At 38.3% G+C, this 72,089-nt stretch overlaps 2 protein-coding genes across 2 annotated transcripts; both read left to right on the forward strand.

Moving 5' to 3' along the window:
• The first annotated feature begins 12,329 nt into the window (after positions 1-12,329).
• Positions 12,330-32,903, forward strand: LOC140944458 (polycystin family receptor for egg jelly-like). Its single transcript, XM_073393598.1, has 17 exons — positions 12,330-12,374; positions 12,551-12,967; positions 16,029-16,170; positions 16,407-16,516; positions 16,907-16,965; positions 17,176-17,348; positions 18,424-19,141; positions 20,018-20,645; positions 21,140-21,304; positions 22,372-22,500; positions 23,046-23,240; positions 23,464-23,715; positions 24,103-24,873; positions 25,598-25,834; positions 26,058-27,350; positions 27,987-28,158; positions 30,762-32,903. The coding sequence occupies exons 1-17, from the start codon at positions 12,330-12,332 to the stop codon at positions 32,450-32,452; spliced, it is 7,197 nt and encodes a 2,398-aa protein (XP_073249699.1). The 3' UTR covers positions 32,453-32,903.
• A 5,659-nt stretch (positions 32,904-38,562) lies between these two features.
• LOC140943766 (polycystin-1-like protein 2) lies at positions 38,563-60,163 on the forward strand. Its single transcript, XM_073392879.1, has 17 exons — positions 38,563-38,840; positions 39,507-39,835; positions 40,565-40,706; positions 41,016-41,125; positions 41,551-41,609; positions 42,650-42,807; positions 43,599-44,334; positions 45,250-45,865; positions 46,583-46,750; positions 46,851-46,970; positions 51,739-51,921; positions 52,402-52,644; positions 52,859-53,551; positions 54,126-54,362; positions 54,696-55,964; positions 56,455-56,626; positions 57,964-60,163. The coding sequence occupies exons 1-17, from the start codon at positions 38,777-38,779 to the stop codon at positions 59,619-59,621; spliced, it is 6,957 nt and encodes a 2,318-aa protein (XP_073248980.1). The 5' UTR covers positions 38,563-38,776; the 3' UTR covers positions 59,622-60,163.
• The last annotated feature ends 11,926 nt before the right edge of the window (positions 60,164-72,089 follow it).

A 72,089-nucleotide genomic window follows, 5' to 3' on the forward strand; every position in this document is an offset into this window, starting at 1 on the left:
CAACAATGTATTTTGTTCAAGATCCATAAAGCTTACAATACTCAATGCCCTGCAAATAGCTATAGCGCTAATTTAGGCAGGACAAAAATTATAGTAAAGGCATATTAAAAAAAAAAGGAAAAGGGAAAGGCATATTAAAAAAAAAAGGAAAAGAAAAGACATGCAACCATGATACACAGAAAGAAAAACCCCTCACACAAACTCAAGCACAAGGGTTTTGTTATTATTAAAAAAATAATAAAGAAGAAGGAGGGGACTAAAATTACTACTGGAGGTATATACAGCGTATTAGGTTAACTTCTTAAAATATTCTATTAGATACGGTAACATTCAAATAATTACCTTCATTATCTAGGGCATTAAGTAGTAATGATTTAATTTTTGTACGAAAATTAGATAAGTTTAGAGTAGAATGTGGAGTTCCACACCAATTCTAGTAAAAGACTTTTTCATTTTTTCAGTTCTAGAGAATTTGACAGAGAAACATTCCTATGCAAATAATCGCGTATTATAATGATGTTTTTTACTGATTTTCGCAAACTTATCGAGAATACTTTCTGGAGCTGTCTTAGCATGGACGTCATACATTAAATAGCTTGACTGTTGAAAGAACAAAGATTGTAAAGGAAGGCAGTTTGTTAATTGGATATTTGTCGTATCCACTTAGAAGAGTATCACGAACCAGGTTTTTTGCAGTTTCAACAGGTTTATTCGTTATACTGTAATCTTCTCAGTACACACTTGAAACACTGAAGACTCCGAGGGAGAGAGTCAAAACAACCTGGTTACATTTTCTGCTCTATCGTGATAGTGTCCTTGTGTAATACCGCGTGGCCGCTTACATACCTAAAAATGACCTCGTGGGAGTTAACTCAGGGGCACCCACAACAGAGAAGCAAATATTGCCTTGAAATTTCTATTACTTGAGGACGGCTAAAAATTTCTAGATGACCATTCCATTTAAGCTCATTTATGTACAATCTTCGAAGCTTATTTAGTAAATTCCCAACGATTTTCTAAAGCCGTATTTTCACATTTCATTGCCCAGTTTAGGATTTTCGTCGAACAAAAAAGGAAACCTAAAATTTTTGTATTCAAAAATGTGCTGGAGGGAGGAATCAGAAAAATTCTCACTTTCATAATACGTTAAATTGCACATGAGATTTTCGGGAAAATACTACTGAAGCCCTTGTAATTTCGAAAAGACTTAAGTTCCCCTAGGATGACCGAACAGGTACAAATTTTGTAGCACCGCTTAGAATACATTTCTAGAGATTTAAAAGTACTCTGGATAGCCTGAAAAGTGTTTTCAATATAGTTAGGCGGAAACCGTCGTTAGGTGCCCCTGTTAATTAACACTATTTATTATTCATTCAAAATATTTTATCAATTCTAATTGGCTAAAAGCACACACATAATTCACCATAACCAGTTACTGATGACCAAATTTGGAAGAATTTTAATTTGTCTTTAACGAGGAAATGACGTCAAAAATGCAGCTCGCTACAGGTTAAGGCACCGTTATCGAGAAGACCTGGGAACGAGGTTAGGTTGTTTTGGTTGTGAAAACAAAAATGGCAGACACTTCACTCATTAAAAGATTAAGGACTACAGCTTGAACTAGACGAAATAATAGCTAAAAACATAGCAAAAACAGCAAGAAGACAACTCGGAGGGCGACATCTGCGGTTTAGAGAATATTTGCGGAGCTGAACAACCCTAAACGGGCACTATCGAAGATGAACAGAACTTAACATCGATGGATCGATGGAGGTAAGCATGTGTTAGCACAGGGTCCAGAGGAGTTTCGTGTGAATAAATAAATTACTTACCTTGAAAAATGTCTATACCTGTCGCTTAGCACGATTAATTAGCCCAATGGGATCTTTATAAATCTACTGTAAACGATTTCTTCGCTTCTTATCTGACCCAGATCGACTTTTGAAAATCAATAACCGCAAGCTTATCCTCGCTGGCGCACGGCACGTCGCCCGAAGGGTGACCGAAGGCCGTCGCCCCGAGGGCGACCGAGGAACGAAGTGCCGAGTAAAAGAAAGGACAAGGGAGGAAACTTGTACCACGTGGCTTCGTTCTATGTGAACCGCAGCACTCGGTGACGGAAGTCGGAATGAGAACGGAAACGCAAAAGCAACAGACCGCTGCTAACTCGAGAATCAAAACATCAGCTGCGGAGAGAGTTTTAAAGATCTCAGAGATCTATGCGAAAACAACAGAGTTTTAATTGAAGTGAAGATCTTTCAAGACTGGACATTTGTTGTATGTTTCAACAGTCTTCGATGTCTTAAGCAGGTTTTGCTTGTGCGAAGGCTTCCCAGTAGTCGCAAAACGCACAGCCAAAGACGCAAGAGGTAATATAGTTGGACCACGGAAGAATGGCACAGTCGTGATGATATTACAGTTGCCTTGTACGGCCGCTCTACTCAGTGTCACTTTTTATTGCAAGAGTACACACGACCCGTAAATCACTATCCGTAATAATTTAACATTCTCCAAACAAAACTAACAAGCTGGGCCCAGCGTGATACAGCGTTGAAGAAAAACTTTATATTCACGGACTAAAGAAAATCGCTTAGTTATTCAGATCCAGAAGGCACTTTGGAGAAAACTGGAACCCTTGTTCAGCCGTAATAAAAAGCTTTACGCTTCAAAAGGGGTCAAAGAAAATGCGCTTGCATCAAAGGGCAAATCCTGCCGACCAGAAACAATAACCACAGTAAATCGATATGTGTCATGACCTCTCAGTGTGAAAAATGCGGCGAAAATCCCCGCTTAAATCACATTTGCTGTAGAACCTTCCAGAGCATAATCTACCCAGCAGAGGAAAAAAACTTTATTGGAACGAGCAGCATTTTGGCATGAGGCAAAAGTCGTGTACGCTTCCCTTTTATTGCTCCGATCTTGAACACATTTACTTTACTACGTCATTTCCGTCACCATGTGTTGCGGTGCACACCGAGCGAAAGCGCTCTCTAGAAGTCGTAAATTTCGGTCGCCGAAAATGAATTTGAACGCTTTCTTATGCCGTTTTCCTACAGTATTTGGCAAATACATAAGAATTCTAGATCAGGTTAGTAAAATCAGGCGATTTCATTCAATTCCATCTGAGTTTCAGGGATTCGAAAATCGGCCCCAAATTTGTTTCCTCCCTTTCCGTATTTTATACTGTAAGCCGATCTTGCGAGCCCTCAGTCTCTTGGTTTGCGGTCTATAGAATGTGTAACGAAACCGTAACGCGATTAAAATAACCCATTTTTTCAGAGGTTTTCGACAGGTTTTGATGTTCTAACGACAAACACATCTCCTCTGGACCCTGTGGTGTTAGCCATGTTTTTAAACTAGGAATTATTTTAAATGAATAATAAAACAATGATTGAATTCAGCTTTCGTATCATATATACCTCTTATTAGCCTCGTTTTTTCGGTCCGTACTGTAAATTACGGACCGAGTTTTTTTCGATTTATGGCATGGCCCAAGGGCGAAACGCGCGGGCCATAAATCGATGGAAAAAAACGAGGATCCGTAATTTACAGTACGGACCGAAAAAACGAGGCTAATAAGATGTTTATTATATGGCTTCTTCCAGTTTGGAGGACCGGAAACAAGTGCAGGACGCACGATTTGACAATCATTTGACAGGCGTCAAGGAAGAAAGTTTTTATTGGCTCACGAAATAGCACACAACAAAGGGTTTCCGAGAAAGTGAAAAAAAATTCGCCATGTTGAAAAAGTTTATTTGGTCAAAACTAAGAGCGCTGTAAATGTAACGCTGGAGTATTTTGGAAACCGAGCACTGTGTCTTTCTCGAAGTCGTTTCCATCTTTCCTCCGTTGGTCCTTGTAAAAAAAAAAAAAGACACTGCAAAAGGCAAAGAAGCTTTTCAAGGTAAGTTTCAATTCGTCGAAGGATTCGCTCGTTAATTTTTTGGGAAAACCTCTCTAATTTCTGCCAGTTCATTCTCGTTTTCAAGCGTGATCTGCGTTAAAAATTTCAAACACGGACCACGTTCTCGTTCAAACAAAGCTAGGTTAAAATCTGGAAAGGCAAAGTCAACATCCCAGTCCTCAACAGACATATTTTAAAGTATATTCGGTCAAAACAAGGAGCACTGTAAGTAGTCAGTCGCCAATGTGACGCTGGAGTCTTTTGAAAACTGGACATTGTGTCTGGCTCGGAGTCGCCTCTATCTTTCTTAATCGTTGGTCTTTGGAAAAACACTGCAAATGACAAAGAAGCTCGTCAAGATGATCGGGTGAAGGCATGTTTGTTATCATATATTGTCGAAGGAATTACTCATTTTCTCTTAGGCAAAACATCTCGAATCTCTGCGAGTCGATTTTCGTTTTATTAACTGTGTACTACGACAAAATTTTCAAACACTGACTAGAATCCTCTTCGATGAGATTACGAGTTAGTTTCTTCATCGCCTTCATTCACAAATAAACACAGTTTAAAATGTTGAAGGACAAAGTCAAAATCTAAGTCCTCAAGGTTAATAGGCGTCTTGTAACTTAATTTCAACCTTTTTTTCCGAGGTAAAGAAATTTAGAGCTCCGAAATGAGCATTTTCTTTGAAATTTTGGTCCGTATAGCATGTTACGGACCGCAAATTGACCAATCGCAAGGCGAAAACAGACTCAGCCATACAATAAGAAGAATTATGTAGATCTCGGAGGGTGTTATCCGCCTCGGCCCACGGCCTCGACGGATAACACCCTCCCCGATCTCCATAATTCTTCATAAATAAGATACTCAGCCTCATTCATTAATTGTTACGTAACAACCGCTATTTTATCATGTCCACGCAGTAACGCTCCAGCTTTGGGCGGAATGCAAAACAGTTTGATTCAATGAAAAAAATAATGGAATTGCATGGTCTCAACGCAACGCACGTTTTTGCTGAACAAGTAACTTATTGAGGTAGGTCAGTGGACAGTTGCCCTATGCAAAGTAATCATCCCGACAATAATGGCGAAACAGCTGTCGCAGCTACAAACCCACTCTGTTTTGGGGTCTATCGTGGGTGTCGTGTTGATGTCTTACAAAGTTAATTTTCACGCAGTACGATCAGCATTGCAGAATTCTCAGTGTCTACATGCAAATGTAAGAATTTTTTTCAAGTTGCGCACAAGTGTGTTTTAGCTTGAAAGTCTAATAATAGAATACAGCTCATTGAATCCGGAATCCCGAGCAACTGGAATCCGGAATCCAAGATCCACTGACAAAGACTCCGGAATCCACGGCGTTGAATCCAGAATCCAGAATCCTGAATCCAGAATCCAAGAGTGTCCTACAAGCGTCGATCGATAAAAATAGCGCCCACGCTGTAAAATGATCAGCAGTGATGTTCGAATGGCGCGGTCGCATGGCAAACGCTGAGCGGTTCAATTGAAATTCAACCAGTTTCTTGGTTTGTTGTTGGGTTTAAACTTCGGGAAGAATTCTCAGAGTCAAAAAATGTTCAACCTCCAGCGAGAAAGTTTAAGAAATGTCACTTGTTGCACGGCTGTCAGGTAGGATAATCGATCGCTTTGCTTGCAAGCGTTAGATATTTACGGAAAATTCGCACCTCTGATGATTCACGGCTGCTTTCATCTGGCAGGATTCGGGAAACGATGTTAGGCAAGTTCTCTTAGTTATAATTCTTAAATAGTACTAGCTTATGGTAGATTACCTGCTAGAGGAGCGAGACTATCAATGATTCGTTATTGTGTGCTGATGGCACAGTGAGACAGAGCAGCGATTGCATGGGGAAATGTTACGTTCATAAGTTTACCGGTAAGTGATTGTCAGTCACTGAAGCATTGACACTGTTGACCTGAGTTTATTTTAAAAACATCACTTTTACCGAAATGATGATTGATGGACATGGAGATGTTTCTTTCAATTGACAAAACAGTCTCGCTTTCGGAAAAAGCAATGGGTCAGAACCTATAATAAATCGATATAAATCGGAACAGTAATGAAAGAAATATACATGAAAACTAACGGCATGATGGGTAATCAGGACAAGGTAGTGGGAAAATCAAACGTTTGTATGGGAATACAGAGTAACTAATTCTTGCTTATTGAAAATATTTGCCACTTCCCCTTTGAAAATGTAACTTGAAAGAACTTAAAGAAACTACAAGTTGTAAATCTGTAATCAATCTGTAAATCTGGATCAGTGTATAGGAGTCCTTTGTTACTTTTTAGAAACCTGAGTTCTTCCATACATTTTCTGTAATCTGACAACACAAAAATTGCACGTAATGTATGGAAGAAGTCAGATTTTCTAAAAACGACAAAGGACTGCTGTGCTCTCCACATTTACTGTATATTTTTTTCAAGTTCATCAGTTAAAGTTTGCAAAGAGAAAGTGACGAATATATTCAAGCAGGAAGAATTAGTTGACTTTGAATAATATTCCCATACAAACTTTTGATTTCCCCGCTGTCTTGTCCTGATTACCCAGCATGCCCTCACAACCATGAAGGGGTCTATTGTTTATAGACTCCGCATGTGCATGTGGCCAAAATGGGAAACATGTTTGTCAGTAGTAGTACATTTTGTACGTCCAATGAAGAAATGATATTGAAAAAAGTAAAACAATTACTTGTACACAGTGTAGTTCCTTCTTTTAAACAAGAAAAAAAATGACAGTGCTGTATGTACTAGCCTTTGAATACAGCTGCATCTCAAAGCTCTCCGTTCTTGGGGAAGTTTTCTGTGAGACATTACTGTTTTGGTGCCCCAACAATTCTACAATGATGTAAAATAATCTGCTCAAGATCTCTGACTGTTTGTCAAAGTAACTTCACTCTGTCAGCTATTGTCTACAGATGACAGTCAAGATGAAAAAAGGTCTCAAAAATCAAATCACTCGGAATCTACTAAGAGGCAAGAATTGCAGTACGTTGGTGTAGGTAATTGCAGACTCTGCTGTAGGTTGTCTGAGCATTATTTTTTACATTCTCATAAACCCCTTTTTAGGGTGTATGCATCAGAATATCACACAACTTGAACCATTGAATGAATTCTGACCCGACTGAAATAATTGCTCTGCCCACAGTGATACACGTACAAAAGTGAGCTACAGTGTGAAGCATGCAACAAGTTGGACATTGATTGTGCTATCCAAAGTTAATGGTCAGTTAATTATCATTGTTTTTTAAGCAAGCAGAGTCAGCTTGTGTAATGAAAGGCCTGTACCAAGGTAGTTCAGCTAATAATAATATTATAAAGTTCTGTGGGTCTGTTGGAGTTGGACAAATAAAGGACAAGCAATGTGCGCATGGATGGAGCCTTGCATCATTTTTTTTTATGGCCAATTCTTATTCTGCCGTTGATGGAAACTGCATTCACACATCATATTTACTTGATTAAAAGACAACTGTTTAACTGTGACAATAGACGGATCGAAATGCACCAATTACTGATTACGAGTCTTCATAGCCAATAACATCACGGCTTAACTGACAGCCGGCCAATAACATCGCGACGTAATTGACCAATCAGATCAATAACCAGAGTATAAAACCATCAACTGACACGATACAACTCACTTTGACTCTGAAGATGACTACCGCACAGGTTGTCGAAATGTCAGTCACTGTGAACATCAACAGTCCTATTCAGGACTACGTTCACCCGGACGATCAAACTCAACCTACTTTTGAAATGACTCCTGGGTTCAAACCTTTCACAGTTTTGCTTCTATTTGCTGCAATTAATCAAGTCAACATGATGCCTTTGATCATGTGTTTTCATTAAATAGTAAGACTGAAAATCTCAACCCGATTAAGAATGCTTTACGGTAGCAGGTGGCAAAGGCCTAGATTTGTGTGGTTTTTATTATTTTACGTCAAGCTGTAATATTACAGAACCTAAATGTTGAGTAAGAGGTGCCAAATATACATGTATGTTACTGAAAGTGGCAAAATTTCTGACTGCTGGCTCTTTTTGACTGGTCTGAAACTTATTTATTTAAAATGTGTTTGCTTAAAAAGTGGCAGTCTATTCACGGTACACTGTATATCAGCATCTGTGTCTTTAGTTTAACTTTGATAAAGACTTCAAATCATGCTACTTTGGCCCTTCAACATGACAGGTACATGCATCAAGGTACATCAATACATGTAGGTTTTGCAACCAAGGATGAATGGAGTGTAGGAAAAATGAAAGTTTATCCCAAGAATTGTTATGTACAAAATAATAATTCCAGGCCTTTGCTACGTTTATCCCAATGCCATGTAAAATTTCAGTACAGCTAAAAATGAATAACTATCCTACTTTTCTGTTGTCATGATAAGTGAAATATCATTCATCATGTCATCACAAAATTTAATCCCAGGCACACTTTATCTCAGCAGTTCAAGCAGGTACAATGTAGGGCTGCCTTGGTTGAAAAAAAGAAAAGAAAACAAAACAAAACATGAAATACCACAATCACAGTCATGTATTCAAGGACCAATTTAAAATTAATCATGCAATAATTTTTCATGCACAACTCTCCGTACAATAGAGGCTTTACTATAACCTCAAAACGAAACAGAACAAATAGTTAAGAAACAAATCTACAATACTCGTCACAAATCTTGGAACACTTGTGTGATTTCCCCCTTCCCCAATGATGATTTGGGTATTATAGTCGTCTCAGTGCTTCAAAATACGCGTGGCTCAACATCAGGAAGGAGAGGGCCACATTTTAGTGAGAACAAACGTGAAAAGAGGGAATGTAAGACATTTTCGCAAAAATTCAAGAAAAGCTGTTTCTGTTTCAACGATTTGTGACGTAGATTGCAGTCAAGTTTCAGTTTCTTTCACCTGATTGTTATACATGTAAGCTCATGTGAAAACATAGATTTTGTATGGTGCAGGGATACTGGTAATTGCAGGATCTTGCAGTGTGTGTGATAATGAGTCATGTACAAATGTATGTGCTGCAGAGTAATTTTCAAATACACTACAGCCTTCTTGCACAGGAAATTAAATGACCAGTCACAAATGCATCATACTTTAACTATTGTTGACATGTATTCTGTTGTTAATTTTGTTTAGATGTTGCTGCAGTACAAGTACTTATGTAACTGAATGGCTCGAGCAACAACTATAGTCAAAGGTAAGATTTACACTTAACTTTTTATTGACACAACAAATGATTATTTTGTCTACTTCTTCTTGAATTTGCTATTTGCTGAAATAGGTATCTGTATTGGCCCTGAAAATGGGCATTTTCTTATTTCATTGAGGCTTGAAATTTGTTGTTCGTTTTCAATGAATGGTGAAATTTGGAAAGTTACGATTGCAACTTTAATGGGAGATAATACTTGTTGGTTCTTCATCAAACTGTGAGATGAAGATGAGATTGACCCTTTAAATATTTACTGCTCAGGTCGTTTTCGTTCCACATGGAACGATGCATATTTTCCTTCCTGGACCCATGTAGCTTTTAGTTTAAACCAATAAGTTGGTAAGCAACAACGTCAGCAGAGATAGATGTTTCCACCAATACCTCGTTTTGGATATTCTGATCAACCCTAACAGAGTTACACTCACTAAAAAGAGAGTAAAAGAAAATGACTGAAGAATAGTAGGAATCAACTCGATTTCCTGGAGGTGCCTTATCTTTTGATTGTACTGCTGTATAATATTTCTAGCATTATATCCTCTCTCTTAATATTATATATTGTAGACAAGGAAACAGGAAAGTATTTTTTGAATCAAGTTTGATTAAGCCTGGCTGCAGTTAATAAATTTAACCAAGAATGAAACTGAATCATACTGGGCATGAAGTATACAAGTGTGCTAGGGTTGCTGGTAACAGTAAAAAGTTTGTTTTTCAATGGTTTAGTGGCTGTTACAGGCCATTTGTATTTTATTTGTGCATAATTCTGTATAATTTTCTTGTTTGCAATAATTATACTTCTGAATTTGTATGCCATATAAATGTTTTATGTTGTATCTGTAAGATATATATGTAGCAGTGTCTGGTTTCAATGTAAGACTAGTGAATGTTTCTGTTAAGTTCCTTAGTATGTCTTGCATGGGTAGTTTTCAGTGACCATTTCATTACAAAAGGCTGTTATTATCAAACAAAAATATTTGCTGGGCTACTTATTTGTGTTCTTGCGACCTCTTTGTTAGTTTTTCAGGGGCAGTGAATTATATTGTTTTGACATACTTATTCTTCATTGCACAGTAGTATTAGTGTACAAGATAAAAAATTTTATTATATTTTAAATTTACCCGGTCTTGAGTTTTCACAATCTGTCCAACTGTAATGCTCAACAAATCCAAACTTTAATACTGAAAACAGATCAGCTGGCCTTGAAACTGGGCAGCAAAAAATAAATGCCACAGCAGATGATGAATTACACAACTTGATATTTTAAAGGTATCATCCACCCTCAAGCACCCTCCCCGCGTTGATCGGCGCTAGCGCTTTTCTGAAGTAGAGAACCGATAATATTACTGTAAAAATGATGTCAGTGCTATCATCTGAGTTGTGATGCCATTTTCTTACCAAGTCACGAAATTTTAATACAGGTCACGGAGGTGGAGCTATATTCAATACAGATATTGGTTTGCGGGGGGAAAATTGAACAAAACAGAAAACGAACGTGAGAAAAAGTAATTTGTTCCTTCGCTCTTGCTTGCAGCAAATGAATGCCACGGAATAATGGCTAACTTTCGCTGGATAATCTCTCTGACGGTTTAGTATAATGTGCGCCATCTTGTTTTGTCTCTTTGGTAGTACCCAGACCCTTGCATCCAGCTAGACCGAGCTAGATCGCTCGACCCCACTCGTTTCAACGCCCTACCTTCTTACGCCCTGGTAGGTACGTACGTACGCTCGGTCAGTCACGTGACAACCAAACGAAAAGAGGTTGACCATATTCCATGAGTATGGGGCTCTGTCTCTGACGAAGCGCGCGTGAGAACTCCGCTAAAGTCTTTGGTAATTCATTGCTTGCATTCTGCTGTGTGTTTGTTTTTTATTTGAAACTAATTCTAAGAATAAGCAGGTTCCGAATTATAGTCACACATCAAGATATTAAAAGCTAAAGATAATAACAAACTTAAAAAAACAACATAACACAACTTCAAAATTGTCCACGTTGTATTTTATACATTATAGCCTCCCTTTTGTCTCGTCACGCAAACCTAGGACAAAAATCTTACAACCTTGAAGACCATGTGTTATCCTAAACTAAGATACAATAGACTATTTACTACCGTTCCAACCCCTTGATCTTTCTACATGGGGCCGCACTCAACTTCCAATATGGAACCTCTAGTTTATTTTTAAATTCATACGTTCGCGTTTATAAAATTCTCGAAACTTATTAATAGTCATAGTCAACTTAAGCGGGCTTAGCTTCGGGTTCAGGCGGTAAATATCTCGGCTTTCATATAATATCCGTACGAGTTACACTGGCTTTCTAATGATTCAATGATTGCTTGATTAAACAAAAATCCCAATACTTCAATATAGCAGTAACTAATGCCATTAAGACTAAATTCATTTTGATACATTGATCACATAATTACTAAAAAACGTAAACTTAAGCATTCAAGCTGGTAGATATAGCAGCACCAACAGGTAATAAACATCAACTAACTTTCATGACATTTCTAATTAAACATGCAAAACACGGCTTAGCTACAGCCGTTGCTCTTTAAAACCCAAATTAAAAATCATTGTTTCTTTGTTGTACTGACCAAGGATATGTCATGTATACATCATATTTGCTTATTCTCAATGCTAATCTACTAAGTATGTGTTTCTTTTTTAACAACTTCTTGAATAATTGTAATATACCTGCTGTGAGTTGGTTATAAATTTCATCACTAAATCATAAACACATCACGTTGTCTCCTTCAGTGGCCAATTTTTTATTTTGTTTACAGCAACATGTAGACGCAAAACGCAGAAATAAACAATGCTTAATAAAAAAAAAGCAAAAGAAAGGCATGCCTCTGTGAAGTTTCCAGAAGTCACCCATACGGATAACGAGTTTCTCACTTGTAAAAGTACTAGGTGAAGTGCTTGTTTTCAAATAAAATGGAAGACAATGCATTTTTATAGGCCGTCACAACATCTGTTCTATAATACAACGCGCAAACTCTTGAGACATGCTGTTCAGTAAATTGTTTAAATGCTTTCTTTCCTAAATTTTTAATCACGTCTTTGTTGTTTGATATGTACCTGCCTTTAAGCCTCTTCTCGATTTAAATTTCTCGCCAATGGACCTATTGCACGTCAAGTATTTGTATGAATAATGATCTTTGCACACTTACAATATACATTCCTCGTTGGCGCTTAGAGATGGAGAAAAGGTGCAAGATTGCAGCTGTAGCGTCGGGTTGTCATGTTTGAAAGGACGAACCAAAAGACAAAAAGTTTAATTCGCAATGAATCGCCCAAGTTGGATATCATGGCTGGTAGTCCTTTGCATTGTACAAAACGTTACTCTGGAAAACTCGGAAGATTGCCCAAGTAAGTCATCTTGCACTTCATTCTGAAAACTGCTTTGAATACATTTACAGCAATATTTCTTAACTGATATCAACTTTTACCATCATTATATTACGCCTGCAATCATTTCGTTAGGAACATGTCAAAGTGCTTTGGGTCTCGAAAATGATTTCATCAAGGACAAGCAACTCTCTGCTTTCTCCGCCTACAACAACGATCCTTCCACCTTCGGCGCTCATCGAGCTCGGTTAAACTTAAACACATGGCCCCCAGGTTACAGAGCTGACAAGAAAAGTCTCGAATCAAGTACAGGAAATCCATGGCTTATGGTTGATTTAGGAAGGGAAGTAGTTATCACAGGAATAGCGACTCAGGGATATGGAGATACATCAGTGTCAGAGTGGGTTACTAGTTATCGGCTAATGCATGCTGTCGAGAAACTGGGTTCTGTTTATTATAGTTTCATGGACGCAAATGGCGACGTTCAGGTAATCATGTTGTCTACGTATAGTGTTATTCAATGTAAATAACTTTGAGAATCGGTTTCGCGCTCTCCAGGAAATCTTTGTTTGATGTTGTAGATTCATTTGCCATGAATTTATGATACGTTGTTTTATCTTGGCCTTCATATTCACTATTTCACTATTTCAGAACAGGCACCGATTATCAAGGCCCACCCCCCCCCCAAAAAAAAAAAAATAAAATAAAATAGAAAAGACTTGGCTCATGTATGTTTTTACAAAGAAAATACTTGATTCCCTCTAAGGAAGACCCCTGACTTGTCTCAAGTATCCAGTTGACAAATAATTAAAGTTGCTACTTCAAAATAAGTATTTTATTTTCATCTAAGTAAAATTGTGCATTTGCGTGAAAATTACGCGCGTTTGCCATGAAAATTAGTTTGATACATCATATACTTGGAAGCCATAGAATAAGAGACAAAAGAACCACAGGGAAGCATTCTTTGAGAGTCAGTGAGATCGCTATTGTAACCCTTTGACTCGTTGTTTTCGAATGAAGCCTATTCAGTCGACTAGCTAAAGAAAATGTAATCTAACCGACAAGGCTTTCGATTTCTGATATAAACTGAACTAAAAGGCAATACAACGTTTCTGTCATTCCCCCGCCCGAAAAGAAAAATATGAATATAAAGATCACATAGAATGTACTGTAGATTAGTAATTTTATTGGTGGTTGGGTGTATAGATCAATTTCATCACACCAAGCATTACGCAACAAACGAAGTATGTAAAAAAAAACCGTCATCTCAATGACCCAAGGATGTACTAAATAAAAAACTGATCTATCTGTCAACGATGAACATATGGATCAAATACCTCTAACAATCCGTTCTTTAATAACCATACGTAGCTTACTGATTTACAAGAGTCGATAGTTCAATTTTGCAATCAGACATAAAATCGTCACAATTCAGTGGTGAAAATTGCCCCCTATAAAAAACCTGGTTCTTTATTCTGTCATAATTGATACTGTAGGGAATCTGCCGACAACTTAACTTTAATTGTCCCTTATTTAATCCAGAATTGCACAGTTACAAGCTTACATCAACATGAATTTCCTTTGTCAGCACCTTGTTTTCTTGAATTCAGACATTGAAACGGTTGTCGACTCTTTTGCGTAATTAGCTCAGCTACAAAAAGCAGTGTTCATCCGATATACAGTCATCATCCATGACCGAAAGTGGAGAAGAAAAAACCGAGAAGCAATCGAGTGCTTAATTCAACGCCTTGACTCAGGCCGAGTGTTCCAAAGGATATCGAGACTGGGATGATTTTAAGTTTCGTGTCGCGCATATGTATGTACTTTCCGTGCAAATAGAGAGCTGTTAATATTATGAAGCGTCTGTTTAAAACAGATATCGAAGCAAACCCTGTTTCAACCTTTTAATTTAGAGTACGACAGCCATTAAATGATCCACTGTTCTTAAAAAAAGAAATAATAAGCCAAACGTTATAAATTCAAATGGCAGTTAGTATTCAATAAGTAAATGGATGTTGTCATGCTTCGTGAAGATACTCTGAGGTAATTATTTCATTTATTTAATATAGTTTCTTTTTCGGACGGTGCTAGGATGATTTTTGCTCTTTTTGAATGTCGTTTTGCGCTTTAAAAAGATCATTACCGCGTCATTATCATAGGTTACTTGCTACATTAACAGAAACATTGAAAATTATATTTCTGTAATACTCGAGGAGCAACCCCTAAAGATTTTAAAATAATTATGAATCGATGATGTTGGTTTCGTAAACATATTTTCTTGAGATTGCCAACAGTTTCTAGACTAATCCTAAAAATCTACTTTATTACATCGAAAATTCTCTGTTCTTCATTTCACTTTTAATGTTGGAAGACATCCCACAACCCATTTCATTCTCAATCATTCAATCACCCTCTCTTAACACGTTCTTAACAACGCTTTGGTTCAGCTTTTGGAAAGATTATAGTCTTTCTACATGCATCTTACAGGAAGCAAAGAAATACAACCTAAATCTTTGTATCGACCAACAGGAGTGTCTCGTTGTGACGATATTTTAGACTTGTTAAAACACGAAATGCCAGTTGATTATATCGCAAGCATAATCACTGAAATCTATCTCCACGATTTAATTAGGACTTGAAGATTATACGCGGTCATTCACAGTACGTATTTTCTTTAAGAATTGTTAAGGCAAAAGAGTCGACAACTGTTTCAATGTCTGAATTCAAGAAAAAAAGGTGCCGACAAAGGAAATTCATGTAGATGTCAGCTTCGAAAATGTGCAATTTTATTTTACAAGTTAAATCGATGGCAGATTCCCCGAATATCAGTTTTGAGCGCGTATAGCATTCAGTTTTTTAAAAGCCAATCAGTGCCTTTATGTGATAAGGTCTTTACGTAAAGAGGGATACCAACAGGGATACTTTTTTAGATCAATAGTTTTACCGAAACTAACGTACGGTCTTCCTATATACGCGTCCTCAACACCTGAATTAAAAACAGTCCAGAATTTTCTACAGCGTTGCTTTAAACGCAAATACATATCTGATCAAATTAACATATATAACGTCTTAGGGCCTGTTTACATGGAGGTTGGGGACCCCAGGTAGGTGAGGTAACCCGCTTAGGTGGGGTAACCCGCCTGTCCATACAATCTCTCATTTTAATGTTATTACGTTTACATGTTAGGTGGGGTAACCCGCCACATGTTACCTCACCTTCCTGGGGTCCCCCACCTTCATGTAAACAGGCCCTAAGAAGAGGCGGGCTATTCAAGATCTCCAGCATGCCCGGCCATCCTTCGTATCCTTTCCTCCCCAAAACAAAAGAAATTTCAATACGCAACGTTTCTAAAATAGTTCATTATAGATAGGCTGTTCTTCAAATATAAAGTAGCAATTTAAAATAAAATGGATTTTAACATTTTGAAAAGGTTTTCACTCTTTTAGCTTTTTCAGTGTTCTTAGTTTTTAGCATGTATTTTTGCTCAAAACATGATAAAGACCTTATTATTTTTAATATTATTAAGGCGCTTTTAAAATCGTTTGCAGGTTTTTGATGGGAACCAAGACAGCAACACAATAGTTAAACACGAGGTCATGGCCCCTGCAGTCGCCAGAACCCTCCTCTTGTTACCTTCCAGCTGGCACAACAACATTGCCCTCAGAATAGAGGTTTATGGCTGCAACCCTGGTATATCACCTTGATTTTTTTTATCACGCCTTTTGCCCCACATCCTAACTACATTACCTCCCAGAGTCACCCGTTTGAAATATTTAATTCTTGGTGAGAGTAAAGTAAACCAAGGTCGCACACTGTTATAGAGTACATGTATAAATTCGTAACTTGTTTCTATTATTAACCATTATGAAAAGCCCTTCGTGTGCAAAATTTTAACTAAAGGAAGCCTGTTTTTTTCTTTGTTCTAGGATACTATTTTGAGGCTTGGTTGGTATTGACCAATACTCCATTTTTGATGCAATACCTGAACACTTCAAGCAATGAACATAAAGAAGTGGCTTTAAGGGTAACAGAAGAGGTCAGTACAGCATTAGGGTTAAAAGCCATATTCTCTTGAGTTATTTTCTTACTCGGCGGGAATTATCCAGTAGCGTTTACGAAGCAGCGAGGCGGAGTTTTCGAGCAGTCGGATTCGCAATCCTCGGTCCCAGGTTCGAGTTCCGCTCCTGTCAAAGCAAACCCAGACGATTTGCTTCTCGGCAGTACTGAGTCCAGTAAAAATTCCAGCGTTTGTTTTAAAGCAAATACTTGAAGCCGGCAGCAGTCTCGCGAGTAAGCAGCGACTGTCTTTTAATTCTGGATTGTCGTTATGGCAGTGGACCATAAGGCATTGATCTTTGTTCAACCCTGCTTTGCTTTGCACTCAACAAAGGCCCTGTTTAATTTCATTCAATTAACTTCCTTTCAGGTCCATTCGTTTTTTCGCATGGTGGGAGGATATTTGAACAACAGGGTCTTGAAATTGAGGTGAACACATTTTGTAGAATATTTTTGGCTGAACCTGTTAGAAAAATATAGAAAAACGTTTTTGAAGCTGACTTTCAGATTCACCTAATCATCCTACGATTATTAAATTCATTTGATTTCGCAAATGATACTTTTTTTTAGAAACTTATCACTTTTTGGTTTGTTGAAATCAGGTACCCTTATCTCCCTCCGATTGTGTATTTTATATAGACCACAACCATCTTTTGGCAGTACGCTTACAACTGCACAGATAGCGATTTACTGCACGGAATCGAGTACCCATAACCTCACTACAACACTCAAGCAGTTCATTCGGCAAGGAGTTCCTCCTGCAGGTACTCCGACACGTTTTGAGCCTGCGTATCTGGAAATTAACTACCCGTGTAAGTAACTATTTTTTAGTTGTTTCGGGCTTTTTTCCCTTTTGTTATGGCTTTTCATGTGTTTTTGGACACTTCAGTGGCTGTGTTACCAAGATTTCAATACAAGTCTAAGTTTTATAATTTGCTATTGTTTTAAGGTTTGATTAATTATAATCAGTTCCTTTTTGTCTATTGTTTAATATGGCTTGATCTGCTCAAAAATATTAGTCAACAAGCTGTAAATTCGAGATTAAAAAAGGTTAATGTATGCATCTATGTACGTAAAGCTCTTACGTGTGTCATTTATATGGCACTCTCATCAAACGCTTATGCCTTACTTAATTCCCCTCTTCAGAAACTCTAGGGACAATGGGCGCAAGCTTTGAGTGTAGTGATTCCTGGGGTCGTTTGGGTAGACAAACGTTAGGTTTGATTTGTTGATGATATTCAAGGCAACCATTAAACAATCGTGAGTAACGCTTGTTTAGTCAAACAATCCAAGGAATCATTTCGCCGAAAGCTTACACCATTTCCCTTATTGTTTTTGGAGTAAGGAATTCTTTCATGGAAGCAATTGTCTCTTTCGTAAACCGTCGCTACCATTTTTAAGACACTTAGAAAATTTTTGACCTGTTATGGAGAGTGTTTCTATTTAAAAGAAAGACAATCGAAACCCAGGGTCCAGCCCAGACTGAACTCCGACCTCTCGTATCCTCTATCCCTCACCACAACACTACCACACCGACCCGCCAAAATTCCGAAAAATTTAAGTACGTCAACCCCTCAAACTGTCTCTTTTAACTGATACATCAATAACAGGTGACCCTAGCCCTTTCCATAACTTTTCATGTCAATTCAACGTTGGCCTCAACGTCGCTCTTTCTGAGACTATTAAAATTACTTGCCTTGTTGTAACTTAAGCCAGGGACTATAATACATCTATCATAACTAAAGGCTTGGTTACCAATGGTGGCATCAACCGTTAAAAATAGGAACGACCGTTTACGAAAGGAAATAGGCGTCGTGGAAGTGTCTCATTGTACATTTTTAAAATCACTTTTGGCTATTAACAAAAGGATAATTTAATCTATTTCAGTTGCATGCGATTGTCAACCACCAGCAGTTAAGCTACCCTTGAAGGGCTCTGTTTCCGAGTCAGACATAGTGTACACAACACAACGAACATTATACCTTTGGCCTAAAGTGACCATCAGATGTTCCGCTTCGAATCAGACAGATTATGAATGGATGATGTCAAAGATCGACCCCAAAACAAAGACCTTCGGGAAATTTTTAATGGAAAAAGGAAAGGCCATCCAGCTAATACCATTAAAATTTGATGCAGAAATCTTGTTTGTTGCATTAAAAGTAGTGATAGCAGGAGTGCCAGGGACTTCATCGTATGACTTCGGATTTATAAGAATCCGTCGACCAGAACTTGTGGCCAAAATCAACGCACCGAAGTCAATAACAAGGAACGAAACTGAGGTCAGACTGAATAGCACAGGCTCTTGCGATCCAGAGGCAGAAAGTCTTCATAACAAAGGACTGAATTTTGCTTGGAAATGTCAAAGAAAATGCCTAAAAAGTTTTCTGGATACTGTATCAATTACCAAAGTGGAATCTGAGCCTTGCTTTGGTATTGCCAACGAGAGTGAATCTGTGTTTTCTACAGAAAGTGTAGTTGCCATTGAAGTCGCCTCCCTAACATTTGGATGCACTTACTTTTTTGAGTTGGCAGTGATGAAAGACAGCAGAGCTGCTTATGCAGAGCATGAGTTAGAGTTGAAGTCAAAAGTTCCATTCTTTGTTCGGTAAGTCAAGCCAAAATAATCCAAGTGTTCAGCTAGATTGGTAAATAATAAATCAATTTTAGTGATACGCAAACTTCTATATCATCGGAGGGTTTGTCATTTGGCAACAATTCTTAGTGCTGAATGGCGCCCCTTGATTGGTTGTTTTACCGTCAGGGATTTACGGGACGGACCGTTTCCAAGAAGACGGTCCTTCCGGATATTTTTCTTGCCCCCCTAAGCACGTTCCGTACAGTCATAACCTTGGGCTACAACTACTACCAGAATCCTTTAGGGTTTTGCTTTTTTCTACCAAACTAGGGCTTTTGTTATTTGAATTTCACAGGGTTAGCAAATTTAAATATGGAAGAAAAAAAAAATGAATTGTGGTCTTAGTAATAGAGCGATGTCAAGGTGCCAATAACTTATACCACCCAGTAATGCCCTTGAGCTCGGTTTGTAACAGGTTAATAGGGAGCTTAAGCAACAACGACGTCGACGGCTACGGAAACGTCACTTAAAAAGTGAATACACGCTGCTCCAGAGTTTATCGTGCTTATTCCATCTTGATCAATTCGTCAAATGTTGGCAAATTTCTCTGGAGTTGAATTCTAAGGGACTGTATCAAAGTTCAGGAAAAGGAAAAGAAAGTCGTTGTCTTGTGTTCACGTCCTCTATAAAACGTAAAATAAAGCATTTTCACGTCATAGTCGTGCAGTCACGGCAAAGAAATGTACAAAAAAGCGTGATGCACGTACAGGGTTGCTGTTTAGCTAATCTAAACCTATAACTTCGTAGCTGTCGCCGTCGTCTTTGCTTAAGCTCCCTAATATTCAATGGTGTCTGAACATTAAACTGGATCATGAGTTCAGAGTATTTATTTTCAATGTTATTCAGGTGCATCAATAATTGCGCGAAAAAAGTTAGTCCCAATAAGCTCATGAAGCTTGAGGTCTTTTGTGGAGGAATACAGTGCGCCACGATCGCCACATTTTCATGGACCATTCATATTCTTGTAACGAATCATCAAGGTGACTCCATCTGGGAAGAACTGAAAAACGCTAGTGGCCTGGTAAGGACTAGTGAAGACACAACACAGTTTAGTATATCCAGCGTGGATAGTGTGATTCCAGTCAGAGATGGGCAGAAATTTCAAATCAGAGTAAATTCGTTTGATAACAATGGGCAGCCTCAGGAACAAGAGGTCTATTCCTTTCTCCTTAACTCGCCCCCAAAAAACGTTCAAGGCACAGACAGTGGCTGCAAAGTGACACCGAGAGAAGGCGCCGCCATTCTTACAGACTTTTATGTGACTTGCTTGGGTTGGTACGACAAAGATACACCACTCCGTTACGCTTTTAAATACACGTTTAGTTCTAGTACGGTTATCATTCAAGATGGAAGTATTGGAAATGTGACAAGCAAACTGCCTCTAGGTGACCCTAATAAAGATCACGAACGCATACTGGAGCTGCAAATTATTGACGCTTTTGGAGAATATACAAGCGTTTTTGTAAAAACAAAGGTGAGGGTCTTATTTAACCTTTGCTGTACGAAATTACCTAGACCACACCTCTCAAAGGAATATTTCTTTGACAAACGTAATCTATACTATAGTTGTCGACTTATCATTTTGATTATCAACATTTTTTCCATCATCATTCTCATTGTCATTATTATTCTCACCTAGCTTTGACTGCCAATACCGATGTGATTGCCGTTATCATCACCATTATCATTGTCACTGTCTTTGCCATTGCTAATGCTATTGCCATTGTAACTGCTGAATTATCATTGTCATGGTGGGTGCCATTGCCAGTTGCTAGTGTCATGGGCATGGTCACTCGTTTTCAATGTCTGTATGATAATATTTTAGTGTCAGTAGTACCAAAAGACAATGAAGTAATGGAGGTAAAAGTAGTAGTCTAAATATAGATTGAAGTGTAGGCTTTCTAAAACTTTCCCTCAGTCGCGTAATAGTTTGCGCTTGTGTTTTTCTTGTACTTTTTGTTATTCCAGGTGAAACCACCACCTGCATCGGAGGCCCTGTTGAGACTAATCAAAGATGCTGAAAATGAAATGGAGCTGTTGGTTAACAACAAAGACGTAGAAAAAGCGGCAGATATGGCCATAACGATACTCTCTGTTGTCGACAACAACGATAAATTAAAACAAGACGAAACGGTGAGATTGACAAACATCACTAAGTGGGGTTTAGAAAGATTAAATTTATATAGTTGAGTATATCAAAATTGTCTCTGAAAAAAAAAGAACTTAAAGAAAGGAGTAAATTTTAGGTCGCCGTAGCAGTTTTGGGCAAAGAAACAACGAATTTATGGCTAAGTGTACGGTGTGAAGGTCAATTTTTGTCATTGTGCATCGTGCTTGCACGATAATCGTGCATGAGAAGCCGATAAACGTGTATCAAACCTGAATTCCATTGATCGTGCATAGATAGTGCCTTCATGGTGCCTTTACTGAGCCTTAACTGTGCTTTCATCGAGCCTTTTTCGAACAATCGTTGATATATATCATTTGAAGAGAAAACTATGGTGTTGAAAAGAGAAAGAAATAAATTGGGGTATTTAAGTTGCTAAGAAAGTCCGTTTTGTATCATACTCTACGAGTTTGTTTTGTTCTGCAGTGTCATCGTTCCTCTCTCTTCGCGCTTAAACAACTTATCGTGCTTAACTCTCGCCTTCATCGTGCTTACATATGGCCGGCCTCAAGGACAAAGGCACGATGCACGAAATGACAAAGAACGATAATCGAGCCTCTACGCGCAGCTATGCATCGTGCCTTGGAAATTTGGTGCATTTAAAAATACTTTCTAACACTAAAAAGGTGTTTTTTATTTAATAACCATTCAGAAATTCAGCCATAAATTTTGAGCTGAGGAGAAACTTTGGTATATGTGCATCTCTAGATGCTTTGTCTATTCTGGTCAAAACAGTTTTTTTTGTAGAGGTAACTGAGACCGAAGCTGAGAGTAGGCCAAAATGGCGTCTTTTAACTACACTTCATTTCGTTCACAACAAATTTATTTCTTTAAATCAAAGCTTTATGCAGAAAATAGGTACTCGTTAAAATGCACGTTAATTGCGCATCAACTGTGCATAAAATCAAGTTTCTATTCATGTGTTTAGAGGAACTGTAAGACTAAATGTAGCATTAGGCCATTTATTACAAAAAGGCGGTCACCAACATCGTGTGCATACCCTTATATGATTTTATATTGATTTGTATTTCAGTTCAAAGACTCTGTGTTACGAATTATGTCTGGAGTTGAAGTGAATCGATTGAACCTTGTGACAAAGGTAGCGGTCATTACTGCATACTCTACCAAGCGTGTAGACAACAGACTTTCTCAGTCCACACAGGTCAGTCCACTATTAATTCATGGTAGGGACCACATGAAAATATTTCTTAGGAAAAAACGACTAGGGCAGAACGCAGGCATTGGTGGCGTTCGGGGCGTGGTTGTTCATACCTCGATTAAACTAATCGCCCATCTTGGGTTGAATCTTCCTAATCTCTGTCGTTGGTGAGCTTATCGCGGGCTAAGAATCCGTTGCTCAAACGCCGACAATTGTTTTTTTAAGGGCATTACCAATCTGTGTTATGGAAGTTTCCGTTTTAATAAAAGTAAAAGATGCCTCGACTAGTCACATTGAATGTTCGTCCAACAGTACAGAAATTAAAGCCCACTGAAAATAATGGGCGATTGGCACATTTAATCGTGGATTAATTTTAATCGGAAATACCGACAACCAGGTAAGAAGTTCCATGACGAACAGGAACAGTTGGTTAATATCGCTATCTCATGACTTTGATTGAACACAAGCATGTGTACTACTAATTCCACTGCTAATATTTTCTATGTTTCCCTACCTCAGAAATTACTTATCGTTTTATTCTCCATTAGGAGGATGCACTAACGTTGTTGACAAAATCAACAATGTTCTTAGCAACGATGAAAAATGACACAGCAAAAGAGGCGGAGATTGGAAAAGAAATCAACATTAACATTCTGACTGGAATTGGAAACGTCATGATGGCTTCATCTAAGGATGCTAAAATAACAGAAGATGGAGAGAAAAGTGCTGTCGACAGAGAGAAGGTATATCTTTAATGGGGTACTTGAGCGCTGTCCTTACCAAACTAAACAGGATGCAAACGGGCAACTAAACACACATTTGAAAGCTTTTAATTTGAATTTATTTGTAGAGCGATAATAACTAAACATTTATATAAGCATATTAAATACTAATAAATAATAATGTCACTCTGTCTGCGGAAACGAAACATTACTAAACTTTTTTCCCTCCTTTCTTTCATACCAGAGCAAGAAAATTACAAAGAGCTGCATGAAACTCGTTGACGTAATGAAAGACGAAGTTATCGAGGCAGAGGGTATCTGTGAAAACCCAATAGTGATTACCACTCCATTTCTTAACCTAACAGCTTGTGTAGAAAGAGCTAACGACATGAAAGTACAGAACCTGCTAAAAGGTGAAAACGGAGTCAAGCTTCCTGATCCCAGCACCCTATTCGAGGGTCAAGAGTTGGACAATAATACTGTTGTAGATGTAAAGGTACTTAACACTTTGTCAGTCCCAGTTCATTCAAGATCTTTACTTAAACCCTTTATTCCCTGTTTGCTACGAATTCCACTTAAAAATTCATCGCCTTAAAAAAAAAGAAAAGAAAAGAAACAACTTTGGAGAATTTATAACCTTTGGACTTTTACTGCCTATATCCCAGCGTGTGACCATATATTTGGTACATTCAGCAGTACTTTTCTGCGGAAGTAGTTTTAGCCTACTCCATCATACAATAATGTTACCAGTATGACGATTAAAGAGCATGTTGACATGGAAGTCCTTATATCAATACTATCCTTTGTCAAAAATTGCAGAAACTGCTTTATTAGAGCCCATTGGCACAAATATCTAATTTAAGGTGTTCTCTTTTTTTTACAGCTTACCTCGTTTAGGGAGAATCCTTACACCTGGCACGTGAACTCCAGGCTCATTAGATCTTCTGTTCTTGACGTATCTTTAAAGAACGTCACTTCCGGCAGGGCCATTCGTGTGCAAGGTCTTAAAAAGCCTGTGCAATTATTTATAAAGAACTGGGAACGGGAAGAAAAAGAGCTAAAGAAACAAAAGAAACAGAAACCAAAGGAAATCTTTTTCGTAAAACCTAGTCCTCCCAATTCCATAAGAAACATGCGTTTTCATAAAATTTCGCTTTCATTATATAAAGATATGGAAACCAATATTAAGATAGTGCCATCGAATAACGAGAGACTAGAAATTTACATCAGAAACCGAGTAAGGCCAACACCGGTAGACAACAATTTTCAAACCACTGTTCCCGACTTTACTTCCTGCTTAAACTCCTCGAGAGGAGACGGGTTTGACAAGTGTTTATCAGACCCATACCTAATAAGGATATCGCCGAAAATCACGGGACATACAGGAACTCACTACATCGGTATTCGGTATGTTCCTAAATCACCCATCAACAAGAATAACAACACAACAAGAGTAAAGAGAGGATGCCGGGAAACTGGCGGTCAACGTCACAAGCGGTCATGCGTGGAAGTGAAGAACCCTCCTTCTGTAGCAAAGCTTGTAACTTCCGAATTTCAAAATGGTACTGACGTGTGGTATAAAATTAGAGTTACAATGGGAGCGTGTATGTATTGGTCAGAGGAAAAAGAGGAGTGGACAAACAGAGGCTGTAAGGTATCATTTGTAAGCATATTATGGGTCTAAGCCAAATAATATGCAAGCGCAAAATATACTTCCTTCGACTTCTTTAAAAATGATTGTTGCTAACTTAGGTGACAAAGCCTATATTTCTACATAGAATTGTTTTTAGAAAGCATTAACATAGAGCAGCGATGGAATGTTTAAGAGACCCTCGTATCCATGTGGCCGGGAATTGGCCATATTTGAATCCTCTTTTTTTAATGTTCTCAGACGAGGTTGCTTGTAAGTCTATGAGGCGGCAAACCACCTGGTAAGCTTACGCCTAAAATCTGAAAAGGGGCTGTGCCTCGCCATTTGCTATCTTTACCGAAAGTTAAACCGTGTCTTCATTTCAATTGAATCCAAAAATAAAGACCCACACTATATTTAGGCACTGAAACTGTTCCTTATTGTCTTTTTCTACTTCTACGGGTCGCAAGGGTGGACATAGATTGCCCAACTTTTTCATATTTTAATACTATGCCTCAAAAATCACCAAACAATTATCGTGTATAGTGCCCCCTTATAAAATTTGTATCATATCTTCATAACCCTGCAAGAGTATTGTGTATGGGAAAAGACACTAAGTGATGACTTCAGAACAAAATTGACCTTAAACAGCAATATCCTCGTTAAATAGCCCCTTCAGCAGCAATTTCTATTTTATTTGATTTTTAAGTCTTTTGTTCATTCTCTATTTCATCCTTATTACTGTTAGATTGGAAGTAAAAATACAGTTGGAAAAATTCATTGCCTTTGCAATCATCTGTCAGCATTTGGTGGAGATTTCTTTGTCGCGCCAAATCCTATCGATTTTGATGTGGTTTTTGATGAGTTCACTCGCCTTGGGGAGACTGGAAACTTTGTGGTTTTATCCTTCGTTTGCCTAGTATTTGGTGTTTACGCTGCTGGACTCGTATTTGCGAGGAGAGCGGACAAGAAAGACCATTTTGAGGTATTTTTTAGCAAGTGTATTTTGTTCTACGTAATTAACAGCTTGGAAAACTACTGAGTTATCTAATATTCATTTCAAAGTATTCCTATATTTTTATCCATTTATTTCGTCAGTATGAAGCGTGCAGTGTGTCCTACCTTAGCCCTGTTTTTTTTAAATTGTATGGCTTCTTTGAAGAATTAATTATATTGATTACATTTAATTGTTATCTTTTCTTGTAAAGGTGATTCCAAATGTTCAGCTCCTGACAGTAGAACATGGTGACCACAAACACTCTTACAACATCTCAATTCAAACTGGTATCTGGAGGGGCAGTGGAACCACAGCAAATGTTGCAATAGTACTGTTTGGCGAGAATGGATGCACCCCTCCAATTGTCTTATCACATAACTATCTGGACAAAAAGTTCTTTGCTCGAGGAAGCGTTAACAGTTTTACTCTCCATCTTACTGAATCTCTGGGCCCGTTGTTTAAAATTAAAATTTGGCACGACAATTCAGGAAATAGCCCTGCGTGGTTTTTTCATCAAGTACTGGTTACCTGCAATGCTACTAATGAAAAGTGGTATTTCCTAGGTAACCAATGGCTTGCTTTAAATAAAGGTGATGGTGAAATTGAAGTGGAGATTGCTTCCGCGGGAAAAAAAGAATCGTTGGCTTTTAGAAACCTTTTTTATTTTCGGAGTGCCAAAACTCTTAGCGAGAAGCATTTGTGGTTATCACTCTTTACGAAAGCACCTCATAACACTTTTACGCGGTGCCAACGCCTTTCTTGTTGCTTTTCAATATTGTTTGCCACAATGGTGACTAATGCGATGTTTTACAAACAGGGTGTTGGGATAGGAGACTCTTTTAAGATCGGTCCTTTTAAGTTATCTTGGACTCAGATTAAAATTGGACTTCAGAGTGGGCTGGTTTCAGTTCCCGTCAACGTTCTTGTTGTTGCGATATTTAGGAACATAAAGGCAGCGGCTTCAAATACCAGCAACGGGAGCAGTAAACAAAATGATCTAAATGAAAAATCAAGCGGATTTTTTCCTCATTATTTTGTTTATATTGGATGGGCTCTTTGCCTGACAATGTCCATTGTATCAGCAGCTTTCGTTGTTTTCTACAGCCTGATGTGGGGTAAGGAAGTAGCTAATCAGTGGCTTGCTTCAGTGATGATCTCCTTCTTTCAAGACGTCATTGTGATTCAGCCAATAAAAGTCGTAGTTTTAGTATCACTTCTGTCACTCATCTTAAGAAAGCCAGTAGAAAATGACGAAATCTATGGACAATGTCTCTCAAGCCACAGAGTAGACAAGGAATCCATTTTGCATCCACCGAAGGGTGAAGAGTTGCATAGGGTACGCTCATTGAGTGTTCTGAAAAGCAGACTTACGAAGGTGGTGATAGAGATCACCATATTTATTGTGTTCCTGTCTCTCTTGATGATGGTGTGTTACGGCAATCGTGACAGCACCAGATATCAGCTTACGAAGTCAATAAGGCTTGTCTTCACAGGATTTGAGAAGGTTTGTTTACATTTATATAGAATGATATAACTGTAACATATATATTTCCCTTTGGAGTAGCCTTGGTCATCATATTGACAACTGACAACAAGCCCCTTTTAGATTTCAACTAATATACCTTTTTTTCTCTTATACCAATGTTTTATATTGTTTCATAGCGGTTTATATAGTGACGCTAGTAGATGCTTAAATCTACAATGCATTGTTATATTTGTAATGACTAAGCCCACGATGATCCTAGTGCCAAATATGGTCATCAGCTGCGAAAGATTATCTGACAACTTTGACAAAAATAATCAAGCTTAGTATGTAATGTAACTGGGTCATCAGCGAACGAGCGTCAGACTCAGGAAACGTTCTTTTACGGTACGTGATCCGTTACCCAATAAGGGATCACTGGTCACAGTAATAGGAATGGCGATAATGATGATGGTGATAATGATATTAAACGCCGAGGAGGAAGTAAAGTAATTCACAGTCGTGAATTAAACAAATGTGATTTTCTGTACCTGAAACAATTTAAAGAAAAAATTCGGCATGCTAAATGAAGTTATACAGTAAAGCAAAAAAGAAGCCCTCGGATATTGAACAAAACTAAAGGGCAAGGTGTAAGTTATTAGTTTTCTTTCTTTGCAGGTAAATAGTACAGAGTCCTTCTGGAAGTGGGCTAAGGAACAACTCGTAGAAGGCCTTTTTAATGTCAAGTGGTATAATGGCAGGCCTTTCATCTACAAAGAGGGGTTTATCGGCAACAGAGAAGCTTTCATGGTAGGGATGCCAAGACTTCGACAAAAGAGAATCAAAATTGGTGAGGGCAAAGCGATGATTTTAGACCTGTACTATGTTTAAGTTTCCGTGGAAACTCTATTTCTCAACACGTTTGAAAAAAAGGTGACACCAAGTGTCTTCTTGCGAAAAATTTGTGTAAATAAGACAGAAAATAAATAATAGGTGTACTGTACCTCCCATTTCAATTTCAAAGCTTTAGTAGCTCATATCAACCCATAAACTACATCCCAATTGTCAATAAATATCTCCTATGTATCACAGGTGGCCCAAGCGTAATATGAGAGTTTGTATGGGAAATGAAACTTAGATGAAATAAATGAACTAAAAGCGGTAAAAGTTATCAATAAAGTGTAAGTATTGTTACCTGGTGTCGTTGTCTTTGTTTCAGTGCGAATTGAGTACTTTTACATCAATTGACCTGACAGTAATAATAAGAGACAAGGCAGAACAGAATCGCTAGATCGATCTTCAGAGCTGCTCAGAATCAGCTTCAAATTTCACGCGAAGAAAACAAACACACTTACATTTTGCACCGCTGAATCTACAATGTGATGCCTTAAGATCACCTTTCAGCAATCCGTTCTGGCAAACTTTGCGTCTGGATCGCATAACTCGATCGAAAAGATCAACTACAGTTCAACAATCGGCGTCATTTATCCATAACTGGTAAAAGTGTAACGTTTCGACCGTTTTGTTGCTCGGCGAGAGAGGGCGACATTTCTTCGTTAAGACAAATCTCTACGCACCCACATCCCAGCAAGGGTAAAAATTAAGGAATAATGTTTACATCAGCTGCTTGAAAACTCGGAGTTTTTTTAAAATTTTTCTCCTTGCTGGGAGGTAGAAGCGTAGAGATTTGTCGTAACGAAGAAATGTCACCCTCTCCCGGTGGGTTATTATTTGACGTTAGCGACCAGTCACCGCCAGCGACAAAACGGTTGAAATGTCACAATTTAACTAGACATGGATAAACGGCGCCGATTTTTGAACCATATTTGACCTTTTCGATCGAGTTAAGCGATTCAGACGCAAAATTTACCACAACGGATTGCAGAAAAGTGATCTTAAGCCAAAATGTAGTAGTAGTCAATTTATTTCTCTCTATAGGTTATATGGTCAAGTTATAGAAACAGGTAGTTTATTAGTTAAGAAATAACCTAAGAGAAAAAAGGGCAAAAATAGTAAAACTAATACATTGCCCTACGAGATGGAAAAATATAAAAGATTTCTAATTAAGTGGATACAACGGAGGAAAATAAATAAATTACATTAATTAAAATGCTAATACAGAAAACCAAAAAAAATAACAAACAATAATCAAATAAAATATAGCTGGTCTAAACACATGAATACACGAACACACACAGCGTGATATTAATCTAGGTGTTAAGTATATAAGTAGATGAGGCAACTAAGTCAATCTAGCATTTATTTAATATTGTGATAAATAATGACTGAAGAGGGAATTCTTGAATAGTTTTTTAGTAGGCCTAGAACGGATAGAAATAGAAGATCGTTCCGAAAATGTGCTCCGGAATTTTATAAAATCTAAGATTAAAGCCTCTAGAGTAGCGCTCCAAAGCTAAGAGCCGTTTATAAAGGGAATTAATCGTCGAGGTGTTATTTTCCATGTCCTGCTCAATCTTCTCAACCTTGCAATTGATGTCGTGAATTTCGCCATTTACTTTTTCAAATTTTACGGTAAGCGGATCTTGTTTTTTTTTTTGACATTCCCTATAGTAAAGCGTCGTTTGAAGAGACTCTGGCTTTAAGCGAGTTCAACTCGCTCAACTTCTCATCTTTTGCGCTCTTGATGGCATTTACACTCTTCTGGAGCGAACCAAGTGTTACCCGAACAAACGTCTCAAAGTCTTGTTCTTCGCCTTTCTTATTCTTTGCTTTCGTGCTCATACGTCTAAGTGACATTAACGACATAAATACATAAAGAGAACAAAAATGTATAAAGCCTAGCCATTGGAAATTTCGTATTCCACGGAGTTAAAATGCTAGCGGCCCTCTTGCTGCCGCGCTACCCAAAATGTAAGTGTGTTTGTTTTTCCGCGTGAAATTTGGAGCTGATTCTGAGCAGCTCTGTCGGTCGATCGAGCGATTCTGTCCGGCCTTGTCTCGTATTATTACATTGTCAGGTCAGATGATGTAAAAGTACTCAAATCGCGCAGAAACTTCGTAAAGGCAAAGACAACGACACCAGGTAACAATATTTACACTTTATTGATAACTTTTACCGCTTTTAGTTCATTTATTTCAAGTTTCAAACTTCTTATTGCCCATACAAACTCTCATATTACGCTTGGGCCACCTGTGCTATATATCAGCCGATTTCTACCAAATTCGCAGTAAATGTGTCTCAAAGATGAAGGAACATTTACTGAAATGGACAAGTGTCAAGGTAAAATTGTCTTGTTAAAAATAATTAATAGAAAAAAAATAGCGAGGGGGCTGCATCCAACCCTACCTCCCCCCACTGTAAGTCCAAGGGTCAAGTGAACTTAAAAACTATTTTTGTAGCTAAACTTTTTTGTTTGCAGTGAAATTTGAATGGCTCCCTTGTCCCTTGCATGCCCAAGAATAATCCTCCAAGTCATTTTTTTTTGTTGTCAGATCCCAGTTGTCAAGTCATGGTTGTTGAGCCTTCACTTGTGCAATTGTTTCCCAGATGCATCCAATACTACAGTGAAAAGAACGAAGATATGACCAAGTATCACAAGCCCAAATGGATTCCAATCTATAATGAAAGTCATTTTGAATCCCTTTTCCAACGGTCATTCCTCTGTCCAAGACCCTGGCGTTATGAAACTGCCGAGCAGTTGCGTACATTGTCATTTCAGGGCTTGTATTCAGTGTACTCCGGTGGCGGTTACGTAGCTGATCTTGGCTATAATCGAGAGGATGCTCAGCAGGTGATTGACAGCTTGGAAATCAACAATTGGATCGATAACATTACAGCTGCTGTATTTATTGAATTCACCGTGTATGAGCCGGCAACCTCTTTATTCTGTGCCATTAAGATGTTATTCGAACGATTTCCAAACGGAGGTACGAACACGGTTTCACAGTTTAAAACGTTGACAGTCTACTCTCCTCAAGATCCTAACTTTCGAGGAGCCTATGAGACATGTCAATTACTCTTCATGCTATTTATCCTAGTATGCGTGGGCATCGAAGTTGTTAAGATTTACCAGAGTGGTTTTAAGTATTTCAAAGATCCATGGAGCTGGTTGGAGATCGTTCTTCTAGGAAGCTCGGTTCTATCATTAGCTGTGTTCTTCTTAAAAGAATTTTACACCAGCAAATTCATCTTAAAGGTTAAAGAGAACCCATTTCAAAGCTGGAGCACAGACGACATTGCCTTGTGGTCTGACACCGAAGTGTTTTTGCTGTCATTTGTTGTATTTTTAGTGACAATGAAGCTTTTAAGAATTATTCGATTTAATTCGCATATTATTCAAATGCGAATGACACTCAGTAGCGCCGCCAAGTTCTTCTGGTCTTTTACCGCTGTGTTTATGACGATAATTATTGCCTATGTCATGCTTACTACACTTACTTTTGGCAGAAGCGTTGAACAATACCACTCATTCTTGCGTTCATTCAGCTCCGTTCTGCTCATGCTCATTGGCGCCAAAGCGCCATTTCATAAACTGCGAACTATTAGTATTTTTATTGGACCATTTTTCGTGTTTGCATACATGGTCACCATTGTTATGATATTCCTTAACATGTTTCTAGCGATACTTAATGACGCCTACACAGAGTCCCGCGAACAGGGACAAGAGGGACTTCAGGATTTAAAGATTTCAAAACTCTTGAAGAAGAAAGCCAAGAAAACAGTCATGGGAACTAAGGAGGTCGTAATTAAAGTTATTCAAGCAGTCCCAAAATTTGCGTGGCTTAAACAGTCAAAAACTTTTGTAGCGTTTGAAAATGAGGAATGGAATGGACCTGACGCAGTGGAAGAAGACTCTGCATCTAACGATGGTGATAATATAACTTTAAGAGACATAATGGTATTGCTTAAAAGTATAAAGAATGACATCAGTGACTCTGTTCTGTCCCTTGATGATATTGTTCCTGTGGTAACTATTCATGATCCAGATGAAAAATGGACCTACCGACAATGCTATTCTGATGACGAAGATGGACAGTTTTACTCATGCTCATCTTTATTTAGGAGCGAATCAAACAGGCAACTCTGCTTGAAGTCTGACAAAAACAGGCTGTTTAGATATGATCATCTCATTATGGATGAGTGGAACAGAAGAAACAAATTAGTTGGTGAAACGTTCGTCTAACAAGTTATTCGTAGTAAAATCAAATCATTTCCAGCCCCTGGTCGCTGAAGAATGGCATTTGTTATTGTTCATTTTTTTTTTTTCAGTCGCCATCAACTATGCTTTCATGAGTATGCAATGAATATGAACTGAAACGCCTTAATTTCCATTGTGTCCCATAATGTTACTTGTGTGAGTGACGAAACAATCCCCTGATTTCATGCACATTTTTTTTTCCAGAACTGGAGAAAACTAGCTTTATTAATACTCATATTTCATAGTTATGTTACTTATCTTCGACCGTATCCGCAGACTAAGCCGTTTTAGTAGGCAATGGCCACCAGTTATCTAAACAAAAAGTGAAAGAAACAATAATAATGAAAAGAAAAATAATACACCTACTCTGAAGTAAGGTGTTTTGTCTTAGCTTCTTAGGTTAGTTATAAATAAAGAGCTACTTGTTGGATAGAAATATTATGAGGATTCAACTGAATTTGGAGAGCTTTATCTTGGGGTATTATGATCGTGACAAATCAGGTTCAGATTTGATATAAGAGCAAATTTTATCGCGTATGTTTATGTGGTCTTAAAAGGCTAATATGGCATCTTTAGAGCGATGCAAGGAGTAAGGCCACATTTATATGGAGAAAACCTGTCCCAGGAAGAGTGGTCATCCTCCAAGCCAAGTCAAATTTTGCGAGCGTTTATATTAGGAAAAAAGTTAACCTTTTTCCCCAAGCCCACAACGCCCGCGCATGCTCTGATTGTCTCGCCTTGACCAAATTCACCCGGTTGGGCGTTTCAAGAAGTTTATATGGGGAAGTTTTCTCTGCTAGGAGGGTGACAGTACCATCATAAAAAGAGTGACCCTGCTGGGCGGGCGTCTTTTTGTTTCTCATGTAAAAGGTTTGTAAGGAAATGAAAAGTTGGCTCGCCTAAGGTGCATTGTAGCTCGAGTTGGCGGGCAATCGTTCTACCCGGACACCTTTTTCATCTTATGCACGGGGCCTTTGTGTTGAAAAGGCGCTGTGAGTTAGGTATGGGTAATACAGTCATAGTTATATCTATGTTGTTTCTAAAGTATAACAAAAGAAATGCCCCCTTTACGATTACGCCATGTCCAGTTTACGATTACGCTTGCCTGTCTCATACCGTCGGCTCCGCGTGTTACCTTGGTGCACTAGCTTTTGATGCATGGAAAGTTTTTGCTCGTAAACTGGCATGATTGTTGTCTTCTACACAGGTTTCGAGAATAGCAGTGTTTCACCATAGGTTAGGTCTCTTAGTAAAACTACCAGAACACTTCAGCGATCTCTTTCTATCATAAATTGCGCTTTTTGTTTTACAACACATGCTAGCTTGGAATATCAGAGAAAGGAAAATAAAATGCATTCTGGTTGTTGCCATAAGACAATACACGTGACGAAACTGTATTTGTTTTTCAGCGAGCACTTTTTTGCCGAAAGATTACAGAATTCATGGAATACTGAACGATACAGCTAAGTTCATGCCCAATAAATCTATTAGGTATCATCAATATCTGATTAAAAGAGGGTTTAACTGGTTACCTTTTATAAAGAAAATCTCGGTGTTTAAATTTTAGTAACCCTCCCCCCCCCCCCTCCATCCATCTCAATAATAAAAGAAAATCTTTTTAGCTTCCCCCGATGAGGAATTCGAGGAGACTTTCTAATCATGAATAATTATGAATATCGTTATTGCTATTGTTATTGCTATTGGTTTTAGATATGACAGCAGTTTATGTTTTGACTGAGACCCTACAGGATACCCAGAGACGAAGTGCAGAATGGAACCTGGAGCCTTTCCCATTTATTAATACCTGTGAGCCATTATATTATACATTTTTAATTTAATAGGAACGCATCACTGGTCACTGCAGTACATGTGCCAGCAATTTATGCGCAATATGCTTGGTTTCTTTTCAAACTTTGTTGTTATTCCTAAATCACTTTCTGTCATTACGAATTTTCAGAGACCATACTGGGATATGCCAGCTGATAGTTGTTAACCATAACGTTTTTGACCCACCCTCTTCCAAGAAAAACAAGTTTCTTAGTTTTTACATGCATATATCAAGGTATAGAATTTGCAGCCAAGTTTTAATCCCTTAAGTGGTCTAATTCAGTGCACTCCAAGAAAAACAGACAGAATATGCACCTTGACAGCTGGTGTGTTTCACACATTGACAGTGAATTCTGGGACAGGGAGGGTGTTTCCATTTAGAATAAGTGAAAGCTAAAGAATGATTGAAGGAGGTATGGAGTTTCTGTTATAAAAACAAAAAAAAAACAGTAAAGGAAGATATTTTACCAATACTGTGCTGTTTTAATCAAACCAAGAAGCAACATTATCAGTTGTTGTTGGCCAGAAGGTGTCACATGTGTAACATTAAAATACTAGCAGGTACTGATATGACGTCACTGGGTTTTTTTTCTTTAAAGACAATTTGTGAAAGAAGTGAGTTTATTTCCTCCAAGAAAAGTGGACGAGAAGACGCTGATATAAATCCTGGCTGCCTAAAGCGATTCCCAGGTAAGACTTCATTTTTGCTGCACATATTTTATTCTTTATAACCCTCCCATTACAATCGTTCACTTGCCTTGAAAAGAATTTTGATCTCTATTTAATTTTCTTATCCTTCTTTATTCACGTTCAAACGGGATTTTTGACTTTCTGTTTATTGCTTTCTTTAATTGTTATCTCTCTTTAAATTTAGTGACAGCTTCTAGGGAGGACCTGAATAACTAATATTCCTCTTTAACAGACGCTTCGATTCAGGTTTCTGGCAATGCGACATGATGACCAAAATAGCACGGCAGGGGTATTCTGATTACAGATAACAATTCAAATATATAAGCTTTTTGTAAGCGTTTATTTACTGGACTAGCGTTCCATTTGCAATATAAGAATACATCTTCAGGTTGGCAAAATGCTTTCAAAAGATGTTTAGCACATCTACTGATTCGCTGATATAATCCAACACACGCGCAACTGTCTAGTTGAAGTAAATGACTTGCTAGTACAATTTATATTAATTACTTTAATTTTTCTCAGGAAATGAATTTCAGGTTTGCCTTGACCCTCGCACTTAAGAATAAAAATTTAAAAAAAAATACAAAAATAAAAAAGAAAGGAAAACCTATCTTAATGTATTTCTTTTTTTCGAAAGTGTCAGAGCTTACTGCATCATTTAAAAGACTGAGTTACTTTTGTTTTCAAAACAACCTCAAAGATCATGGATTGATGTTAGTTTAATTTTGCCGAATCAAGAGAGAGAAAGAAATCGACTGTATAGCGTGGCTTCCTTGGAATTTGAGTGGAACGTGCCGAAAAAAAATACCCTTCAATTTACAGGAATTGTTGAATTATGAAACAGGTTTTTGTTTAATTACGTTTTTTTTGCTGAAATGTGTTTTCGTTTTTCTTCTGGGTTTTCTGTTTCAGCCAAATCCGTAGTTTAACTTTAGAGGGCCAACGTTTTGCATCCAGGGAATACTTGAACAAAATAAAGTCCTTGTGGTTACACAGTTTTGCGTTTTTTGGCAAGGTTTAATTACACATTCACTCGAAAAAGACGTAGCCTAAAAGCCATTAAGACCACTCTAATCGTCCTTGTTGTACAAAACAATGTTTGCTCGTAAAAAGCTTCATCTCTTTATGTAGCCTCCTTTACTCTTAGCATCAGAGTAGCAGTAACTACCTAACGCAAACTTTGGTTTCCAAAGAGAGTGTACTTTATTGTTTTTCAACATTCTCTTGGCAGCGGCACCTTTTTGCATTTCATTATATAAGGCATTTATTTGTTAATAGAAAGGAGCGTAGGCTGCAGATTCCTCTTTGCAAGTTCTAAAACACTTAGAAATTTTATTAAGCCCTTTCCAATTTGCACTTAAAATTCCTTTTTTTCCTAGGGCTATTGAAAATGCGTTTTATTTTTTGCCTTATCGGAACTTAATCCAGAGAATATTATTACATCTATCCTAACTGAAGGCTTAGTTACTAGTGCTGGCATTGACTGTTAAAAATGGGAACGACAGTTTGCGAAGGAAATAAGCAGTGCCGAGGTATGTGTAAGCTATCATCGAAGGACTTCCCGCTTTTTTTTATTATCTGTTTTATCATTATTTAACTTGGTGGAAATAAATTTTGAATAGGTATTTGAATTTTAATTTTTTTTTCTGGCAAAATTCATAACACCCAAACTGTTCGTGTATGAATATAAATTGACTAATTAATGCCTGCCGGTGGTGTTTTGAAGCCATTTATTAATATTTGGTGCTATCATTCGTGTAAAATCTAGATTATTTTAATGAAAGAATCCTTTTGTGATAACGACATAGGGCTTTGGTGGGGTATCGTACGACAGTAACAGAAAAGCTGGTATGTACTTTTTAATGACCACAGGTTATGAAGATAGAATTGCAATTTAGTGCCAGCAAACAATATAATTCTCAGTTGTAACTTGAGTCAGTCTTCCACGATCAAAAACAAGCACTACGTCAATAGTACTGCACAACAGCTGCTTTTGTCTGAAACGTGCGTAGTGTAAGGATTTCATATTATGTACAATTATACACCTTTACATTTACATGTAATACCATACCATGAATTTGATGATTGTCACTTACGACTTATTACTGTGGAGCCAGAGCTGACACCATGGGAAATTCTTTTTTATTCGAGCAGACATGACAAATTGACGTCAAGAAAATGGGAGTGGGTTGTTCTGAAAAAATAAAAATAAAAAAACTTTAATAAATACATTTTTGAATGTTATGAATGACAAAACTGAATATAATGCCCAGAGAGATATGAATGCTTGAGCAATTTAAAGAACTTTGAGGCTGTTTCCCCCCGTTTCCCACTGAATGAAAGAAAAGAGAAACCAGGCACGTAATCTTTAACCCTTTACTAACAGATGCACCGCAAAATGGAGTGTAACTATGTTATTGAATGGTATATGGCTGATTCTCTGTCCGTAGGTTGGCATTACATATCATCATGAATAATAAACTTTCACATCACTGCCGGCAATATAAATCTCTTTTCTCTTTAGACGCTCAAGGAGCTAAAAACTTTACTGTTGCGGTAATTGCCTTCTGTATACTTGTCAGTAGAATCCATCATGGCTTATAATGTATAAAGTCACGTATTAAGTTCTGAATATCTTTGAGTTTCGTTAAAAATGCATGTCAGCGTTTTAAAAGGCGACAATAATACATTAGGAGATAAACCAAACTGATACAATACATTTTTCTTTCGTTATATTCCGCCTCAGGAGTCTTTTTTTTATTGTTGGGAATGCGAAAATGCCTCGTTTTTTGCTCGCAGCGGTTTTTTTTTAGTGAGTGTTATCGAATTCCTATCTATCACCTCTCAACTGTCAGGAACGGCGCTTATATTAAAACCCACGCTGCTTCCATTCATTAACACATCAATAACTAAAATGACTCTTTTTGCTTGAAACAGACAGCTTTTAGTGCGATTTGTTTTAATCAAGAATCGTAACTTCACTGAAAAAGCAATTAATGCGCTCGATCTATGTATTGACGTCTGCGAAGACATTGAAACCAACCTTATTATGGATACACTCGCGTATTTGGCTTAACATATCAAGGTGCACGTAATAGCTGCAATATTTTGGCCTATCCAAATACGAAATTAGTTACAGGGCAACACAATTCATACAGCCCCTGCCTGAACAAAGCATCATAATCACTTGGTTCCTACCGGAAGATATCATGACCTTCCGATTCAGGAACAACATATATATCATTAGTTTTTAATCTTGTTTCTCTCCTTAACACGACTCATTAACTTTATGTGGTGCGTACACGATTCTGTGGTGTGTGGATAAAGAGGCGCGGGTAAAAATTAAAGAACTAGTAAGATAATCAAGGTTGACCACCAAATTGATTTACATTCTCAGCCGTTGTTAGCCCATTTCATGCCGGTTTTATTATCTATTACATAGATATGAACTGACACATCATATAATTTCTGTTACACCCATACAAGTTTAAGCCACCGAAACGTTCACATGTCCCTTTTGCACCAGACTGTTCAATACCTGGATATGAGTACTTTAATAGCTTGTTTTTGTACGGCGGAGTAACATTAAATTTTCTCATCGGCAAATTAAAAGTGAACCGCAAATTTGTAAGTTTCAGGAGAGAAATAATATCAAAAATGTCGATAATCATCGAGGTAAGGTAAACATGATAGATCAAGACTTAGTTAACGAATAAACGTATTTTCTTTTACTTTAGGAAGATCTTATACAGGTCCAGGTCAGGAGAAGTGATTGATGAGTCTGGAACAACCATGTATTTCTACTGTTTATGGATTCTGTTACTCGTACCCTTTATTGACGGAAGCAATTGTTCAGGTACATAACGAAAAATTCCTACTTTTCGGGGTTATATTGAAGATCGAAGATCAGGCAATACAGGCGTGTGATTCCTTTTTTTCTGAATTGACGCTGTTTTCAAGGTTAAAAATTCAGATCAGCGAACGTTAAATGTATTTGGAACTGAAAGTGATCTTCTTCAACCTCAAAACAACATTGTTATGGGTCAATACGATAAATTCAGACGAGGACTGAATAATTGAGAATGAGTATTGATGAACGTCTTAGAGAGTACGGCCATACAAAACCCTTTACGACAAGTTCCCATGAAAACCGCGAAGATACAACTTGAAAGGTAAGAATAGTCGCAGATTCATTTACAAAGATAAAGGTACTACTGAATAAAATGGATTTAAAGAAACAGCAGCACATGTTAGTGATTTAAAGACACCGGATGTTCGTTTTTTATTGCTCTCTCAAGCGTCGATATTTTTTAAGTGTCCACTCCAACTTTCCTTGTTGGTTTTCGTCAAAGCAATTTGGGCACTTTGGTGTCTGCGAGAGGTCTCAATGAGATGTCCCTGCCTGACTGATCCTGAGGTAAGAACGGTCATTAAATAGAGGCCAAAAGTAATGAGTAAAAGTCACTTATCAGCAGCCACGAAACTGTTTTAATCATCTAAACGATTGCTTTCCTTGCAACAGACAACTGCAACGAAGCACTTGGTATGGAAGACTACAGTATTGAGGACTATCAGATTTTCGGTGGCACTGCGTACGATGGCGATTACGCCAGTTACGGTTCTCAGAATGCGAGACTGCACAGTTCTTTTGGATACAGAGCAGAACCATCGGCTGATACAGCAAGGGACATAATAGTAATCACATTGAACGAGGAGATGGTAATTACTGGAATAGCCACACAAGGGTATGGTGGACCTGGCGTTCTGGAATGGGTTACGGGCTTTTATTTGTTTTATACGTCTTTTGAAGGAATCCGACTGCCTGTCATAAACGCCAATGGACGAGAAATGGTAAGATAAGAGAAACAGGCTTGCTTTTACTTTAATATATCATTATCATCATCATTGTTATTTTAATATTTTAGGAGGACTTCCATGTTGAAAGATTTGGAAGACAATTTGCAGAGGCTTATTGTATTCCCTTTTTAAGTTCCGGATCGATAGTGAGCTTCCAAGAATAACATATCGTAACTTGTAGCAATATTTAAGAAAAAAGAGTTTTAGATCTAGGTGAAAATGGATCTTGCAGAAGGTCACAATGCTGTCTTTTATTTCGTTAACATCCAAATTATCCCTACTGATTATAGATTTTTTACTATGATAAATAAGATCTATAGTAGTATAAAGAAAAATTATGCTCAGCGTTGCACATGTCAACACCTGAGTTCTTGCATTCTCAGTTTCCATTTTTTCCGTCTCTATTAAAAAAAAAAAAAAGAAAGAACAATAACATACATCTTTTAGTGGTTTTACAACAGTTCTTCTACAAATTTTATATTTGTAAAAACATATATTATCACTTGAAGAATAAACACAGTTCAGCTCTTCGTCTAAAAAAGGAAAACAATGGTTGGTTGTTCCCCTTTGGAAATTTCCACCATGGATGAATTTTCTTTGTGTTGTATCCGAAATTTCGAAAAGCATTTAGAAAGGTTAGAGCTCTTTCTCCAGAGGAATTTCTGTTATTATACAAACAACATTATCTGACCATACTTTTATTCTATTTTCTCTTCTTCTTAGTTCTTCATTGGCAATGCAGACAGCAACACCATCAAGAGAAATGATTTGCCTATCCCTGTTCTTGCATCTACGGTGTACATTAAGCCTATCACTAAACACAAGAACGTTGGTTTGAGATTGGAGCTTTATGGGTGTAAAGGAGGTATAATATTAAGAACTATTAGCTTAATTCAGCTAAAGTTTGTAAATCAAAGAAACTGCACAAAACGTCAGACACTTGACTTCACTTACCCTACGATCATCAATACAACTATATATATCATGACTTCTGGGTTACACGTTTAAATCATTTGGTTTTTTACAGAAAAATATAACTTTTGACAATAAATTTCTTCAATGGTTGTAATTAATAGGTCAATTGCTTAAAATATGCCAACTCTATTTTCAAAATTCAACGAACAGCGAGGAAAAAAACCGCAATGGCTCACAGATACGACTTTCAATATTTCAGGGCATTATTTTATTGTCTGGTTGATGATGAAAAATACATATTTCACTGTATTGTATACCAATCCTACGAGCGATGAATATAAAGAGGCCACCAAAAGAATCATATACGAGGTAGGTTTATCGACTGTTGTTGACGTTCTCTGACATTATATTGTTACTGAATGTTCTGGAAGACGAATGATGAATAATTTTCAAGTATTCACGTAATTCAATGTTCATATTCATAAAGAGCACTTCTAAAAATATATTTAATAAGCAACTGGGATCAAGGATATTTATGACTACATATATGTGTGGATATTCTTAAGTTACTGTAATTACTGAAAGGATGAGCGGTATTGAAAGAAACAGTACATTAACTGAAGAGTTGAAAAACGTCCAAGAACTACTATTTGTTGTGATTTTTTTCCTAGTACCATTTAAGAGAAAACATACCCGAAAACCCCAGATCAATTGTAATAACTCGAGCGGTCGCATCTAGAAGATATGAAAGGAGTAACTGAGCTTAAACATCATCTTTTCCTTCTTCACGACAGGTAAATGACATTTTAGGTACAACCTGGGGATTTCTTTTCGCCAAAGTAAAAGAACTGAGGTAAAGACAAAATAAATTGTTGGTTTTTACTGTTAGCGCCCAACTTATCTTACAATTTATGTAACGTATTGAATGAATGGAGAAAAAATAGAGTGTACTACCGTGGCAACAAAACTTAAATAAATGATGTGAAATAACAACTCTTTACTTTCTTTACCGTTACGTTACTTTTTTGAAAAGCTGGAAAGTAAATTCTTTGAGGGAGGGGGTGGGCGGTGCTTCAGAGACTCTTGGAATAGTTCTAAAATACTCGCCTTTCATTTTTAAATAAGAATGAGTAACTAAAAGCAAAGAAAGGGCCACGTCGCTCATTTAACAGATCAATTGTCAATAGGATAAATAACTCCATCCTTTTTCGTGGGAAATTTCCAGTTTATGGTGCTTCCATGACATTTTGATAAACAAAGATCAATACTATTATGGTATTGGAGAGTCATCGTAGAAGAAAGGTCACTTGTCATCGGTAATCATACTTTGCGTATTATTTAGTCGACCTACATTTGTGAGTTCTTGTTTCAAGTTCATCAAGGGTAGCAAACCTTGTCAAATTAGTAGCCTGAGAAGGCGTTGGGTGCGTTCTTTGGTAAAATACAAATCCGGATTATAAAAACCAGGAACGAATTTTGCTTTCTTTTACTTAAATTTAAAATGGCAGTTTTTCAGTGAAAATATTACACCCACTCAGTTCTCTTCGGTTCGCGACATTTATGATGTACCGAGAAAAATTCGTTACTCTTTCATTATCCTTCCCTTATATTAGCGAAAAAGTTTTGACCGCTGATATTTAATTATAAGTCACTTGACGGACCCTATTATTGTCACAAATTACTTAGCCTATCGAGCCAAATTTGCAGTTTATTTTTCAGGTTATTAGCAAATAGTAAATAGCGTTGATAAAAGATGCATACATTTAATTAGGTAGTTATCCCGCGAGGGGCCTGCGTGCTTGTACTTTTTGTACTATTTTTAATGAATTGAACTCCGCCCTTTTAAAAAATAATATTTTGGACTTAGAAGATGGTATAATAATCAATTTTCAGCCCACAAAAATCACCAACCTCCAGCACAATGGTCACAGCAATAGTGGAAATACATTGTTTGCGATCCAGCGAACAGTTGTTGGTAGCAAAACTCAGGTCCGCAGTGGAAAAGGAGCAATCAATATTTGAGGCTAACTTCTTTAAGCTGCAATATCCAAGTAAGAATTCTAAGCGTAACAGTAAATCCTAAGGATGTTACTGCAACAGGGGACGGAAAACGAGTAACGAGCAAGAGGAACAAGAAAGTGAAAAATGGGAACAAAACATCGAATAGTTAATGTACTTATTAACAGAATCAGGGTCTAAGTTAGGTCCCAGTTTTCATTTTCCCGCTCCCCGTTCTCGTTGCCTTTTCCCTAGCCTGTTAGCTGTTTAGAGTAGATAAATGTGGCCAAAATAAAGAAATCGCAATAAAAACAAAGCCATTGTTGAGATACTATTACAATATTATTGTTATTGTTGTTATCACTTATTATTGTTATCACGTTCTTAGGCATGATGAATGACATTGGCATTGACAACAGGCAGCAACTTTATATAATCAAGAAAATGATAAATGGAGCCATTAGAGCAACATTACATCTTTGGTTGTAGAAATAGGAATTGGAATAGACTTTTGTTTTGCTTTGTTTGTTAGTTTCTTTCTTTTTGAATAATTCAATATCAAGCAGCATTTGTAAATTGCCTTTACGTGGCGAGATTTTCAATTGTACTTTCAAAAACACAAATAAAGTTTCCATTATTATTACAGCATTTGTCTGCTGATGTACATTGTACTTTCCTGGTTGTAGGGCTGATTTAAGTCTAATTCTGAACATGAAAACGATTTGCTTCATTAGTATTTATTTGTAGTGTTTCCGTCTTTCGATCTTCCTTTTTATTTAATTACCAATAATCACGTTATATTATCGCTTGCAAAATATTTATCAGAGAACTTATCTTTTTGCAGAAAGATGCGAATGTACTCCAGTTGAAGCTGAGTTGAACCTTGGTAGAAATATGACTAGTGCGAAGGAAATTTTTCGTTCAAAAAGAGGCCTGATGTATTATGCGATCAAAGTAAAACAGACTTGTTTACAAAATGGTGTGTTTTATTCATGGCAGATATCACAAGTTGACAAGGAAACTGGTTATTTTGGCCCGATGCAAAACTTTGGAAATGGAGAGAGACTCATATTGCTACCCAATCGCTTTGATCTTGGCTATCTTTATGTACAGTGTATTGTTGAAATAAGAGGTGATACTAATTCAATGGCTTACGATTATGGCTATATAAAAATAGTTGAGCCGCTCATAGCCATTATAACTGATCTAACACATCAGTCACGTTTATCAACTGAAATAAAACTAAGCGCTAATCAGTCTTATGATTCTAGAGAAAGATCGATGGGCTTTATTGGCATAAGCTTTACATGGTTCTGTAGATTGGAAAATGAATTGTTTCCGGATTCTACTGTAGAACATGTTGTGGACGTAGCACGCGGAAGGGAGGCAGGTCACCGTGGCTGTTATGGATATGGGCCTGGCAGGCTTACCCCAAGGGATGTATTGTTAAACTTGGGTACGAGAAATATGTTGAAAAGCAAGAAATACATCTTTAAGCTTCTTGTGGCTAAAGACGATAAAAGTGCGAGTGCCGAGTACGAGTTTAAAGTCAGACCACAGCAAGTTGTTGTTTCTGTAAGGTAAGGACTCCTGGGAACTTAGAGGGGAACATTTTGAAGTAAAGTTAAGCTCGTAATTATTTTTCAAACTTTTTTTTGATCTATTCTGGCTGTAACCCTGCTAGCACTTTTTTTTTCAGGTCTCGAGACTTTCTGTAAAATAAAGATCAATGGAGTGAACCAACAATGCAAATTTTTCAAACTTCGGAAAAGACAACCAATACGTTTAAAGCAGACATCTGCTTATTGTACTTAACTGTAAATAAGCCTGCTTTGAATAAATCCAATTCATTTTTTCCGTCAGTCATTGAAAACCAATTAGATAATCCCTATTCCCGATAATTTTGGACTAGTGATATCACAGCAGTCCGCGTTGTGTAATAAAGATTGTAAAAAAAGGCAGTTATGAGGTGACTGTCCTACTTTAAGTTTGTGGTTTTGAAAGCGAAGAGTTTAAGGCTGCGTTCAAATGGCACCGGACGAATTTCAGACCGGATGAAAAATTTAACCGGACACTTCATTGGCACCGAACCGTGTTATTGGCGAGCCAGGTTGAATTTTCACGTTTATCCCATGCACAGAGCAAATCAAAATGGCGTCTTCTTTGGGCACTACGCATCCTTGTGTTACCAGTCCTTTTTGGTACGAAAATTTAGACGGTTATGGTTTTCAAAACGTGCTGGACTTTTTTCAACCCAATCGGCTTAAAATTTGACCTCTTTTTTGGCATTTAAATTTTTGAATGGCGAGGCGTCTAAATTTTTGTGCGATTACGGTGGATCCGAGAGAACAAAACACCGAAACATGCGAATTTTCAACCAGTCGAGATTTCGTGGTCCCGGTGCTGTGTTTACGTAGCCTCAATCTTTTCGTCAGAAAGGGAAATTAGTTACGAACGACGTTTTGTTTATTTTTCGTTTGTTTTTTTTTTTCTAGGTGTATCTCAAATTGTGGAGCAAAGGTGAGTCCTCAAGATGGACTCAGTCTGGAGGCCATTTGTTACGGAGAACTTTGCAAAAAAACGTCCAGTTATAAATGGAGTTTGCATTTAGTTAATTTCTCTCGGGATACTTTCTCCATTTTGGACGTCTCCGATGCAGGAGTCAAACCATCAAAGAGCAAAAATCATGTTTTGATTAATATTTCCAAATTACACCGTGACACTGCAAGAAAGCGTTTATATTACCTGGTTAAAGCTGTGATCCATCTTAACGACCATATAGAAGTCGAAGGAAACTTTTCTTTCGTGGTCAACTCACCACCCCAGAGGATGACATCGGAAGCTTTCTGTGACGTAAATCCATCGGAAGGAGAGGCTGTTTCAACTCACTTCAGAATCAGGTGTTTAGGATGGTACGATGAAGATCAACCGCTGACATACCTATTTAGATATGGAGGAAAACATGACATGATCGTCATTCAAACCGGACAGTTAAACAATGTTAGTACAAAACTTCCAATCGGAGATCCTGACAAGGATTACACTCTGGTGTTGGAGGCACTTGTTGGAGACTCTTTCAAGGATTTTACCATAACCACACTGACAGTTAAGGTAGGAAACTTTTGTGGCCCTCTTCATATCATTGTCGAATACGTTTGGACTTGTTTTACAGAATACAACTACTCTTTTTTTAATTAAGTCTTCTCATTGTTCAAGTGTCTGCACTAAAGGGCCCCACAGGTAAGGCCGGCCAACTGCCCGGGCCAACTTTTCTTTTTCGTCAATTTTTTTTTTGTCCTTCTTGGAAGATGCGAACTGGATCAACAAGCGTATTTAAAGGCATTTATCATTCTCATATGACTATTTTCCTATTTCGTTTTATTCAATTAGGCGTTGTAACCCATTAAATTAAAATCTGTAGAGTTTGGCCCTAAATGTCGACGTCAGTACTGTGGGGGTGTGTTCGAGCTAAGCAAAAATTCTGGTGACTTCTCTCCCGAGCAGCTGCTACATGACCCAAAATTTAGGTACAAGTAAAAACACAAGATGAAAACAGGAAAACACCTATGTGGAAAAATCAAGACTGACCTTGAACCACTTAATGAAACAAAAACGAAACTTAAAAGAAAAGACAAATCCTAAAAAAAGATAATAACTTTCAAAATACTTCACAACAGTACTGATGAGAGGATATACAGGATATTTGACAATACTTTTTTTTATCGTGGGTGCGATTATTTCAAAGAACTTACTGCAATATTTCACACCAAAGCAAGCTCTGAGTTAAGACATTCTATTGTTTATATTATATGATTTTCTCTTTTCTAGGTGCGTCCACCGAAGCCATCTGAACTTAACGACCAATTTGTTGACCACCAACTTACTACCATTCGTAGTTTCATTGAAGCTGGTGATGCTAACAGAGCAACTGAACTTGCTATTATGTTAATGTCAGCTGTGAAAAGCTTGGAACACGAGACGTATAACAAAATGGCAGTAAGTTATTAAATATTTTCATTGCAATAGATAGACTCCTAGGTTAGATAATTTCAATTACTTAATATCAAAGTGTTAATTTTTATGGTTTTTCTGATAGGGCGATATCCTTCTATACATGATTGACATTAATGTCACAAGCATTGCCCACGTAACACAAGTCGCTGCTGTTGTTCTCTGGGCGACCGAAAAGAAAACCACAATTTCGCAGAAAATACAAGTAAGTTGAAGTTGTAGTATAGTATCCATGAATTACCGTTGAAATGTCCGAATAAGGGTATAACCCGTACTAATTAAAATAAGTTGTAATTTATCTAACAAGTTATACACCGTAATTTTTAGGGAGTTATTATAACTCCAAAAATGGAGTAAAAATTTTAGGTACAGGATAACCCCTTTTTTGGGGTTATTTTAACTCCTAATTTAACTCCGAATTTGGGGTCATTTTTACTCCTGAAAAAGAGTTCTTTTTACTCCCAGTCTGGAGTTAAAATTACTCCGAAATGGGGTTACTTGTACTCCTTACATGGGTTGTTTTTACTCTTTTTGGAGTTAATTTAACTCTGAAAGTGGAGTAAAAATTTTAGGTACAGGATAACTCCTTTTTTGGGGTTATTTTAACTCCTCAATATCTGGGGTCACTTTTACTCCTGAAAAAGAGTTCTTTAAACTCCTTTTTGGAGTTAAAATAACTCCACGAAAAATAACTCCACTGTAAGGAGTTAAATTAGCCCCACTAGAGGAGTTATTATAACTCCCTGAAAATTACAGTGTATAGTTTTCACTAAGACTTTAATTGCCCCTAATACAACAAAAACAATCCAAATCAGTATTTTATTTCATCTGAAAAATACTGTACAGTGAAACATGCACGTGTCACTCATTATTGTGTCAGGTTAGTGACACAGAGGAGAGGCACAGATAAGAACCAGAATTCTTCAGGCTAAGATTTTGAAAGAACCTGATAAAGTACAAATGTTAAAACAGATCGCTATGCACTTCTTAAAGTCAACTAATCATTCTAATGGCAAAAAAAGTTTCTATTGGCCTAAATTGCAGTCATTTAGACATAACAACATGCATATTCTGTACAAACATTTAAAACCACCAACATTCTTCCAAAAAGTCTTTTTTCCTTAAGAAAATAAGAACCTCGCATGTTTGAGAACCTAAACAGCTTAATTTCCAAGAAACAGAAAATTTATAAGAGCCTTTTGAGGCTAACTTCGAAAAGCACCTATTACTTAGTTTTCACTGCGTACTACTAAATGAAAGAGCAGGGGGGGGGGAGGGGGAGGAAGAGTTAGGGTTGGGGTTAAGGTTAAGGTTGGGGTTAGGGTTAGGTTAGGGTAAGGACTAGGGATAGAGTTAGGGTTAGAAATCAGATTAGGTCGAGGTTGGGGTTAGGGTTAGGGTTAGGAATAGGTTAGGGTTAGGTTGGAGGGTTAGGGTTAGACGAGCAGTCTCAACTGATTTCAATGTCATAACACATGAGTTGATCGACTGAGTTAAACGTTCGCCTTGTCAGGAAAAGGGTGTTACGTTGAGCTGGTTAGGGTGGATAGCTAAAGTTGAGCCAAGGCTTAGGGTTAAATAAGGATAAAGGTTACAAACAAGAAGTACGGTTTGTTGAGGGTTAACGTTTGAGGGACTTCTGGGCAGGATACCAAATTACGTTGCGTTACATATCAATTACATCGCCGTACTGAGCGTAGGATTGAATTTCAAAAGACGGGTCAGGAGGTGAGAAATACAGAGATGTAGTTTCAATATAGGCGATTTTCGAAGACTAATCACCGGTCAAGCAAATAGTTTTGAATTAACGTTATCTTACAAGACGTTTCGCTTCGCTTTCTTCGTGTTTGACCACAGCAGAGCACAGATAATATAAACATTTCAGAGAGTAAATATTCCAGCTCCGAGGGGGCGGGTAAAACCAACGGCCACATCTGAAAGAAAAGGGCAAAAGGAAAACCTTGTTTAAAGAAAATTCCTCAACACGTGTTTAAAAAGTAATATATCTCTTCTACATCATTTTCCCTAGATCAGTTTCATCCTGCAATGGTTTTATAATCGCCCTACCGGTGCATAAAGCAGATTAAAAACATTGTACCGAACATTCCGGAGAATCAAGCATAAATGGCGCTCGTCGTCGCGACAGTGCTATAGCGCGGGAACTTTAACATGCTTTGAGGAAAAATAGTTACTCTTCCGCGATCCGATCAGCATTTAGCTTGCAATGCCAACAATAAATTGAAAATGAACGACAATTCAGCCTGTGCAGTAGGACGGCGGCTCTTTTTAAACGCAGTAAATTTCCAGAGTCGCTCGACACATGACCAAAAATAAACCTTCGCTATACGAAACCACAGACTTTGATTTGAACTACACTTTCACGACTTTGTAACATAACCTTTCCTGGCAAAAAGCCTGCTACTCACCGTTGTTGCTCGCTTATTCAAAGATCAGCACCTCCGTCGTAGACACTGAAACACAACAACAGAACAGTCTCACTGTAATGGTCAAATATTAAACATGTTTTTAACCTTTCTCGCAGTGCATTCTGGGAAATCCGTGTTCAACTCGTGCGGGACACATTACATCCTGGCAATAACAAGACAATTTATAAGTCTCCAGCAAGGCAAAAATCACAGCCAAAAACTTCGTTGGCCCTCTTTTCTTATGTTCAAACTAATCAATTTGCCCCTTATTGCCTGCTGGACACTTCTTCACGGTGTGCAGAGCTGGGCAGAGACGTTATACACCATCCACCGGATGGTCTCTCGGATTGTGCCCGAAGCTCAGTTCTTTGAGCAACGAGCGCCCATTTAAGCCTTCCCGGACTTAATGATTTCCCAGGCACTTTGCAAACCGTGGAAATAGAATTTCTTGCCAAACTCGGCTCATATTAGTCCCCGTTTCGCACACGCTCCGATCAAAACCTCTCCACTCACGAAGAGAGCCGTTGAAAGGAGAAAGATACCGCGCAAACTCGAACCTTTCAAAACTAGAACCGGTTCCCCTCGGACAAAAAAAAACCGGAAGTCCTTCCTAATGCGAGTGAAAAGAAAACAAGAAATAAAATAAATAATAAACTTTCTTCTGTTGACTTCCACGCTGCTCCTCCCTGGTTTTCTTTAATGAAAAATATCTATGATAAAAAATGGCATTTCATAAAATTAATTTACATATATAATATACACCGTAATTTTTAGGGAGTTATTATAACTCCAAAAATGGAGTAAAAATTTTAGGTACAGGATAACCCCTTTTTTGGGGTTATTTTAACTCCTAATTTAACTCCGAATTTGGGGTCATTTTTACTCCTGAAAAAGAGTTCTTTTTACTTCCAGTCTGGAGTTAAAATTACTCCGAAATGGGGTTACTTGTACTCCTTACATGGGTTGTTTTTACTCTTTTTGGAGTTAATTTAACTCTGAAAGTGGAGTAAAAATTTTAGGTACAGGATAACTCCTTTTTTGGGGTTATTTTAACTCCTCAATATCTGGGGTCACTTTTACTCCTGAAAAAGAGTTCTTTAAACTCCTTTTTGGAGTTAAAATAACTCCACGAAAAATAACTCCACTGTAAGGAGTTAAATTAGCCCCACTAGAGGAGTTATTATAACTCCCTGAAAATTACAGTGTACTAATCAGAAGGGCAACAAACTCTCATAGAACATGACCTAACCTACCTTACAAACCAAGAAACGGACTAAAGCATTCAAAGTATGATCTTGAAAAAACTATGAAAATATAACTATCAACACTAAAATATTGATCTCGAAACTAATCTCGAAAAGTTGTAAAATGACAGTTTAAACAAATTAATAAAATCTGGAAAAAAATATTTCTTTGTCCCCTGCTGTAGCTTTTATCAGAGTTTTGGAAACATCAAATAACTTGCAAGTAATCAAGACGAGTTTTGCCTTCTTACAGAAAATTCAATGAGAGAACATCTATAATCCCCTTGAGGCTTCACAAGTCTTCTGTAGTAAATGGAAAAATCGTCTTGACTTGATAGTTTTTATCATAACTCCGATCGATAACTCCGGCTATATATAGCATTAATGTCTCTGTTCCTTCGCGATGCATGTTAAACGCATAACTAAATTATAAAAACAAATAATGACAAGTTGGCGTTAATGGGGGAGCACTGCCTTGCGCTAGGTTAGCCTAATGCGACTTCCGGCGATGGCGTGACCAAAGAACCTCACTTATCTCCCCAGCACTACGAGCTGAATGCAGTACAGCACGTGCTGGATCGGACAAGAGTATCGGTTTGCAGGTGATATTAAACGGCAACGCGGCCAACAATCTTGGGGGAAGTCGCTGCGCAGACTTAACCGCACCGCGCAGGAGTGTCCCTAGTTTATTTGACCGCATAGCACAAAACAAAGCCCAAACCTCGTCTCCAAAGGGAGGGAGGGAGGGAAAAATTTTACAAAATTCGTATACTGAGCGCTAACCTCGCTGAATAACAGAAGCCAAGTCAACTCTGAACACTTGTTCTAGGCTTTTATAGCTAGACAAACGTCTGCTGGCATAGCCAGTAGAAAAGGCTGTACTACAAGACAGCTCAGCGTTGCACGTGCGAACTCTTCGCCATGAATAGTGCATTGAAAAAGTTGGCCAATGCTGTGGATCGTACTAGCATGCTAAAGACAACAAGGCCGTAAAGTTCTACGCTAGAATACAATGTATCTTAGAGCTTGCTGACCTTGGCAGCTTGACTACACAACTGCTTTATTGAAAAGGAACCGCCATGAAAGGGTTACTGATAACTGGCGTCACGTTCCATTAACTACATCTTACTGGCGTGACAGTAAAATAGCTTCTTAACCGTAAATTTAATGTTCATGTACATTGGATAAAAAAGCTGTGGGATTATCGTGCGTAAAATAATGTATTTTTTGAATATGCTGTTATGAAGTCTACTATTGCTGCCTTTCCTCTCATATCATTTGATGTAATTTGCTACTTCATTAGGAAAGAGCGCTGACTTTGATATCTGAAGCCACAATTTTTATGATGACCGAGTTTAACTCCAACAGTACCCATGATGCCAAGCTAGCTCTGAATGTTAGCAAAGTCTTGCTTGACAGTTTGGGGGGTATTTTACAAGTATCATCCAGAGATGCCAAACAGGATCAGCAAAACGAGTCTAGACAAGTGAGGATTACTTATCAGTAACAACTGATTTCTTTCTTGGATTAATTTGCCTTGCAAAACCCAATCAACCACATCCCGCAGTTGAATATTTGATTAAAGGTAGTTTTTAAACATTTTTTTAAATTTACTTGAAATAGTTTCGGTGCAATTTTGATACTCTTCTAACAATCCAATAAGAATCCAATAGTGTACGAAGCGGAAAACTACCCTCTTATATAACTGCGAGAAGGTCTGGTTTAGTCTGAAGCTGATGACGAAAAAGGGCTTCAACGAGATTCGAACCCATGGCTTAGCTCTGTGTTTGTCGAATCCTCCTGAAGTCCTACTTTTTTCGGGCTTAATTTACAGTTTCTTAAATTGCGATTACCAATGCGATGGTCATAATTTTATATAGAGAGGATTTTATTTATTATTTTCCTCTCTATCTATCAAAGCCTTTTCGAGCTGTACCTAACTTCCTTATTCTCGTTTGTGCCATAGGGTAGGCAGTTGACCATAAGGGCGATTGCGTTAGTCAGGAAGGTCGCCGAGGCTCTCTCCTTAATCCGTCACAACCACAAAAGAAGAACTGAAGTCAAGTCTGATTTTGTGGATATCATAATTTACAAAGAAAAACCAGATATTATGGCAGGTCAAAACTTCACTGAGGAAAATGGAAGCGTTTTTGTTCCTGAATCCGTAATGAAAACACTACCAAACACTGACGACAAAATTTCATTGCAGGTGAGTGGAGTGTATTGATGCCAGCGTATTTTCTCAGGGGCCGATGGCAACAAATAACGTTTGTTACTTTACGTTTACCATTCATATTACAAAGCAGCAGTTGTAACGGCTTCTTTTCGTTCCTTCCTGGGTGAAAATTGAATGTTAAAAAACAACAGCAACAAATTAATAGCCTTTTGATTCATGGCGATAATTCTGCTGGCTTTTTTTTCAGTTAATATTATTTCAGTCCAGTCCTTACACATGGGATGCACGTATGTTGGGCATCGATTCTATGGTAATTGATGTTATTGTCAGAACTAAAAACGGCTTGCAAATCAAGATCACCAACCTAAGTGAGCCAATAGGTCTATACATAACAAACAAACGGAAGCAAGAACCATCAAGAGAGCACCGACATTTGTTTTTACAGCCAGGAATTGTTCAGTATCATAGCCTGGTCATCCCATCAGAGGAACATGTGGCTTCACTCAGAATTTTCAACAATGAAAGCCGTCGCTTTACCATTTATATTGGGAGAGGATTCAAACCGAACTCTGACAATTACACATCTATTGCGGTACTTCCAGATTTATCTTCTTGTCAGCCAGGACTCCCCAACTGTTCTACTGACCCTCATACCCTTAATCTTATAAGTTATGAGCCTGGCCTGTACTACGTCGGCATCAACTTAGATGAAATACAAAACGCTTCAAAAGTACGAAGATCTTGCACAGGAGATGACAGTCGGAAAAGGAGGTCTTGTGTCAAAGTGAAGGATCCACCTAAAACTCAACCTCCTACCCCCATGACCATCACACCACATTATGATGCACATGCAAGTGTTAACTATACGTTTACAGTTACCATAGGAACGTGCCTATATTGGTCAGAAAAAGAGGACAAATGGTCAACTAGGGGGTGTAGGGTATGTAAAAAATGGAGTTAATGTCGTTATGTTCGGTAGCCATACATTGTGTTCACAATCTTGTTTTAAGAGCAATTAGAGATTGCTTCTGCCATAGCTAAGTCCAGGGAAAAAGGTTTCTTTACGGTAAGGCAAAGCCAAAGGTGAAGTCTTTCGTTTAATTAGGGCAGATATTAATGCAACCTTAGCTTTACTTAGTCCAGTAAGTTCATGAGTATATTGAGGTTATAACAAGGCTGTGAGGTCCGACTAAAGCATTAACAAAGTGAGAAGGTGAATTATAAGCTGATCTAGTGTCCCAAGTGGCATGGTTTCCCGTTGAGCTCTATTTATTAAGTTCTGAGCTGCAAACAGACGTTTTCCCTTGGTTCTCACTGTCCAACATCTGTACAAATTTCCATGGTGCAATACATAAAACATTTGAGCTGGTTTACCAAGGTAAAAATCGTCAGAGAGAATAAAACGCAAGGTCATTCGTGACTTTTTCACTTGCATCAGTAGCCGAAGTAACTGTATGAGAAATTTCTTTGAGTTACTGAAACACTATTTGTTTTCTGTCATAATTATAATTAAGGTTGGCCCAGAGTCAGAAATTGGGAAAGTTCACTGCCTTTGCGACCACCTGACGTCATTTAGCGGAGAGTTCTTTGTTTCACCAAATCCAATTGACTTCAGAAAAATCTGGATAGAGTTTGGAAGGCTGGGAGAGACTAAAAACTATGTTGTGCTTGCGACTGTTTGCATTATGTTTGGAATTTATCTCATTGGTTTGCTCTTTGCTCGACGTTTCGACAACAAAGACAATTTCAAGGTATTTACTTGAATCTTAACCACCACCTACTAGCGTAAGATCTCTACACTGATTATGTAGTTCTGAGGTTAAATACACATATTGGACCAGAATTGGGGTTTCCTCTTCTATTTTCTTGATGGCTTTCTGTAATTGTTTTTCTTTTCTTCAGTGTTATTGTATGACCCATATATATTTATCATGAGCAAAATTGGACAGGAAATTAGTTATTGATGAGGTGAAGAAAACTGCTCTGCTTGGCAGCCACAGCAATAATGTTTAACCCGTCAATGATTAAAAGCAATGGTAGCTAATGCATCTACATTCGATTTAATCCGTCTGTCTTTCTTTCAGGTAATTACAGAATTCAGTCTTTCGGATAAAGAAAGTGAGGGGTACCTTTATTCACTTTCAATACAAACTGGCACGTGGAGGAAGTCTGGCACTACTGCTAATGTAGGCCTAGTTTTTTATGGACTTGAAGATGTTTCAAAACCGATCATCTTTGCACAAAATGACCTGCAAAGAATACTCTTCGCAAGAGGCAGCGTCAACACATTCACTGTATCTTTCGAGAAATCACTAGGATCCTTGTTTAAAATTAAAGTATGGCATGACAATTCTGGAGACAGTCCATCTTGGTTTCTTTTGGAAATAGTCGTGCAAGACATCCAGACAAAGGAAAAATGGCATTTTATTGCCAATCGATGGCTTGCTGTTGAAAAAGGTGACGGTGGCATAGAGATGGAGTTAAGGTCCGCTTCTAATGACGAATTATTGGATTTCAAGAATGTTCTTCATTCACGAGCACAAAAAGCTCTGAGCGACTCTCACCTATGGGTTTCAATTTTCACTAAGGCTCCGCATGATCAATTTACACGGTGTCAAAGACTTTCCTGCTGCATGTCAATCATATTCGGTGCCATGGTAACGGGTGCAATGTTTTACCGTTTTGGTAGCAAGTCGACGGATGTATTTCACATTGGGCCGTTAAAAATGAGTTGGACAGAGATCAAGATAGGAATTCAAAGTGGCTTAGTTGCAATATCAGTCAATTTTCTAACTGTAACCATTTTTAGGAATGTTAAAGAAGCTAGTGTCCAAGTATCATCTGTCAATTGCCTTCCTCATTTCTTTCTTTACATTGGCTGGGCTCTTTGTGTCTCGGCTATCATAGCCAGTATAATGTTCACCATATTTTACAGCTTAACTTGGGGAGCCGAAACCTCAAAACAGTGGCTAGTGTCAATGACATTCTCGTTCTGTCAAGATGTCTTTCTTATTCAACCCTTTAAAGTAGTGTTTTTCGTTTTGTTCCTGTCAATGATCATAAGAAGACCACTAAGCATAGACTTTATGTATAGGAGCTCTTCGCAGCTTTTGGCTCATTGCACACTAAGTGCCGGAGATGGTGAAAAACAAGCCAGAATTCTCCAAGCGGAAGAATTAGAAAACGCTCGTCGTTCCAGAAAGAAACAAGTAAAGGCGTCCGGTGCAATCGCTGAGATTATCTTTTTCCTTGTGTTTATAATTCTCTTTATGGTTGTTTGCTATGGAAATCGCGATTCTGTCAGATACAGCCTAACAAAATCCATTCATGATGTCTTTAAAGACTTTTCAAAGGTACGTGTGCATTTTTTTGTTTTTAACTGCAACGTTACGCCGTTTGCACTGTTTATTCACCTATAACTCATTTGCATGATAAGACTAAACTCAACATTGGAATTAGAATTGAGGAGTACAATTTGGGAAAAGAATGATGAGTCGGCAGCAAAAGTGAACAGTATTTCAACAAATTTGATAAGTATTGTACAGATTGTAGATTTTCAAATTTCAGTTCATTTAAAATCGGTGCAGGTTCAGCGCTAATGTGACAAACTTTTCAATGAGGAACTGTCAAGGTTTTAAGGTCTCTTAGCATCATAAGGTGTTATATCTTTAAAAACGACCGTGCAAAGGTCTTCTTTGGGTGAAAGTAATTTCAACAAAGAATCTCTACTTAGTTGAAACGGATTGTCAGGTAAAGATCAAAATTAGCTTAGTTTGCGTATATAGTTTAAGCAGCTTTCGAAGAACTATTAGAAATCCCTTACTGAGCTTGTTTACTTTACAGGTAAACAGTCGCGTGACATTTTGGAGCTGGATGAAGAACACCTTTGTTCCTGGAGTATACAACACCAGCTGGTATAACGGTATTCCTTTTGACCACGAGGATGGGTTTATCAGTAATAGGGAAAACTTTTTGGTTGGAATGCCTAGACTGAGACAAGTGAGGGTGCTGCCAGGTAAGTAAATGTTATCGTTCTTTGAAAGTTTTATTTTCTTGTTACATTTTGCTAAAAGAGGGCGGGATCATCACTGGTAAATGTTGAACTAGCTTAAGGCAAAATCCTCTCACTGAACATACTGAAAGCATGTTGTACTATTGTACTACTGTAACCCCAGAAGTCCCACTCACATATTTTAATGACGGGGGGGTCCGACAGAGGTTCATATTTTATACCCCAAAAAATCCCAACTTCAGAATTTGTCTACCCAAAAAAATCCCTACTTTTCTTAGCATACCCAAAAAAATCCCTCAGTGTTTTTACATCAGCAAATTTTATTATTTATCTTCTGAAATAACTGAGTCAGCGACACATCTTTGTATGGGTTCATAAACCACTTTGGCTAGATGCGCGTGTAGTGCCGGTAATTACTTTTCAAATAGATTACAATCTCAGAAATATCCCGTAATACCACACAAGCAGTAACTTGCACTTATGTTATTGTTGATTTGAGTTAAGGAAATTACAATTCCTCAAAAAATCCCTGTGTTGTTTTCGCGACTCAAAAAAATCCCGGGGTCTTTCATAGACCCAAAAAAATCCCTTTTGGCCAAGCCCAAAACAATCCTTCGGACCCCCCCCGTCATTAAAATATGCGAGTGGGGCCCCTGGGACTGTAACACTCGCTCTTTCTTTAGACTTGCTCACGCCTCCTTGTCTCAAGCGTGTTTTTGAAAAAAATGGAAATGTCCAATGAGCCAGGACGGATATTGGCTAAAGCGTGTTAAATTGAAGTCTATTGTTTTAAGGTGGAAAATTTTCTTGAAAGTGCTGAACTCAAGCGCCTTCGATAAGTAGTATAAGTAGTATATAGGGGAGGGGTAGGTGGAAAGTTTCCCTGAAACGTATAATGATCCCACTCGTCTTTATCACCACGATTATTTATTTCTTATCCCTTCTCGCCTTGGGTTAATCGATTGTCAGGCCATCACTAAGTCCATGAGGAGTTTATTTCGATCCGATATCGGGTACGCGTCAGTATCATATCTAATTCAATTGAGTTTCACTAAAAATATTTGGTATATAAAAAAGGTATCGACATTCCATCATAGTAACCGATGAATACCCTGTGAAAGTAGATCTGATTCCAACACAACGAAGGCAAAATAGCAAAAATAGCGTGTTTTATTTTTGTTAAACTTGTCAATGATAATGCCTCACTCTACCAACAAATGAAATGCAATTAATTGAACGACTGTAAAGTTGCAATTCCCAAGAGATCTATTAGAAAAAGTTACACCGAGATTTTCCATACTTTTTTTGAATGAATGATCAGGAGAATTTTATTTCCTCAGAAACTCCTTGTGAAGATCAAACCCGCATGGAAAGAGAACTTAGATTTTCACGATGCCTGCCCTTTTACGGCCACGGAAAAGAGGATACAACCGCGTTTAACAGGCCAGGTTGGGTGCCTGTAACCAACATGACATTTCTGTTTGAAGACATTTTGAATACGTTGTGTCCAAGGCCATGGCAATACCGTAACGCACAAGAATTGAATACTAAGCCGATCCCAGGCAAAATGGCCGTTTACAGTGCAGGAGGGTACGTGGCAAGTCTCGGGTACAACTCGAAATTCGCACTTAATGTTATAGAGGGTTTGCATCAGGGCAACTGGATCGATGACAAAACGGTCGCTGTTATTATTGAATGCACCGTTTTTGAACGTTCGAGATCCCTGTTTAGTATGTTGAAATACGTTTATGAAAGATACCCTACGGGTGGCGTATTAACAACCAGTCAAGTAAAAACCATAACGGTGTATCTGCCGCAAGGGTCTAGTAGATATCGATCATTTTACCAAGTCTCACAGGTGCTGGTAACTTTACTAATTCTGGCTGATGGAATAAAGGAAATTGTGAAAGCACTTCGCGGAGCTCGAGCGTACTTCATGCGTTTTTGGAACTGGGTAGAAATAGCTTTCTTATTCTTTTCATCAGCTACCATTGCAGTTATGCTTTACAAAGATGGATATGCACGGAGATACGTAGCAAACGTACGAGCCAATCCATTTGGCAATTGGAGCGCGGATCGTATTTTGCTTTGGTCTGAGAGTGAAGACTATCTTCTTGCTTGTGTTGTGTTTATCTTTACGATCAAGACTTTGCGCATTGTTCGTTTTAACCGTCATATCGACCAAATGCGAATGACTCTTCAAGTTTCTTTTATTCCGCTATATTCGTTTTCAATTGTATTCATTGTAATTTTGTTGGCCTTCTCTTCATTTGGCTATTGGATCTTTGGCTCGTCTCTAATGGAATATTCTTCACTTATACGAGCCGTTGGCTCATTACTTCAAATATTGATAGGCGGAAAGTCTTCCTATTACCAACTAAAGGACACCTCGGAAAATATTTTGGGTCCTTTATTCCTCTTTTTGTACCTGTTAACCTCATTGGCCATTCTACTTAACGTATTCATCTCCATTTTGAATGAGTCTTTTACGACATCAAGGGAAAACATAGGTTTGAATGGTGATGACGTTGATTATAGTGAACTGTGTCAGTACCTTTGGCTTAGTGCAACGTCTTTTTTATGCCGTATAAACACAGTGAAGAATTCCGCACCGGATGGAATTAAAGATAAAACGAACACGGAGGTATGCATTATAAATGTGACCAACAGAAACGCCCCAAAGACAGCGGGCATTGCTACACAACTGGCCACCATGGGTAGCATAGACGAGATTCGTTACCCTAGTGTCTCTCTTGAGCGTGCTGACGAAATGATATCGGAGGTTTTAGTAAATTTACCCATGCTATTCGAGGATTCTGTTGAAAGTTACGTGGATTACTCATATATAGACCAAGACCTAGAAGGAAGTCATTTTCCTTCAGAGCTTGAGTTTGACAGTTATTCTGAAACTGCTTTTTCACCTACATCCTTGAATTTTCATGAAAATTTTTACAGATTCGATCACTTATCATTGGATATTTCTGAAAGCAATGTATAACTATCATAATGTCGATAGTTTTAAATTGTTGGCAAGTGTTTTCAGGGACTAGGCGAGAGATCACCCCCATAATAGATAATTCCATAAACACTGTAATTCTTATTCCGGGAGAATACTAAAGAAATATTTCACGTACGAATTTGCGACAGCTGAATATGGGATGGATTACTCTTACATACACCAAGTTCTATGGCACTGCTAGTCAACGAGCCAATTGGCTGCACTTATTAACCAGCAATTGCAGAATAAAATTCTGTTTTCAGTTCATTGATCAAAAAGCGGAGGAGAGCGATGGCAAAAACGTTTGATTAATACAGACACACAAACGTAGCGGCATTGTGTGAAATCCCATCAACATGACCATTATATTTTTTTTACAATCAACATCACTAATAGCGCCATTATCATCATCACCAACGCCATAGCCTTGAGGAGATAGAAAAGCGTTTTTCTGTTGGTACCGTCACTTTGCCGCCACCCAGTTAGCTCAGCTGAACAAGTGCAAGGCTGCTGAGCCTGAGATCGTGACTTCAAACCCTTTGCCAGACCACTAAGCAAGCTCTCTGTAAAACCGGGTAAGGTTTTGCTGGCAGCGTACCCTTTCGATGATGGCGTCTTTGTTGAGTTTGACGTTACAGTCAAACCAGGTCAAGCGTTCCCGTCGCTAACAAACTAATGAATTCATTAATGGCAAAATGATTTCGTTTGTTGATTCAACAATCCATTCATAAAATGAAGAATCCAACAGTCAAACTGGACCTCGATTCAATAATTAAATATTGATTTGGTTTATGAACAAATTAAATCTATTTTATCTTTATTCTCGTCTGTTGTGTTCAATCGTATTTGCTTCCTTTTCCTGCCGTCTACGATTGCGCTTTTCATTGCCTTTAATCAAAATAGCAGCTAGAATAGATAGACCGCAAACGCAAAGAAACTGACAAAGGCCGAGGATCGAAATCCACCAATCGCCGCTCACACACTGACCTCAGTTTGACCATCGTGTTTTCTAAGAGGTCAGGTATGTTGCACTGATTACTGGCAGCAAAACAGTTTGTTTGGGTTTGAACTTCAGGACTCGCCCGCACTCGACTCTTAGAAAAAAAGAAGAAAAAACAAAATTCTGAGGTCGACTTGTGGAAAGTGTAGTTTTTCAAAAAACAGTAATCGAATCAACATTCGATTATGGAATCGAGGCTAAATATGAATATTGGATTGTTCATGTTATGAATGGATTATTGAATCAACAAACGACATCATTTTTCTGTTAATGAGTTCATTAGTTCGTTAGTGACGGAAACGCTTGACCTGGTTTGACTGTAGGCAGTTGGACTTAATCGTTACACATCAGTTAAAAGGGGCAGTAAAAGAACCCGTGACATTGTAACGGTCAATCTCAATTGTGTCATCATTGGTTTGGGTGGGCGAGTTGAGATCGAACATGGATTTAGGCTGCTGCAAAGTGTGCCTTAAATGCCGACGTCTGGTACCACTTTTAACCACTGACTGTAACAGGGGGAAAACTGCTACTGTTTCCCAACCGTACATCTAGAAGGTGTAATTTCTCATGCCTGAAATTCACCAAAACGGATACGTTGGGTCGAATACCATTGGACAGAATTCTTCTTAACCTAGTAGAATTGGAATTTGGAATGTTGGTTTTTTTCTAAGAGAGGGAAAACCGGAGTATTCGGAGAAAAACGTCGGAGCAAGGGAGTGAATCAACAACAAACTCAACCCACACAGAATATGGCGTCGACGCCGGGATTTGAACCTTGGCCACACTGGTCAGAGGCGACTGACTCGCTACTACGCCACCCTATGTTGTCATAGCTGGCGAATTAAGTGGTTTGCGTAGAATACGTTTCCTTGTTCTGCAGATACTCTAAGAAACTTCTACTTAACACTGTCGTAATTTGATTAGTTTTTGTCGTAAATTTGACATGTTGTAAGCATCACTTAATTAGCGGTACAGACGCGCCACTCACTATACGCCACACACCACGCCTAGTAATTTATTGTTCTGTTTTCCCTATATCTTTTATTTTAACCGTTACTTTTGGCAGTTGCAAGAGGCATCCAAGAGGCATGTAACTCTGAGTAGCAATAAATGTTCCAGTTTTAATCCAGTTCTATCTGTGTACTTGTAGCTGTTATAGTAAGTGAGCGGTAAAAGGTTGCAAATGCTCAATTTTAGGCAAAACACTAAGTATTTGATTCACTTTAGAACTTTATAAGTTACACACTCTACATGATCCCACCGTGGATAGTCTTCGACATTGCCGTCTACAACCGTAGCCAGGATATATTTTCTTGCTAATTTTCATAGCAATGATTGCATTCTCTTTATTTCTTCTTCTTCATTTATTCGGTATCCCCATTCTTGGCAAATGAATCATAAAGATAATTTTCTGTCATCCCCTTCACCGTATTTTACGTTTTTTCTTCAGTAGAATTGCCATTAAAGTATCGCATCATGAAAGTCCACTACTGTGTCAGCCTAAGTTGAAGTGTTAGCTTTTTTCTCAATTTTATGCTAACTGTATCTTGTACCGGATTAGCTACAGTATTTATTTACAATATAAATATCGTAAAAGCTTTCTAGATGCAAGTGATGGAAGACCACGCTTATTCTCCTCCGACTGTTTGACGCCTGCATTTTAGTAACCTGACACCACCTCAACCATGTTCATTGTCAACATGCGTAACCATCACCTGCACTTCTAGCTACTCCACCATAAATAGTATCACCACCTCCACCACCAGTGTAATTTTAATTTAGCATTATATATTTTCCTGATGTCTTGAATACGACTGTCAAGAAACTCCGCGCGGATTTTTTAAGGGGTTCACCACGCTTTCCTTCCTCAAGCTACACATCCGTTAAAATTACCTATTACAATACGTTTTAAACCTTCTGTAAAATGGGACTTTAACCCAGAATTTCAAAGAATAAAATAATGCTGATCTCGTTTTTGAAAAAGTAATTCTAGATCTGGCTACTTTGGAGGAAATTAGGGGAGAAAAAAAAAATTCTTAAACAATTGAATGGTATGAGGTTCTACAAAACCTTACAATGTTGTTGTTTGTTTTTGTTTTATGTTCTTTTTCCTTCTGTTGGTTTGTTTTTAAGCAAACACAGACGGAAGTTACTGCTCCGTTCAATAGTTGCTGTTATATTAAGGGAAAGAACGCGTGACGATACCCTGAGTTTGGGGATTCCATACCGCACGGAGAAAATTACATTTACACTATCGACAATAAGAAGATATAAAAAAGGACATGCGCGTGCACTGAATGACTCATTAATTCCTTCTGTATGCACTTCAATATTTGATATTAATTTTTAAAACGTGGTGCGCACCATCACGAAATTTTGTCATATAAGGTTTATTTAACTTCAACTATTAGTGAAGTTTTCCCACTCGGACCAATAATTATCAAAGAAGTCGATATTCTTTTTATCTGGGGACAGAATGTGGACATAATTAATCCTTTGAAATTCCGTGATGGTGACAGTTGGCAGATGTCTGTGTGTAACGCGGTTGCTTAAATCGACCGACCTTAACTCGTCTTCTCCCTCTCCAAATCTCTATATCGTTCTTTACTGACTCGTTAAGTAGTCGTACGGGTCCTAGTCAAGATCGATATGAACTATTTTCAATCTTTCCCTTTCTCTTTAGTTTTGAACATATTTTGAATCTCAAACTGCATTTATTTGCCGTAATCCTTAGGTTCTTTTTTTAATATTTAACTTTTTAATAACAGCTTTATTGTTCTTAGGTTCGGCGTTCATTTGGAAAGTACTTAACTCGTTCTTACACACGTCAATGATCGTTGTCATCCGTCTGTTTCCAGAGAAATTTTACAATCTATTTTAAATTAATGCTACTTGTTTTTAATCACTAGTATTCATCTTGAAACCTTATTGAAGCGTCTTTTTGATGTTTTTGAGAAAGCTTGAAGATGTTATCTTCATTGTTTTAGAACAGCACTGCAATAACAGTGACAGGTACCTTAAATCGACGGGTTAGAATGATGTATAAATCTTCTTTAGACTTGTACTTTTAACAAAGGACCGCGCATAGATATAACGCTAGTTTAAAACCATTTTGAAGAAAAAATTGTTTAGAAAAATTAAGGGGAAAAGATTAATACATAAACGTTTTGATGGAGAAGATGAATCTAAATACAATTCCAGGTGTTTCTCGTTGCGCCGCACGTTCTACAATTTGGTGCTTTAATTAGTGTTCCTGTTTTAATTTAAGGAAGTTGTAAATAGCGGTCATTGCTTTAATTCCGTCCAAAGCACTGCTTCTGACCCGTTTTCTTTTCTTTTTTTAAATGAGTGCAACAGACGACCCAAAATGTTCACAAGATTGAAATTGTGTGTCGTTAACTCTAGATGTGCATTTTATTAATCATTATACAACAGATATATAGCAATACTGAACTATTAAGCTGACAATATATAAACGTAATGATTTGCATATAAACTGTTATGATCTTATTTTAATTCAGTGCTGTGGAAGATGGAGGGGCGAGAAAGATTAGCTGCAGTTTTTACTCTCGGAGTAATTTTTTCTCGTGTGCAATTGACGAAAGCAAACTTTTGTAAGTACATTACTAATACTGTTTGTCAATTTTCAGTTCTTCAGCATTATTTTTAGAATGAACAGAAAAACAAGAATCAATGGAATGTTTTGAAATGAATTCAACATTAAAATGGACTATAAAATATTTATCGCTGATGGTTTCAAGGGCAAAAAAATATAAGAAGGTTCGAAATTTCCGTTGAGAAAAAAAAGGTATCGATAAAGTTAAAAAAAATCAACCAATGCTAAATTCAAATATTTTAGCGAATTAAAATGATGCTTTATAGAGAATTCATATTTTACACGTTACCATAAATTCTTTTTTTTGTCTCCTTTATTAATTATCTTGCTGGTTGTGTAGTTGTACTGCGTTGCAGGCTGATGATGTCGTTTTGCAAGAAGGAAACTTATGACATTATAAGCTTTGTCGCCAAGTACATTGAAAGAGTCGGGCATTTTACTCTTTTTGAAGATTACTCTCTGTCTGAACCATTGCCAAATTTAAGTGATATATGTATGCTTAATAGTTCTCCGTGCGTCATAAAGACTCGAATAATTTGAATGCATTTACGAGACACAGTTAAAGTAGAGCGACTTGTACGGGGGACATTTTTAACATACAAACTCTGATGGGCTTTGACTCTACTCGGTTTTGGTTTGAGCCCAAAGAAAGAAAATATGATAGTACTCTTCATTTGCATATTTTAGGATCTGCAAACGCTTCAAAGCCTGCAGTCTCCATTCAATGGGGACTCAGACGAAAGGCAGTCTCAACCTTGAAAAGTAGAGTTTATGAGACAACCTTGCCCTTTAACTGAGTTGTTCAGGACATCTTTGGAAAACTTTCAACACCAGCAAAAAAAGGCGCCGAATATTTCTAAAAAATTGCTGTGGATTCTTCCTTTCTGAAGCCCTGGCCAACTCGAGAAAAATTAATTAATCATTGTTTCACGGCCCTACCGTCAAATTTGTTGTGGTAAATTAAGGAGAATTAAAAACCATCAAAAATTTGTGTCAACTTAGTTGAAATATTTCATTTGCTTCCAAAATTTCGTACCATACCGATAGTCAAAGAAACATCATAAAGATACCAAAAGAAATTTTCTTTGCAGTATTGTATTCTTTATTTATTGCCATTTAGCTGCTCTTTGCGCTAGTTCACTTGGAATGGAGGATGGTGGTATAACGAACCGTAGTATTGTGGCGTCTACCAGAAGCTTTGGCAACAATCCGGAAAGGTTCGGACCTCAGCAAGCACGACTGAGATGGTCTTTGGGATATCGAGCAGATCCGGTTGAAGTTAAAGAGACTTCATTTCATTTCCTAATGGTCAAATTACCTCAAGAGATGGTTATTACTGGTATTGCCACGCAAGGTTTGGGAAAGGAGTGGGTTACAAAGTATGAACTGTTGTCAAGGCAACATGAGACTGGTTTTGTCCGTTTCAGAGAGGTCAATGGAACAGTAAAGGTAGGGCAATGAAAAGCACGTCTTAGGCTAAAAGAGAAATCTCGTTAATAACAGAAAAGTTAAGCGGCGGTGGCGGTTAAAGTGCTAATGGTAGTGGTGGTGGAAGTAGTAAGTGGTAGTGGAATTGGTTGTGGTAGTGGTGGAAGTGGTAGTAGTAGTAGTAGTAGTAGTAGTAGTAGTAGTAGTAGTAGTAGTAGCAGTAGCAGTAGCAGTAGCAGTAGCAGTAGCAGTAGCAGGAGGAGGAGGAGGAGGAGGAGGAGGAGGAGGAGGAGGAAAATGACGTCATTCTGCAAAGCCAAGGTGTATTTAAAAGCTAAGTTGACGGTAACATGAACATGTTTGCTCAAGGATAAACTGAATCCGAAGAGATCACTTCAAATCCTTGCAGCTCCTCAGAGGTTTCTTTTTGAAACAACGGAGGACAAAAAGAAGAGGAGCAGGCCGGGAAAAGAAATGAAATGTGGGGGTATTGGTGTAAAACGCATAAGGGTTAGTTGTGGTAAAGGGAAAATAGGGTGCATGGTGGTGAAAGGGCATGGGTCTTATTTTGCTGTCAATGTGCGATGTCGTTTAGGATAGATATATAGTTTTTATAACACGCTGTTAATTTTTGATATTTCCTTAGAAATTTGAAGGCAATACTGACGGGGACAAAATAAAGTACAACCCAGTTCCGATCCCGAAAAAGGCATCCGAGGTTCTTTTTGTTCCAACAGAATGGCATGGAAACATCGCTTTGCGGTTTGAACTTTATGGCTGTAGCAAAGGTAAGTATAAAACGATTAGAAACTTGGAAAATTTATTATTTAAATATTCACCGACATGTTTGGTGTGTTTGTACAAGTTATGAGGGCCTTGAATACGAGTCACACGGAAAGACTACTGCTCACCAGTATAATAACCCCAATGATTACAAGTCGTCTCTGGCTCTACGATTTTCCCTAGAAATTTGAAGCCATCGAAGCTAAACTTGTCTAGTTTACTACATTTTTCGGCGTCTACATTTTCCAGTAAACAATTTATTGCAAACACTTTAAAAATAGCTCTCCTCCAAAATCTCCTCTAAATTTCCCGTAAAACATGTCTTTACGGAACAAGTTTTTCCGTCAGCACTTTTTATTTTAGAACAAATATGGACACCCCGTCCCCTCTTCTCGTGGCTGGTGGGTTTCGATCCTATACATTGTTGGCATTGGTGTAAGCAATTGTTCCCTCAATGGCACCGATCGACTGCTGTGTTGTCTGATCGTAGGCATCCAGGCTTCTAGAATCTTGATTCCACTGTCCCTACTTATGTTGTTTAGTTTAAATCTCATGTGGAGGGCCTGAGCTTCTTTTACGTATACCTTCCAACAGTGCTAGTGAGAGTCCTAAAGCGCCCGATCTTTCTGGGTTTTTAACGGCGGCTGCGATTTGAGATCAAGTAAGCTGTTCTTTCAGGCATCTTTGTTTCGCCTACTTGTTTCCGTACACCGTACTTACAAAAATCGTATAACTACTCCATCTTGTTTTTGGGGGACAATACCTATTATCTGCCTATAATAGACGCTCCTGCGTAAGGTCGGAAAAGACTCTCCGTGGGCTAGGGAGGTCTTTAATGCTGTGCAGAAGGAGTGTGAACATGCCATTAAAGGAACAGTATCCCGTTACTGCGCATGCACCGGACTTTGATTTCTGAACAGGATGTCCCGAAATCAAAAGATGCAAGGAGAGTAAGAGAACCTTGAAAAATCCGTTAGCATCGCGCTTGGCCGAGTTCGAGACAACACTAAAACTTCTCAGGATTACAGATCAATGATATATTGCTCCCTTTGAGTTAGCGTTACTTTTATTGCCGTTGGCCGGAGGACCAAAAGATGGGAGGCGCTTTTATGCCGATTGAAGGCTTATTTCTTCTTCCAGCTTCCATACAAGCTCAGATAATTGTGAAAGGAATACGCAGAAATGAAACACCAACAATAGAGACTGTAAGAAAGAAACCATTGAGACATGGATGTGACTGAGGAGATCTTCTGGAATTAAGCTTCGTGAAGCAGACTGCTTTGAAACGACGCGTTAGTAAACTTTCAATTAAACCTCCTTACGGCCGACAAAATCAAACAAACAGGGGCTACATGTTCAGAAAACCTAGTGCAATGAAATCATAATATACAGTTTTCACTAACCTTTGCGATCATTCAGCGCGTTGAGATTGCATTTTTATTTATATCTTTCCAACGTTTAAGGCTAGAATGCGACCAAATCAGGCAAATATTACTCGACTTGGAACAATTGACCTCTGACACGAGTTTCACATTAGAAAAGCTGTTTTTAAAGCGAGCGGAACGAGATTTTCGGGTCGCGACGCGGCACTCCTAGCGACAAAATCGCGATGAGGCTTCGTGCCGCGAGCCAAATTTTAAATAAGACGAAAAATTTCTTCGAAAGCCTAAAATATTACTTGAGAATGTAAACAGCAAATCTCCGTCGGCGGGACGATCCGGAAGGAAATCTTGTGGAGTCAATGTGACAGTTCTATTGTCTTTTAAAGAAAAAATAGATGACGCTCGCGCTTGCGCACAATCGCGACACTGTCCCTTTAAGCGATGGTGGGATGAGATTAAAGGTCTTAGCGGAGTGAGATGTGCCAACAACTGGACCCAAGAAATGCTGTGTGACCAGAAACCCTCTATTGATGCACTTGCAGATAGATTTAACACCTTCCTTGGTAGTCTCACGGCTAACTTCACACTTCTGGTTGCCTATCCTCCTGGGTCATCTTTTACAGTCCCTGAGCTCTTGCTAGTGGATAATTATACTGTGTACAAATCACTGAGACTTGTTAAGCCGAACAAGTCCTTCGGTCCTAACGCTATACGTGGAACTGTGTAAAAGGAGTTCGCTTTTTAACTTTCACCTGTTAGCATGGACATCTGCAACGCATCGATGATTCAAGGTTATATGCCCGAACCCCTCAAACAGTCGGTTGTTGTCCCAATGCCAAAGTGCTCTCCGCCAAAATCCATGGAGCAGGATCTACGTCCAATTTCGCTTACGTCGCAACTTGCGAAGATCACGGAGGGCTTTACGCTGTCTATACCCTTTTGAATCAAGTTTGCCATAAACTTGATGTTTAAGGTTTGGACTTGGCGGACCACAACATTCTAGTTCAAGAGTGGCAGTTCCTAGGCGTACACGAAGCTACCATTCGCTGAATCAGCTCCTTCTTGTCAGGTCGAGGGCAGCGAGTGAGACTGGATAGGATTTATTCTAATACAATCTCACCCCGTGTGGGATCCCACAAGGAAAGAAATAATATAAAAAAGAAGAAAGAAATAAAATATCTATGTTGATGATACGTCATTTTTGCCTCTCATTGCTGCAGATATCAACACATACGCTTCAGAACGTAACATGAAGCTTTATGAAGAGAAATGTAAAGAAATGGTTATTAGCTTTTTGAAGTACCAGCCAATTGTTGTAAGTCCTATGCAGTTAAATGGCACAGTCATTGAAAGAGTTCCCAACTATAACCTATTAGGGGTGATCATATCGCAAGATCTGTTCGATGTTTGTAGATGGACAGGAAGAGGTTACATAACTAGTCTGGAATCCGCTCCGCCTGCTTCGGTCATTCTCGTTCGTCATTTTGCAGTGTGGTCATTTGTTTTCTTGAGGGCGAAGCTGGTTTAGCAGGGTGACAATGTACCCCAAATAAGGTCATTGACATTTAATGGTCAACATGGCTCTCAGAAAAGTCTCCGTATTGCCACCAAAGAAATCTTAATGGATGACAGTAAAAGGGGGCGACTCCGACTTGATGAAACATCTGTTCAACATTCGCCAGAAATGCAATGGGTTCTTGTCGGAACCTTAGCAAAAACCAGTGAGGTTTTTCGCCAAGTCAGGTCCCGGAAGCAACAGAAAGTTCAATGATGTAATTCCAGGTCGCGCTGTACAATCAAATACTAACCTGGTCATGGAGCACTGGGATGTAAATCAGTATCCTTGGAGGGCTCCATCAGAATCAATCTGGTCGTCTAGAAACTTTGTTGCATGGCCCCACACGATGTAACCTTTGAAAATTTCACAACACATTTATCAATGGGTATTTTTGTTAATGGTGCCGTTTTCTAAAACCACTGAACAGGCACGCCCTGGCTGGTTCATTTTCTAATAATTAATATTTAAAAACTTTCTGGTCGTCATAAAATCTTTCCGTTTTTCAAAAGGATTTGTCCCTAATCCTAAAAAAACTTCTCCGAACTGTGAGCTTCTTTGAAAAACTGGCAAACCGTAGACGTGTCTTTGTACGTGGTCACCTGCGTTCGTCTGGGGACCGGTTGATCTTCCGGAGTTTGTTTCCTACTACTTCTCTGAGTCGCTCAGGCTTCAGTTTGGGTGAAGGTTAATCTTCAGGTTTTACTCAGTAAGTAGTAGCTGGTAAGTAGTAGCTTGAGTCCCTCTAGCCTAGTTCCCACCAGCTTGCCATACGCTTTGTAAACCCGCGTTGGCCAGATTTAGTCAGGACAACTTTTTAGACCCCCATGCGCCGATTTAAGGCCCTTTGGTCACTCCGTCAATAGATGCTCGCACGATGATGTTTCTGTGCAGGGTTCTTACTTAAGATCTCTTTCGCATTACGATAACTTTGTTTGCAAGGTAGCATCTCGAAATCGTCTATATCTTCCTAAGCTACCTCTTCACAATATTGAACCAGGGAAGAAAGTCTTTCATCGTCCTCCCCTACTCAGCATTTAACGTTTATTACAAAGCTAGTATGAAACTCGGGTACTTCTTTGGGTGACCCCTTTAAAGGATAGAAACTCCATTTTAGGCGTCTCAAACTTCTCAAAAGAAATGGTAAACAGACGCACAACTTCTTGGTGCTTCATTGCTTTTCCTAGAACGCGAAAATCATCATCGAGCGTCGGCTAACCCTGGGAATAATCTGGGCTCCAAGTATCCTTCTCAGGTCGACGTAGCGGATTTGGAGGTGATATAGGTAGTCCGTCTCCACAGGAATGAAGATATTTGCGAACTGTCTTACACAAAATTTGTTTAGGCAGGGTGGATACAGGTTGGCTCTCTGATCCACACCGTCCAATCAACAAAATGAATCACTCTCTATACAAGACAAATCAATCCGTGCTTGTTTTAACTCGTCACACGCATTCAATAACTGCTCCCTCGCCCAAATTTTTGCTCCTCCTTAAGCCTTCTCACTTTTGATTGAGCCACTGCTAACCTCTTCCTTGATGCTCTACTAGCTCTCGAGCCAACACCTGAAACACGTGGCGACTTGAGTACGCAGCCGCATGAGGTGTCGCAAAGAGTTGCCTAAGGTGTCGTCACAGGCCAAACTTGAAGTAGGAGAAGCGATTCGCTTGGCACAATTGAACTTCCAGTATATTACTCATGAAAGAGAGCCTTTTCGTTAGCCTCCCACTGATAATTACGCCGGATCGATCGACCACTCTCTGATCATGAGGAAAACGTCCTACCACTGTCTCGATATCTCGCAAATAAATCGTCTAGGCACTCTTTTTGGACATAATTTCTCTCAAAGAGATAAAATTCGAACAGAAGAATCAAAGTTAATTATACATCCTTGTCAGATGTCCCCTGCAGGCACGGATAGGGCCTTGAAGTCGATAAATCTCCCCCGAAAAGGCACCTTTTTCATCTAACATGGAAAACAACTTTCCAGCTCGCAAACTTTGAATCGCGTCCTCCGAAGCCATCGCCGACATCGTACACCGTCGAACACGATTAACATTACAACAGCTTTATTACCGGAACAATTTCACCATATGGCAACTTGTAACCGCGGGGAACAGCGCATCGGAGCAACGGTTCTTAAAGGCGAAAGGGCGAATGGAACTCTGAGCTACAAAAAGCGAACCAAGGCAATGGATGGACAAAGAAAACGTAAGAAATCTAGATTAATAAATGCGGTTAAAACACCTATCAGTGAATCTTCCTGGCGTCCATAAAAAGAGAAGCCCTAAACATTAAGGGGCAGCAGTTGCGAATGCAAAAGCAAAGCTACTAGCTTGGGCGCTTTCTCATGTGGGAATATAAAAAGATTAGGAAAGCACTTGCATCACACTCTAACAGTTTATGAAAACAGGATCATGCTATCATTCAATTTTGAATGTTTATTCACAAATATCAATCCCGATTGAAGGTGCTAGAGGGTGACCATTTAGGCCATGTTGCCCCACAACTATGTAAAGGCATTTGAAGAACAAGCGCCGTCATCTAGGCGTGTTTTATTCGCAGCATTGTCCTCTCTTGTTTTACTTAAAATGTGGAAACGCTAATTTGACGACACTTAAATAGAGTAGATCAAACGATAAGATCTTTTCTTAGTCACAAGAGACTCGGAAGGATACCTAATTATGTTATAAGGAAACCCGCG

The sequence above is a fragment of the Porites lutea genome, chromosome 7, assembly GCF_958299795.1.
Source record: "Porites lutea chromosome 7, jaPorLute2.1, whole genome shotgun sequence".
Taxonomy (NCBI): domain Eukaryota; kingdom Metazoa; phylum Cnidaria; class Anthozoa; order Scleractinia; family Poritidae; genus Porites; species Porites lutea.

Excerpts from the sequence above, each read along its gene's own strand:
- LOC140944458 (XM_073393598.1), top strand. The coding sequence starts at position 12,330 with ATGGAGAAAAGGTGCAAGATTGCAGCTGTAGCGTCGGGTTGTCAT. Across the intron at positions 21,305-22,371 it reads AATTAAAACAAGACGAAACG|TTCAAAGACTCTGTGTTACG; the intron begins GTGAGATTGACA and ends TTTGTATTTCAG. Across the intron at positions 27,351-27,986 it reads TCTTCACAGGATTTGAGAAG|GTAAATAGTACAGAGTCCTT; the intron begins GTTTGTTTACAT and ends CTTTCTTTGCAG.
- LOC140943766 (XM_073392879.1), top strand. The coding sequence starts at position 38,777 with ATGTATTTCTACTGTTTATGGATTCTGTTACTCGTACCCTTTATTGAC. Across the intron at positions 45,866-46,582 it reads TAACCACACTGACAGTTAAG|GTGCGTCCACCGAAGCCATC; the intron begins GTAGGAAACTTT and ends TCTCTTTTCTAG. Across the intron at positions 52,645-52,858 it reads ACGACAAAATTTCATTGCAG|TTAATATTATTTCAGTCCAG; the intron begins GTGAGTGGAGTG and ends CTTTTTTTTCAG.